The 72,089-nt window shown below is 46.8% G+C and overlaps 1 long non-coding RNA gene across 1 annotated transcript; it reads right to left on the bottom strand.

The window, feature by feature from the left end:
- Positions 1-59,435: 59,435 nt before the first annotated feature.
- Positions 59,436-65,652, bottom strand: LOC128808989 (uncharacterized). Its single transcript, XR_008437590.1, has 3 exons — positions 65,507-65,652; positions 59,818-59,903; positions 59,436-59,714 (listed from the first exon to the last, which is right to left on the bottom strand). It is a non-coding gene; the product is annotated as an uncharacterized LOC128808989 (long non-coding RNA).
- Between the last annotated feature and the right edge of the window lie 6,437 nt (positions 65,653-72,089).

Raw genomic sequence — 72,089 nt, 5'->3', positions numbered from 1 at the left:
AATATTTAAATATTTATAGCATCTTTTCATCATTATAATCACATTTGCATTTATACTTTCTATGGATGGATTATATTTATAAATGTATATCATATATATAATAAGATAACAAGATAGATAAAATATTATATATATTATATTTCATACATACTGCTAATACTTCTATTTACTTACATTTTAATTTTTATATAGATTTTAATGTACGTATGCTATACTTCTATACATAGATTTCTAATTTATTCCTATTTCTAATTTTTACAATAAAAACCCTGCCTACTAACAAATACAACATTTTAAAAATCCTTTTATTTTAAACTATATTTGAATATTTCTATATTCATGCTTTTGATATTTACATCTATATGCTCTTGTATATTATATTACAGTATATTGACGTACTATATTTAGATATATATAATATATTACATGTAATGTGGTATAATAAGACATATACACTAGAATATCTATGAGGTATTGTGTCGATTTCTGTGATTTTGTATTTTTTTTCTATTTTCTGTTTATATTTATATATACACGTATATTAATTATACATTACATCCTCACAGCGCATACCTGGGGCTGTTCTGGCTTTCTTTCCAAATGAATTTAGCAATACTTTCCTATTTTTACCAAGACCTATAAAAACGAAACATTTGCCAGGATTTAGTAGTATTCTACACACCCCCCTCCCTGTGCATTTTGGGGCAGCTTTGGGTCCCTCGGGGGGACGGCACCCGGCAGGAACCCCCCCTCATTCGCCACCCACCTGCTCCTCCGCCGCAGCGTGCGTCCCTCTCCTAGGGACCTTGGGGTGCCCCAAATGACACCAGAGCCCCGAGTCTTCACCCCTTTTTCCTGGCCCCCAAAGAAGGCACAGAAGGAGTCTTAACTGCCCCGGACAGCAGCCCAGCACTTGCTTCCATCCCTTTCCACATGTACATCCCCCCCGAAAGGGACTCTGCCGCAACGAGAAAGGGGGGCAGCCGCCAGAAGGGTCGAAGCTCCTGCCCAGCCTCGCTGTCACGGGCGAGGGGCAGAGAGGGGGAGCGGCAGAGACGGCGGGGACGCGGCACGGACGGCACGGCACCGAGCGGGGGCCGGGCAATGCCGGCGATGCCGGCAAAGCCGCAGGTCCGGCGGGGCCGGGCGGGGTTTGACCGGCACGGGGGGATCCGCCGAGAGCCTCCGGCCCCGTGCGGGGACTCCCGCAAGGGCCCGGGGCCGCCGGGCTCCGGCCCTCTGGGCTTTATGCTCCGGCGCCCCCGGCCCCGCGGCTGCGGGGAAAGAAGGAACGGGGCGACGGCAAGAGAGGAGGGCTAGCAGGGCGTGAGACAGCGTATGGAGGGAGGGAGGTCGGGCTGTGGAGGAAAGCGGGAGGGCAAGGGAAAGGCCGGGAGCGGGGAAGAGGGACGGTGCACAGAGGAGGGAGAGAAGAGGAATAGAACGGAGGAGCGGGATAGGGACAGGGCAGTGGGGGTCGGGTTTGCGAGGGAGAGGAGGGGAGGGTCCGCGGACAAAGAACAGGAATACGGGGAGGAGGAAGGAAGGGTAGAGGGGGGGACGGGAGGGGAGACCGAAAAGGGAGAGAAAGGGGTCGGCTTTGGGGAGAGAGGGAACTAAGGGATAGAGAGAGAAAGAAGGGGAATACGGGAAGGAGGAAGAAAGGAAGAAGGATTGGTAGAGAGAGGGACAAGAGGGGGAGCCTCAGAGAGCGCCGATCCACCCCGAGCCCGCCCCGGCGGCCCGCCCTGCTCGGGATGCTGCGCTCGGCGGAGCTCGGCTCGGTTCGGCCCCACTCGGCTCCTCGCCTACACTAGGGCTGTTCTCCGCTAGACTCGGCTGGATTCGCCTCTTCGGCGCAGCTCGGCTCGCCTCAACTCGGAGCCGCTCGGCTCCGCTCGGCTCCGCTCGGCTCCGCTCGGCTCCCCGCGGCAGCGCGCCTCCCGCGCACGCGCACAGCTCGCCGCTCTCCTGCCGCCGAGCCCCGCGCCCGGCCCGGCCGGCGCACGGAAACCCCCGCGCCACATCAGAGCCAGCAGTTTCTGCGCTAAACCCTTTCTGTCCTAGAAGGAGATCAACTTCTCTACCTCCTTCGTCTCCTCAGTTTTCTTCTTTGATTTCAAAAGCAGAGTTACAAAAACCTACTCAACTACAAGACTCAGTAAGTAGCCGAGAAAGTAGTCCCGTCAATTTCAGAACCTAAAGAACACGTTATACTTATGTTTCCACAATTAAAAAAAAAACAAAAATCACACACGAGTCCTACTCACTGTGTCAAGCCTTATTTAAAACACACAAAAAAAAACCCTAAAAGAAATAGTTCCACAATCAAAACAGAACAAACAAGTAACACTAACTAAAACCACACATCCAAATACACTGTTTATCAGTCACCAACCCGAAAAATCTCTTTTCAACGTGTCTCGTTTGTATACCTCCTCACAACTAACCTTATCCTTTACAAACACTAAATTGCAAATCAAAAAACTTACACGTAACATAAACTCTTCAAATAACATTTATACACTCATACCCCAAATGACAGGTAAACCACCAAAAGTCAAATTACTCAAATCATTACAAACAAATACTTGTACAATATTTAGTTACAAAACAACCCCCAAACCACACAAAACCACAAAGAAGTTACCTCAAAACAGCAAACCTACAATTTAAAACAATTAATCCACTAAGACCAAACTTAACAATAATACATTAAAAAAATCCAAAAAAAAAAAAAAACCCCAAAAAAAAAAAACCCCAAAAAAAAAAAAAAACCCCAAAAAAAAAGAACACCCACCCAAAAATACCCAATCGCTCCAACACAAATTTACTTCTCAGTATCAAAACAGTACGACCTTTTAATAACCTAATTCTATTATTTCTGCATCTCTTTTAACACCTAAAATAACTACAACTCACACTTGAACCACATTAAGTGAACTTACTTATTAACTAGCCAAATGAAACAATAACACATCTATAACATTAAATAAATTACTGCCAAATAGGAACATCTTTAAACATACTACCTTACAAAATAAAACAACTGTTCATTTTTGATTATTCACACACAATCATAAATATAAAACATTTAAAAAATATATAAATTGATGAAATCACAAGAAATCAATTTACAAAAACATTACAAAAATTTTAAATTAATCAATCACACATAAATAAAAAATAACGAAATAATATTTTCAAGAATTAAAACACCACTAAATAACTTAAATCATTATTAAAAACTAAAATACTCATCTTATTAATAATTACCGCTTTTTATCTCCCCTACCGATTTAAATTTTTACATAGAACTCTACAAAAATCCTTAACAAGTAGATTTATAACTTAAATTTAAAACATTTATAGATAAACATACTTCATGAATAATCTACACACCAAACAACTAAACTAACAAGAAAAACCTAATAAAATACTAATATATTCATAACATCAAAACCCCAAATCATTAACATAAAAACCCATATAAACACATGAAAATACCTACAGTTAAAAAGACGTACCTTAATGAACAATATTCACACCTTAATAATTCATTACAAACTCTTACCAATTAATGATTAACATTAATTACTTGATACCAATAAAATACAAGAAAATGTTACTTTAGCCAATAACTATAATAAAATATCATAACTAATAACTTAAAATCACACTTTATTAAAAATATAAAACGGTGAAGCAACGTATCATAAAAAATCCCATTATTATCACTACACAGCTATACGTATATACATCTATCTATATACAGATAGATAGATAGATCATATATCCATCTCAACAGCAGCATCTGGGACCGATTCCTGTCTTCTCTCTTGTCTCCTAAATTTATTAGCCATAGAGGATGGAGTAAGGAAATCATTTTATTTATCACCTTGTTCTCCAGAAACCTGAAAAACAAAAGAAAACAGAACAAAAAGAAAAAAAAGAAAACCACATTTGAAAGGCAGATCCTCACCAGCAGCTGGTCCATCTCCTACGGGGGACCATATTCTAGGGCACTTTTGGTGCACTTGCCTGAACCTGTCAGGGCACTCTGTGCCTGCAGAAGAGATTTTTTTTGTCAGGGAGAGGCAAGGGGAGGAGAAATAACGTTCGAGACAGCTCAAATCCATTACTGTGCCACTTCCTGTGCAGCAGGTCCTGTGACAGGATGGGAACTGAGGCTGCTTGAAATTTAAAAGCTAAAGACACCAGCACAAGGTGTCCTTTTGCTTTGTCAAGGAAGTGATTCCCAAATCACACAGCCCCCCCACCATCGTCCCTCCCACCACCACCTGAAAGCCTCTTGATTCTCTTCTCAAAAACACAAGGGACACCTCAGAGTTCAGCAAGTTCTGCCAGTGCAGCCCTCGGGGTGCCCCCGTCTCCAGGTCTGTCCCCCTTGCTTTCATCCTCAGCCACGTCATTCTTCAGCCGTGGACAGGAAATTGTCCCCATTTCTCCTGTACTTCCCTGGTTACCTTTTCTCTAAGCCGTGCAGGACCCACGAGAGGAGGCTGTGATCCTCTATCAGCTCATGGGCAGCTCTAGAGGTGACACGGGCAGCACTCTGTCGTACCTCCAGAATACGACGCTGAAACAGAGAATGCAACTTGTTCTTTTACAGCCAAGATCTGATTATCTAAAATAAAATGAGCAATTTGGCTGGTACCCCATCAACTTCCAGCTAAAACGAACACCGCCTGTTCTCAGCAACTCCAGAGAAGGAAAGACATTCTCCCTTCAACGCTTCGCACCACAGGTGCTGCTCTTACAAGAAGTATTCAGGTAGCAAGACAGTTTTCTCTTTTTGTCCGAGGTTTTGATACCTGAAATCCTCAGGGTGGATGCTCCCAAACCTGAGAGTTCCCGGCAGGCGAGTTTCCCTCCTGCCGAAGCACTGTGCAGGTGACAAACGTGCTGGCTGGGGGAATAGAGACCCCAAAAAGAAAAGGCCCCGACTGCAGGAGCAAAACCACGGCACCCCCGTGAGGCTCCACGACGGCAGGAACCGGTCCCAGTTTCAGGGGATAAGGATGGGACTGGTTTAGACACAAGCAAAATTATTTCCCCATCCACACATCCACAAAACCAACAAGGAACAGATTTTCAAGAGGACCAAGGCAGAATCAGCTATTCCTTTCTGTTTGGTACTTGAGATCTCGAGGCCAATACAAGCTTTTGTGGTTTTGGGGTATTTGGGAACTGTTCTTTTTCAATTCTTACCTGGGAGCCCTGGTCACACAAAGGACTGCTGAGAAAGGCAAGAATGACCCGGAAAATCCTCTGGTAGACATAGAGCTCACAGCAATGTTTGTCACGCAGCCCTTCCCCAAGAAATCTGAGGATCCACTCGTGCTGTTTTGTACTGGAAGCCACAAAGAAAAATACCACCGTCAGACATTCAGACATTTCCTAAGGATACCTGCTCCTAAGAGCACAAAACCCCGGTTCCCTCCGAGCGCCAGCTCAGGAATTACCACAGCTTGTTCTGGACTTCTCAATTTTCCATTCCTATCAAATTTAATCGCTAACATCCATTGGGAACAGTCAGTCTGCAGCCCAAACATGCAGTGGAAATGGAATTTTAGAGGTTGCTGTTTCTAAAATACTTCAGTTGAACTCAAAGTTACTAACCTAAACTCAAAGAGGAATTGTAGCTAGCCGGGGCAGAACATTCTCTTCTCGTGCTCACAGAGCATACGCAGCACAACTCCTTGTGCGTTTAGTATTAAGAAGACAACAAAAACCTCACAGAAATAACATTTTGAATTCCTACATGAAACATAAGAAAGACGCTTCTAATTAACTACCTGTGGGAGAATGAGGTCTCATTGTATTTTTGCGGCTGTTTCTAATACATTTCTGAAGAATTACTGGGTACCTAAAATGGGACTCTCACCTCAAAATCAAAACTGTAGAAAAGCTGGAGAAAACCCGGTACCTTCCTCAGGTCCAAACACCGGTGCGACAGAAGGAATCTCTTCACCCTTATGTACACGTGCTCCTCTGTAAAGAGAAAAGGCTGGCATGGTGGAGGAGGACAGCGCTCCCAATCCACAAGCCCGTGCTGTCAGCGTACCTGTCAGCTCCCGGCGGTGGGCAACTCCGGCCCTGCGGGCAAGGGGGGGAGACGGCTCGGGCACCTCCAGCGGCTGCTCTGCCCCGATGCTTTCGCGTTCTCCTGCATTTCCCTGCAGCGGAGGGGGTCCGGGACGGGGGCGGATCGTGTCAGAGTGGAGACGGCGGGGAAGCTCGGGGAGGCGGCGGGAACGCGGCGGGACGAGACAGGGACGCGGCGGGACGGCGACGACTCGCTTGACCTTCCAAAGATGGCGGCAGGAGGGGCGGGGAAAGCCGGGGCCCCGCTCCGCCGCCCGCGCGCCGCCCCGGCGGCATTTTCCGGCACGCGGTCGCTTCCAGCGTCTAGAGAGGGACGCGCGCGGGGATCGGGAAAGGGGAGTGCAGCCCTGTTCCGACGCCGCTCGCCCCCCGCCCGCCGCCCCCGGCCCGTGAGCGCTGCGACCGCGCCTCCGCCGCCCGCCGAAAGCGGCCCCGCCGGGCCGCCCTCGCCGCTGCCGTTCTTCTCGGTCATCGGGTCCCTTTGCTCTCCCGAATCTCCTTCACCCCTCCCCTCTATTTACAGACACCGCCCCGCTTGCCGCTCGCTCCCGCGCCTCGCCCTTCCCACGCTCGGCGGCCGTCCTTCCCCCCTCAGCCGGCACCCAGCGGCGAGGGGCAGGGCGCTGGCTGGGGGGGGCTGCAGTACCGCTCTCTGTCCACAAGGCGGCAGCACCGCCGGCGGCGGCCACAGCCGGGGGCTGCCGCTCGCCCGGAGGGAAGGGAGGCAGAAAAGAACAGGGGCGATCCCCTTGGAAAAATCCTGAAAAATAAATGGCCCAAACACAGCCGCACACAAACTAAAACACACTGCCTCTAACCCAATAAAACCCCTCCAAAATCCTTTTCTTTTAAACTCTCTAGAACTATCTTTCATATTTATACTTTTCACATTCCCATTTATCATGTATATTGATGCATGATGTTATTTCGATTCTATATTAAATATCTTCCTATGACTTCTATTTATTTATATTTTATCTTTTTATATATCCAGATATATTAATATACATTTCTATATTTATATTCAAAAAATAGTTCTGTTATTTAAAATAAAAGCCCTTCCTGTAACCAAATTCTAGCTCTAGGATATTAATATTAACGATCTCTTATTTAAAAGAAAAATGCTGCCTGAAACCCGCCCGCCCGCGGCGCAAGTGTGGCAACAGCCCGTGTCCGCAGTACTGGCAAGGCCGCCGGAAATCCCGGCGGGGCGGTGCCTGCGTGGCGCGCGGGCAGTGCAGCACGCGGACCACGATTTTCCCGCGCTTTTTTTTTTTTTTTTTTTTTTTTTTTTTTCCGCCTATCCGCCATATTGAGAAGGTCAAGAATGTCCCGGCCGCCGCGACACTTCCAAGATGGCGGCCGCGTGAGGCCCCTGGGAAGAGAGAGGCGATTATGCCGATGCCTGTCGGCGCCCGCTGAAAACCTGACCGCCTGCGGAGCCGTTGAGCTCACAGCCCGTGGCCACGACACGGGAAAGAGCGTAAAAAATCCCGCGGGGACGGCGCCGGCGTCAGGGTGGCGTGCAGGCAGTGCAGTAAACAGACCGTGGTCCTCCTTTTTCCCGCCCTTTTTGCCGCCATATTGGGAAGGTCAAGCGAGTCCGCGACAACCCACTCCCAAGATGGCGGCCGCGGGAGGACCTCGGGCGAGGGCTGCAGTCCCGCATTCTGGCCACAAGGCGGCGGCACTGCCGCTCGCCTTGGGGCTGCAGGCGGGGAAGGCGCGCAAAGAAGAACAGGCGCGACCCCCTTCAAAACATCCTCTGCAATAAATGCCCCTAAACAGCCCGCACGAAAAAAAACACCAACAAAGAAAACCCTGCCTCTAACCCAATAAGAACCAAAATAAAAAATCTTTTCTTTTAAACTAGTTTTCAATCTATTTTATTCTTATGTTTCATATTTATATTCACAGTTTGATTTAGAATGTATATTCATGTATAACGATAATTTTATCATTTCTTACATTCTTTCCTATTGCTTATAATTTATTTTATTTTATATTTTATACATATCTTAAGATATTGATTACATATTTCTATATTTAGATTAATATTTCTAAAAGGTTTATATTGTTTATAATAAAACCCCTGCCTCTACCCCAGTCAAAACCTAAAAAAAACCCCCTTTCTTCTGAACTGTGTTTAAATTTATCTATGTTTTTCGCATTTATATTGAAATTTGCATTGTAAATGTAGATTGATGTATGGTGTTATTTATATTCTATCTCTTCCTATTACTTATTTTTATTTACACTTTATATTTTTTATCTATCTTTATACATTGATTATCTATTTCTATTTTTAGAATTATATCAAAATAAAATGTATATTCATATTTTTTAAAATAAAAACCCTGCCTCTAACCAAATAAAGACCAAATAAGCCCTTTCTAATTTATTTTATTTATATTTTTAATTTTTATAATAAAAGCCCTGCCTACTACCAAATAGAAAATTTAAAAAACCCCTTTATTTTAAACTATATTTGAATATTTTTCTATTTATGCTTTTGATATTTACATTTATAGTTTCTTACATATTATATTACAGTATATTGATGTACTATATTTAGATATATAAAATATATGACATGTCATGTGGTATAATAAGACATATACAGTATAATATCTATTATGTATTGTATCAATTTCTATGATTTTGTATTTTATATCTATCTACATATATTAATTATACATTTCTATATTGATATTTTCTATGGATTTGATTTATATGTATAATCTATATTCATATGTACTTATATAAACATACTCTAAAATACTCTATAGAGTATAAAATACTCTATATCAAACATTATAACATCTTACGGTGATAGATGATATTATTTATGTTACATGTTCTATTTATATGTATTCTATTTATATTTAAAATGGAAGTTTTATATTCCCATTTTTATATTTCTAGATTTGTTTTCTTACATTATAGTTATAGTTATAATTTTGCATTTAAGATCCAATACCTAAAACTAAAATGCCAATACAAACAGCAACAAATTCCCACCCATACCGTCCAAAAATATTAGAATGGCTCCACCAGCCAACCAACTACCAGCAAAAAAAACCCACACTACACTCTTTTCACTAACAATTCTTATCACATCACAAAAATTAAACAAAAATGAAAAAAACCCCTATAGAATCCCACACAGCAAATCACAAAAACCACTAAAAAGAAAAAAAAAATCCAACTAACTTACTAAACTCCAAACCCTACAACAGACCCTGAACGTTACTAAAAAAAAAAAAAAATCCAAAACTCTACCTCAACACTAACTCATAAAGAGAACCCAATACGCTATAAAATAAACTTTAAAACCCACCAAACCAATTACCGATATAAAAAATTCTAAACCACTAAGAAACAAAAAAATCACCACCCAAATAAAATAACTACCCAAAAAAATCCACCATATAAACAACCATGTTCCCAAAAATAAAACGAATAAAAACCAGCAACCAAATACATCAAACTACAAAAAATTATAAAAACTTAAATTAACAACAACAACAAAATGATTCCTAACTCAATAAACCCATAATGCCTCAAACCATCATCAAAACTAAAATACCACCTGGAAATAAACACCAAGCCAAAAGATAAATGTAACCATAAACAATATCTCCCAGATTCTCTGCAACAACAAAACATACACGACAATCAAACATACCAAATGAATAAAACCTCTATAATACAATAAACAATAATGCAATCATCAATATTACGAAAACCTCACTAATTAACTACAGGACACTGCCTCAAACCCACCAAAACGAACACTACATACTCACGCTAATAAAAGCCACCACAATCCAATTAAAAACCTAACCGCTACTTCATGCCACGACCCATAAAAAACATTGTAAACCTTAAAATATATAATTTTAAATTATCTTTTTATAATATAAAAATATTATTTAAAAATCCAACCAAAAAAATCAAAACAAATCAAAACAAAACAAAAAAAAAAGTCCAACAAATTCCACAAAAATAAAATCCAACAACAAAACTCAATCCAAATAAATCCTTGCCATCAGCACCTGAACCAAGAACCATAACATTCAAGAAGTACACCATGTCCCTTAGCATACGCCAACCACGAACAAAATAAAACGATACAACCAATTCCTAAGAACCACTTCCAAACCGCTACACCAAGGACCTTCGGAAAATGAAAAGCCGCGCTGCCGGCACCGGGCGGAGCGCGGCTCCCGGCAGGAAAGCGGCTCCTGCGGCAGGCAGAGGCGGCGCCGCGCCGGGAGCCCCCCGCCCGCTCCCCCTGCCCGGCGGGGCCGGCACCGGGTCCAGGGGGCCCCGGCGGCGCCCGAGCCCCGCGCCCGGAGCGGACGGAGCGGCCGGCACCGGCCGGCACCGGCGCAGCGCCCGCGCCGCCTCTCCCGCCCGCCGGCCCGGCAAAGCTCCCCGCGGCTCCGCACGCCTCGCTCCGGCGCGGCTCCGGCAGTCCCGCGCCAGCCCGGCCGCGCCCAAGTCCCCTTCCACCTCGGCAGCTCCCCAGGCAACGCCAGCAGCTCCCGCGCCACAGCCTTGGCTGCCGGGCCAGGGGCAGAAGAAGCGCCCTCCAATGCAGCGGCACAGCCCGATTCCAACCCTTCAAACGCTGCGAGAGCTGCAGCCTCCTTCAATTCAACCCCCGGAACTTACGCCACACTCAGGTGCTCGCCTCACTTCAACAAGGGCAAATAAATGTGTTCTCCCCTTCAGTTTCAGCCCCTATAAGAGCAGAAAAGAAGGGCTTGTCCTCAAATGAAATCCCTCAAGTTGTGGGAATCTTTCAAACCAGAGGGTTTTGGGAAAGCTGCAAAAGGCAGGCCTCAGAAACAGCAGAACTGCGATTCGAGCTAAGCATAAGACTTGTCAGCAGAAAAATTATATAAGAAGTAGACGTTAACTACAAATAGAACAATGGGCTGTGTATTATCGCTTGTCTGGAATAACTCCCTAAGCCACAGAAAAGTGTATCTAGCGAGATGTTAGGAAGTTCTAAGCTTAAGAATGGAGCCCTGTGCATTGTGTTTTAAGGCTTACGAGCAGGCATTGCATTGGAAAAAAGCGAGCGTTGTTTTAACCAAAGGTACGTGTGCTTGCAGTGGTGGGATAGAACGGGTGTCAATATGCTTTTGCTTCGTGTGACTGGTCAAAAAACTTTAAAGTAAATTCTAACATTAACTTCTTGGTCTGCTGGCGGGGATGTGAGCTGCTGGCACCTTCCCGTTGTCATAACCATGTCATGAGAGTGATGCAAAAAAATAAAACAGCTCGAGACGCCTTCCTCAGCAGTCCCGTCCCGTTCCTGATTTGTACATAGACCCCCGGCTGGCGACAGAAATGATGGGGAAAGGGGGATTTTTACCTCCATCCAAATCCTTTAAAAGTAGGGACAACAGGGCTGCCCACCCAAATTTAAACCTTAGGGTGATGAAAATGGTGTGTGGGGGGGTTACCCTCAAATCAAACCCATCATACGACAACAATATTTCCCCCCTTCCATTTAAAATAGAACACAGGGATTCCCTGACACCCCTGGGATACCCCTAACATCCTGGAAAAGGCAGGTTTGCCTTCAATCAATACCCTCAAAACCACACGTGAAAGGGGATCCCCCACCAGTTCAGACACGGTCAATAATGGAAGACAAGTCGCTACCCTCAATTTGAATTTCTTTTGTACTCAAAATACTTTTTTTTTTTTTTTTCCTTTTTTTTTTTTTCTGGGAGCACCGGGGAGGGATTGGCAAGATGAAATTTAAAAGGGAAAGGAGAAATGTCCCCGCTACAAATGCACATGGGCTCACCTGTTTGGCTGCCGCTACCCGGCACAAAGGTTTGTCCCTCGGCACCTCCTCTGAGCAATGCTCCAGGTATCCAAGTGCGTATCCAGGTGATCCCGCAGACCCTGTCCGAAGCTGTCACCGTCCCTGCAAGGACAGCCCCAGGAGCCGCCCATAAACTCCTCTTCTCCAGCAGCTCCCTGTAAAATCAGCTGAGGCAAAGCCCCTAAAACAGCCGCCGGCAGGAGCCGGCCCCTCCTTATCCTCACAGTTCACACCTGGGGCTGCTCTGGCTTTCTTTCCAAATGAATTTAGAGACAAATTCCTATTTTTACCAATACCTATAAAAACGAAGCACTTGACAGGATGTAGTATTCTACACACCCCCCTCCCTGTGCATTTTGGGGCAGCTTTGGGTCCCTCGGGGGGACGGCACCCGGCAGGACCCCCCCTCATTCGCCACCCACCTGCTCCTCCGCCGCAGCGTGCGTCCCTCTCCTACGGACCTCGGGGTGCCCCAAATGACACCAGAGCCCCGAGTCTTCACCCCTTTTTCCTGGCCCCCAAAGAAGGCACAGAACGAGTCTTAACTGCCCCGGCCAGCAGCCCAGCACTTGCTTCCATCCCTTTCCACATGTACATCCCCCCCGAAAGGGACTCTGCCGCAACGAGAAAGGGGGGCAGCCCCCAGAAGGGTCGAAGCTCCTGCCCAGCCTCGCTGTCACGGGCGAGGGGCAGAGAGAGGGAGCGGCAGAGACGGCGGGGACGCGGCACGGACGGCACGGCACCGAGCGGGGGCCGCTCTCAGCGCGATGCCGGCAAAGCCGCAGGTCCGGCGGGGCCGGGCGGGGTTTGACCGGCACGGGGGGATCCGCCGAGAGCCTCCGGCCCCGTGCGGGGGGACTCCCGCAAGGGCCCGGGGCCGCCGGGCTCCGGCCCTCTGGGCTTTATGCTCCGGCGCCCCCGGCCCCGCGGCTGCGGGGAAAGAAGGAACGGGGCGACGGGAAGAGAAGAGGGACAGCAGGGCGTGAGACAGCGTATGGAGGGAGGGAGGTCGGGCTGTGGAGGAAAGCGGGAGGGCAAGGGAAAGGCCGGGAGCGGGGAAGAGGGACGGTGCACAGAGGAGGGAGAGAAGAGGAATAGAACGGAGGAGCGGGATAGGGACAGAGCAGGAAGGAGTGGGGGGTGGGGGGGGCGCGGGGTGTCGGGTTTGGGAGGGAGAGGAGAGGAGGGGAGGGTCTGCGGACAAAGAACAGGAATACGGGGAGGAGGAAGGAAGGATGGAGGGGGGGACGAGAGGGGAGGCCGAAAAGGGAGAGAAAGGGGTCGGCTTTGGGGAGAGCGGGAAATGGGGGAAAGAGAGAAAGAAGAGGAATACGGGGAGGAAGAAGGAGGGGTAGAGAGCGGGACAGGACGGGGAGCCTCAGAGAGCGCTGACTCCACCCGAGCCCGCCCCGGCGGCCCGCCCTGCTCGGGATGCTGCGCTCGGCGGAGCTCGGCTCGGTTCGGCCCCACTCGGCTCCTCGCCTACACTCGGGCTGTTCTCCGCTAGACTCGGCTGGATTCGCCTCTTCGGCGCAGCTCGGCTCGCCTCAACTCGGAGCCGCTCGCTCCGTTCGGCTCCGCTCGGCTCCATTCACCTCCGTTCGGCTCCGCTCGGCTCCGCTCGGCTCCATTCACCTCCGCTCGGCTCCGTTCGGCTCCGCTCGGCTCCATTCACCTCCGTTCGGCTCCGCTCGGCTCCATTCACCTCCGCTCGGCTCTGTTCGGCTCCGCTCGGCTCCATTCACCTCCGCTCGGCTCCGCTCGGCTCCGTTCGGCTCCATTCACCTCCGCTCGGCTCCGCTCGGCTCCCCGCGGGAGCGCGCCTCCCGCGCACGCGCACAGCTCGCCGCTCTCCTGCCGCCGAGCCCCGCGCCCGGCCCGGCCGGCGCACGGAAACCCCCGCGCCACATCAGACCCAGCAGTTTCTGCGCTAAACCCTTTCTGTCCTAGAAGGAGATAACTTCTCTACCTCCTTCGTCTCCTCAGTTTTCTTCTTTGATTTCAAAATCAGAGTTACAAAAACCTACTCACAACTACAAGATTTAGTAAGTAGCCAATAATGTAGTCCCGTCAATTTCATAACCTAAAGAACACGTCATACTTATGGTTCCACAATTAAAAAAAAAAAAAAAAATCACACAAGAGTCCTACTCACTGTGTCAAGCCTTATTTAAAACACACCAAAAAAAAAAAAAAAAACAAAACCAAACACCCAACCCCGAAAGAAATAGTTCCACAACCAAAACAGAACAAACAAGTAACACTAACTAAAACCACACGTCCACATACGCTCTGTTTATCAGTCACCAACCCGAAAAATCTCTTTTCTACGTAGCTCGTTTGTATACCTCCTCACAACTAACCTTATCCTTTACAAACACTAAATTGCAAATCAAAAAACTTACACGTAACATAAACTCTTCAAGTAACATTTATACACTCATGCCCCAAATGACAGGTAAACCACCAAAAGTAAAATTACTCAAATCATTACAAACAAATACTTGTACAATATTTAGTTACAAAACAACCCCCAAACCACACAAAACCACAAAGAAGTTACCTCAAAACAGCAAACCTACAATTTAAAACAATTAACCCACTAAGACCAAACATAACAATAAGACACAAAAAAAAAAACAACCAAAAAAAAAAGAACACCCGCCCAAAAATACCCAATCACTCCAACACAAATTTACTTCTCAGGATCAAAATCGTACAACCTTTTAACAACCTAATTCTATTAGTTCTACATCTCTTTTAACACCTAAAATAACTACAACTCACACTTGAACCACATCAAATGAACTTACTTATTACCTAACCAAATGAAACAATAACACATGTATAACGTTAAATAAATTACTGCCAAATATGAACATCTTTAAACATACTACCTTACAAAATAAAACAACTGTTAATTTTTTATTATTCACACACAATCATAAATAGAAAACGTTTTTAAAAATATATAAATTGATGAAATCACAAGAAATCAATTTACAAAAACATTACTAATTCTTTAAAAAAAATTATTCAATCACACATAAAAAATAACTAAATAATATTTTCAAAAATTGAAACATCGCTGAATAACTTAAATCATTATTAAAAACTAAAATACTCATCTTATTAATAATTACTGCTTTTTATCTCCCCTACCGATTTAAATTTTTACATAGAACTCTACAAAAATCCTTAACAAGTAGATTTATAACTTAAATTTTAAAACATATATAGATAAACATACTTAACAGGAGTGATCTACACACCAAACAAGTCAACTAACCAAAAAAACCCTAATAAAATACTAATATATTCATAACACAAAAACCCAAAATCATTAACATAAAAACCCATACGAACACATGAAAATACCGACAGTAAAAAAAAGACGTACCTTAATGAACAATATGCACACCTTAATAATTCATTATAAACTCTTACCAATTAATGATTAACATTACTCGATACCAATAAAATACAAGAAAATGTTACTTTAGCCAATAAGCAGAATAAAATGTTATACCTAATAACTTAAAATCACACTTTATTAAAAATATAAGACAGTAAAGCAACGTATCATAAAAACTCCCATTATTATCACTACACAGATATACATTGATACACATATATCTATATACAGGTAGATCATATACAAAGATGTCATGGTTGGACACTGGCGCAATGCCAGCGTCCCCATGAAAACGCACCTTTTCTAAATAAATGCTGTGAGATGTTATTAGGAACAGAGCAGAGCAGGCCAAGCTTAATAACAAAGGAAAAAAACTTTATTAAACTACTACTAATACAGAAAAACACATGAACTAAATCCAGGATGAAGACCTTTTAAACAAACCTTTCAACAGCAGCATCTGGGATCGATTCCTGTTTTCTCTCTTGTCTCCTAAATTTATTAGCCACAGAGGATGGAGTAAGGAAATCATTTTATTTATCATCTGGTTCTCCAGAAACCCAAAAAACAAAATGAAACAGAACAAAAAGAAAAAAAAGAAAAGAAAACCACATTTGAAAGGCAGATCCTCACCAGCAGCTGGTCCATCTCCTACGGGGGACCATATTCTAGGGCACTTTTGGTGCACTTGCCGGAACCTGTCAGGGCACTCTGTGCTTGCAGAAGAGATTTTTTTTTGCTAGGGAGAGGCAAGGGGAGGAGAAATAACGTTCTAGACAGCTCAAATCCATTACTGTGCCACTTCCTGTGCAGCAGGTCCTGTGACAGGATGGGAACTGAGGCTGCTTGAAATTTAAAAGCTAAGGACACCAGCACAAGGTGTCCTTTTGCTTTGTCAAGGAAGTGATTCCCAAATCACACAGCCCCCCCACCATCGTCCCTCCCACCACCACCTGAAAGCCTCTTGATTCTCTTCTCAAAAACACAAGGGACACCTCAGCGTTCAGCAAGTTCTGCCAGTGCAGCCCTCGGTGCCCCCGTCTCCAGGTCTGTCCCCCTTGCTTTCATCCTCAGCCACGTCATTCTTCAGCCGTGGACAGGAAATTGTCCCCATTTCTCCCGTACTTGGCTGGTTACCTTTTCTCTAAGCCGTGCGGGACCCACGAGAGGAGGCTGTGATCCTCTATCAGCTCATGGGCAGCTCTAGAGGTGACACGGGCAGCGCTCTGTCATATCTCCAGAATACGACTCTGAAACAGAAAATGCAACTTGTTCTTTTACAGCCAAGATCTGATTATCTAACTTAAAATGAGCAATTTGGCTGGTACCCGATCAACTTCCAGCTAAAATGAACACCGCCTGTTCTCAGCAACTCCAGAGAAGGAAAGACATTCTCCCTTCAACGCTTCACACCACAGGTGCTGCTCTTACCAGAAGTATTCAGGTAGCAAGACAGTTTTCTCTTTTTGTCCGAGGTTTTGATACCTGAAATCCTCAGGGTGGATGCTCCCAAACCTGAGAGCTCCCGGCAGGCGAGTTTCCCTCCTGCCGAAGCACTGTGCAGGTGACAAACGTGCTGGCTGGGGAAATAGAGACCCCAAAAAGAAAAGGCCCCGACTGCAGGAGCAAAACCACGGCACCCCCGTGAGGCTCCACGATGGCAGGAACCTGTTCCAATTTCAAGGGATCAGGATGGGACTGGCTTAGACACAATCTAAATTATTTCCCCCTCCACACATACACAAAACCAACAAGGAACAGATTTTCAAGAGGACCAAGGCAGAATCAGCTATTCCTTTCTGGTTTGTACTTGAGATCTTGAGGCCATACAAATATATTGGCCTCAAATATATTGGCCTCAAATATGGCCACAAATATATATTTTGTGGTTTGGGGTATTTGGGAACTGTTCTTTTTAAATTCTTACCTGGGAGCCCTGGTCACACAAAGGACTGCTGAGAAAGGAAAGAATGACCCGGAAAATCCTCTGGTAGACATAAAGCTCACAGCAATGTTTGTCACGCAGCCCTTCCCCAAGAAATCTGAGGATCCACTCGTGCTGTTTTGTACTGGAAGCCATAAAGAAAAATACCACCGTCAGACATTCCGACATTTCCAAAGGATACCTGCTCCAAAGAGCACAAAACCCCGGTTCCCTCTGAGTGCCAGCTCAGGAATTACCACAGCTTGTTCTGGACTTCTCAATTTCCATTCCTATCAAATTTAATCGCTAACATCCACTGGGAACAGTCAGTCTGCAGCCCAAACATGCAGTGGAAATGGAATTTTAGAAGTTGCTGTTTCTAAAATACTTCAGTTGAACTCAAAGTTACTAACCTAAACTCAAAGAGGAATTGTAGCTAGCCGGGGCAGAACATTCTTTTCTTGTGCTCACAGAGCATACACAGCACAACTCATTGTGCCTTAGTATTAAGAAGACAACAAAAACCTCACAGAAATAACATTTTGAATTCCTACATGAAACAAAAGAAAGACGCTTCTAATTAACTACCTGTGGGAGAATGAGGTTTCATTGTATTTTTGCGGCCGTTTCTAATACATTTCTGAAGAATTACTGGGTACCTAAAATGGGACTCTCACCTCAAAATCAAAACTGTAGAAAAGCTGGAGAAAACCCGGTACCTTCCTCAGGTCCAAACACCGGTGCGACAGAAGGAATCTCTTTACCCTTATGTACACGTGCTCCTCTGTAAAGAGAAAAGGCTGGCATGGTGGAGGAGGACAGCGCTCCCAATCCACAAGCACGGATGACAATTTGTGGAAGCTGCAGTCAGTGAGCGTGCAGCGCTCCGAGCTGGGAGAACAGCCCGGCAACTGCAGAAGGCCTTTGCTCTGAGGCGCATTCCCATTGCTGCCCACCCTCCCCTTCTCTTGCCCAGGAGGAAAAGCTCAGGCAAGAGCGCACGAGCACAGAGCAGGTGAGGGGATCGACACTCCCCAGGGCTCTCTTTTTCACCCCAGCAGTGACACACGCAGCACGTTCCAGTACCTGGCTTCAGGATCTGCTGTGCCACACGAGCAGCGCAGAGGGTGAGGGAGAAGGTGAACCTGAGGCTTGGCTGCCTGATTCCGTTCTGCACGGCATCCAAGAGATACAGCAACGGCAAGGGCCCCGGGAGAGAAGCCTGAAGCACAGCCCAAATGAACACAGCGGGAGCACAAAGACATCGATCAGCTTCCGGGACATTTCACAGGTCACACAGGTAAGAGCCCCAGTTCAGCGTCAGGATCAAAACACCCGGAGACCTGTGAGAAAGAAACCGAACTGCAGCCGGCTAAAAGCCGTCCCTGCCTCAAACTCCTTCAAACAACTTGTTCACGAGGAGCCAGGGATTGATTCAATACTCACCAGCCCATCTGGCCAAGGTCAGAGCTCTGTGCCCACCCAGGACACGGCAACCAGCAGGGACCCTTCTCCCACTCTCCAGCACGGACCTGTGAAGCCAGGGAGAAGTTTACGGAGCAGCAACAGCCAGAAGATGCTCTCTACTTCCATATGCTCTCTGATCGATCATTCCCAAGGAAAGTCCCCACGGATCGGAAGCAACCACCTCTCATTTTTCCTCCCCAATCATCACTGCCTTGCCTTTCTGTGCGTTTCCTCCCGTGCCCATCCCCAGAGCACATTAAGTCCATCTTTTGTTCCCAACCGCAGCTCTCCAGCACAAATGCCACTCCTCACACACACAAAGCAAACAGTCATCTGCTTCAGCTTTTGGCTTAGAAAGTAAAAACCTCAGTGCGTCCGGCTATGTGATTAAAACACAGAGACACACGGGTGGACATAGATGGAAAGCTTTTCAGGAGAGAAAAGAGCTGATTCGCTAGCACGCTTCCATACAGCTTCAGAAAAATCAGAATCCACAGCAACTCCTAAGACCCCTGCTGAGGAACCCAGCCCTCCTGGGAACACCCAATGCCGCAGCCACAGGAAAAGGATGGGAGAAGCCAAGCTTGGGGTGAAAAAAAGATGACATCAATACAGGAGCCTGTAAAAAGCCTTCACACAGCAACAGTGGGAACCAGTCCCATTTGCTCCGTCCCTGCTTTTTGGGATGACACAAACAGGAAATGAAAACACGTGAAACACAAGGCACACCTATAGGGTGTGCCAGGTGCTCCTTTTGGCAGCGTGGACGACAAAGGTCTCTCTCTGCGCACTTACAGGCAGCCCGGTTGCAATCCATCCTTAGCCCAAGCCTTCCTCGCCTCCCATTCGCCAGCGCTCTGCTCTGGCCTTTGGAGCGCTGGCCCCGTCCTCCCGCAGCAGCACGGCACCGGAACACAGCGAGGCAAAGCGTGCCGGAGCCGCCCGTGCTGTCAGCGTACCTGTCAGCTCCCGGCGGTGGGCAACTCCGGCCCTGCGGGCAAGGGGGAGACGGCTCGGGCACCTCCAGCGGCTGCTCTGCCCCGATGCTTTCGCGTTCTCCTGCATTTCCCTGCAGCGGAGGGGGTCCGGGACGGGGGCGGATCGTGTCAGAGTGGAGACGGCGGGGAAGCACGGGGAGGCGGCGGGAACGCGGCGGGACGAGACGGGGACGCGGCGGGACGGCGACGACTCGCTTGACCTTCCAAAGATGGCGGCAGGAGGGGCGGGGAAAGCCGGGGCCCCGCTCCGCCGCCTGCGCGCCGCCCCGGCGGCATTTTCCGGCACGCGGTCGCTTCCAGCGTCTAGAGAGGGAGGCGCGCGGGGATCGGGAAAGGGGAGTGCAGCCCTGTTCCGACGCCGCTCGCCCCCCGCCCGCCGCCCCCGGCCCGTGAGCGCTGCGACCGCGCCTCCGCCGCCCGCCGAAAGCGGCCCCGCCGGGCCGCCCTCGCCGCTGCCGTTCTTCTCGGTCATCGGGTCCCTTTGCTCTCCCGAATCTCCTTCACCCCTCCCCTCTATTTACAGACACCGCCCCGCTTGCCGCTCGCTCCCGCGCCTCGCCCTTCCCACGCTCGGCAGCCGTCCTTCCCCCCGTCAGCCGGCACCCAGCGGCGAGGGGCAGGGCGCTGGCTGGGGGGGGCTGCAGTACCGCTCTCTGTCCACAAGGCGGCAGCACCGCCGGCGGCCACAGCCGGGGGCTGCCGCTCGCCCGGAGGGAAGGGAGGCAGAAAAGAACAGGGGCGATCCCCTTGGAAAAATCCTGAAAAATAAATGGCCCAAACACAGCCGCACGCAAACTAAAACACACTGCCTCTAACCCAATAAAACCCCTCCAAAATCCTTTTCTTTTAAACTCTCTAGAACTATCTTTCATATTTATACTTTTCACATTCCCATTTATCATGTATATTGATGCATGATGTTATTTCGATTCTATATTAAATATCTTCCTATGACTTCTATTTATTTATATTTTATCTTTTTATATATCCAGATATATTAATATACATTTCTATATTTCTATTCAAAAAATAGTTCTGTTATTTAAAATAAAAGCCCTGCCTGTAACCAAATTCTAGCTCTATGATATTAATATTAACGATCTCTTATTTAAAAGAAAAATGCTGCCTGAAACCCGCCCGCCCGCGGCGCAAGTGTGGCAACAGCCCGTGTCCGCAGTACTGGCAAGGCCGCGGGAAATCCCGGCGGGGCGGTGCCTGCGTGGCGCGCGGGCAGTGCAGCACGCGGACCACGATTTTCCCGCGCTTTTTTTTTTTTTTTTTTTTTTTTTTTTTCCGCCTATCCGCCATATTGAGAAGGTCAAGAATGTCCCGGCCGCCGCGACACTTCCAAGATGGCGGCCGCGTGAGGCCCCTGGGAAGAGAGAGGCGATTATGCCGATGCCTGTCGGCGCCCGCTGAAAACCTGACCGCCTGCGGAGCCGCTGAGCTCACAGCCCGTGGCCACGACACGGGAAAGAGCGTAAAAAATCCCGCGGGGACGGCGCCGGCGTCAGGGTGGCGTGCAGGCAGTGCAGTAAACAGACCGTGGTCCTCCTTTTTCCCGCCCTTTTTGCCGCCATATTGGGAAGGTCAAGCGAGTCCGCGACAACCCACTCCCAAGATGGCGGCCGCGGGAGGACCTCGGGCGAGGGCTGCAGTCCCGCATTCTGGCCACAAGGCGGCGGCACTGCCGCCCGCCTTGGGGCTGCAGGCGGGGAAGGCGCGCAAAGAAGAACAGGCGCGACCCCCTTCAAAACATCCTCTGCAATAAATGCCCCTAAACAGCCCGCACGAAAAAAAACACCAACAAAGAAAACCCTGCCTCTAACCCAATAAGAACCAAAATAAAAAATCTTTTCTTTTAAACTAGTTTTCAATCTATTTTATTCTTATGTTTCATATTTATATTCACAGTTTGATTTAGAATGTATATTCATGTATAACGATAATTTTATCATTTCTTACATTCTTTCCTATTGCTTATAATTTATTTTATTTTATATTTTATACATATCTTAAGATATTGATTACATATTTCTATATTTAGATTAATATTTCTAAAAGGTTTATATTGTTTATAATATAACCCCTGCCTCTACCCCAGTCAAAACCTAAAAAAAAACCCCTTTCTTCTGAACTGTGTTTAAATTTATCTATGTTTTTCGCACTTATATTGAAATTTGCATTGTAAATGTAGATTGATGTATGGTGTTATTTATATTCTATCTCTTCCTATTACTTATTTTTATTTACACTTTATATTTTTTATCTATCTTTATACATTGATTATCTATTTCTATTTTTAGAATTATATCAAAATAAAATGTATATTCATATTTTTTAAAATAAAAACCCTGCCTCTAACCAAATAAAGACCAAATAAGCCCTTTCTAATTTATTTTATTTATATTTTTAATTTTTATAATAAAAGCCCTGCCTACTACCAAATAGAAAATTTAAAAAAACCCTTTATTTTAAACTATATTTGAATATTTTTCTATTTATGCTTTTGATATTTACATTTATAGTTTCTTACATATTATATTACAGTATATTGATGTACTATATTTAGATATATAAAATATATGACATGTCGTGTGGTATAATAAGACATATACAGTATAATATCCATTATGTATTGTATCAATTTCTATGATTTTGTATTTTATATCTATCTACATATATTAATTATACATTTCTATATTGATATTTTCTATGGATTTGATTTATATGTATAATCTATATTCATATGTACTTATATAAACATACTCTAAAATACTCTATAGAGTATAAAATACTCTATATCAAACATTATAACATCTTACGGTGATAGATGATATTATTTATGTTACATGTTCTATTTATATGTATTCTATTTATATTTAAAATGGAAGTTTTATATTCCCATTTTTATATTTCTAGATTTGTTTTCTTACATTATAGTTATAGTTATAATTTTGCATTTAAGATCCAATACCTAAAACTAAAATGCCAATACAAACAGCAACAAATTCCCACCCATACCGTCCAAAAATATTAGAATGGCTCCACCAGCCAACCAACTACCAGCAAAAAAAACCCCACACTACACTCTTTTCACTAACAATTCTTATCACATCACAAAAATTAAACAAAAATGAAAAAAACCCCTATAGAATCCCACACAGCAAATCACAAAAACCACTAAAAAGAAAAAAAAAATCCAACTAACTTACTAAACTCCAAACCCTACAACAGACCCTGAACGTTACTAAAAAAAAAAATAAAAAAAAAAAATAAATAAAAATCCAAAACTCTACCTCAACACTAACTCATAAAGAGAACCCAATACGCTATAAAATAAACTTTAAAAACCACCAAACCAATTACCGATATAAAAAATTCTAAACCACTAAGAAACAAAAAAATCACCACCCAAATAAAATAACTACCCAAAAAAATCCACCATATAAACAACCATGTTCCCAAAAATAAAACGAATAAAAACCAGCAACCAAATACATCAAACTACAAAAAATTATAAAAACTTAAATTAACAACAACAACAAAATGATTCCTAACTCAATAAACCCATAATGCCTCAAACCATCATCAAAACTAAAATACCACCTGGAAATAAACACCAAGCCAAAAGATAAATGTAACCATAAACAATATCTCCCAGATTCTCTGCAACAACAAAACATACACGACAATCAAACATACCAAATGAATAAAACCTCTATAATACAATAAACAATAATGCAATCATCAATATTACGAAAACCTCACTAATTAACTACAGGACACTGCCTCAAACCCACCAAAACGAACACTACATACTCACGCTAATAAAAGCCACCACAATCCAATTAAAAACCTAACCGCTACTTCATGCCACGACCCATAAAAAACATTGTAAACCTTAAAATATATAATTTTAAATTATCTTTTTATAATATAAAAATATTATTTAAAAATCCAACCAAAAAAATCAAAACAAATCAAAACAAAAAAAAAAAAAATCCAACAAATTCCACAAAAATAAAATCCAACAACAAAACTCAATCCAAATAAATCCTTGCCATCAGCACCTGAACCAAGAACCATAACATTCAAGAAGTACACCATGTCCCTTAGCATACGCCAACCACGAACAAAATAAAACGATACAACCAATTCCTAAGAACCACTTCCAAACCGCTACACCAAGGACCTTCGGAAAATGAAAAGCCGCGCTGCCGGCACCGGGCGGAGCGCGGCTCCCGGCAGGAAAGCGGCTCCTGCGGCAGGCAGAGGCGGCGCCGCGCCGGGAGCCCCCCGCCCGCTCCCCCTGCCCGGCGGGGCCGGCACCGGGTCCAGGGGGCCCCGGCGGCGCCCGAGCCCCGCGCCCGGAGCGGACGGAGCGGCCGGCACCGGCCGGCACCGGCGCAGCGCCCGCGCCGCCTCTCCCGCCCGCCGGCCCGGCAAAGCTCCCCGCGGCTCCGCACGCCTCGCTCCGGCGCGGCTCCGGCAGTCCCGCGCCAGCCCGGCCGCGCCCAAGTCCCCTTCCACCTCGGCAGCTCCCCAGGCAACGCCAGCAGCTCCCGCGCCACAGCCTTGGCTGCCGGGCCAGGGGCAGAAGAAGCGCCCTCCAATGCAGCGGCACAGCCCGATTCCAACCCTTCAAACGCTGCGAGAGCTGCAGCCTCCTTCAATTCAACCCCCGGAACTTACGCCACACTCAGGTGCTCGCCTCACTTCAACAAGGGCAAATAAATGTGTTCTCCCCTTCAGTTTCAGCCCCTATAAGAGCAGAAAAGAAGGGCTTGTCCTCAAATGAAATCCCTCAAGTTGTGGGAATCTTTCAAACCAGAGGGTTTTGGGAAAGCTGCAAAAGGCAGGCCTCAGAAACAGCAGAACTGCGATTCGAGCTAAGCATAAGACTTGTCAGCAGAAAAATTATATAAGAAGTAGACGTTAACTACAAATAGAACAATGGGCTGTGTATTATCGCTTGTCTGGAATAACTCCCTAAGCCACAGAAAAGTGTATCTAGCGAGATGTTAGGAAGTTCTAAGCTTAAGAATGGAGCCCTGTGCATTGTGTTTTAAGGCTTACGAGCAGGCATTGCATTGGAAAAAAGCGAGCGTTGTTTTAACCAAAGGTACGTGTGCTTGCAGTGGTGGGATAGAACGGGTGTCAATATGCTTTTGCTTCGTGTGACTGGTCAAAAAACTTTAAAGTAAATTCTAACATTAACTTCTTGGTCTGCTGGCGGGGATGTGAGCTGCTGGCACCTTCCCGTTGTCATAACCATGTCATGAGAGTGATGCAAAAAAATAAAACAGCTCGAGACGCCTTCCTCAGCAGTCCCGTCCCGTTCCTGATTTGTACATAGACCCCCGGCTGGCGACAGAAATGATGGGGAAAGGGGGATTTTTACCTCCATCCAAATCCTTTAAAAGTAGGGACAACAGGGCTGCCCACCCAAATTTAAACCTTAGGGTGATGAAAATGGTGTGTGGGGGGGGTTACCCTCAAATCAAACCCATCATACGACAACAATATTTCCCCCCTTCCATTTAAAATAGAACACAGGGATTCCCTGACACCCCTGGGATACCCCTAACATCTTGGAAAAGGCAGGTTTGCCTTCAATCAATACCCTCAAAACCACACGTGAAAAGGGATCCCCCACCAGTTCAGACACGGTCAATAATGGAAGACAAGTCGCTACCCTCAATTTGAATTTCTTTTGTACTCAAAATACTTTTTTTTTTTTTTTTTCTGGGAGCACCGGGGAGGGATTGGCAAGATGAAATTTAAAAGGGAAAGGAGAAATGTCCCCGCTACAAATGCACATGGGCTCACCTGTTTGGCTGCCGCTACCCGGCACAAAGGTTTGTCCCTCGGCACCTCCTCTGAGCAATGCTCCAGGTATCCAAGTGCGTATCCAGGTGATCCCGCAGACCCTGTCCGAAGTTGTCACCGTCCCTGCAAGGACAGCCCCAGGAGCCGCCCATAAACTCCTCTTCTCCAGCAGCTCCCTGTAAAATCAGCTGAGGCAAAGCCCCTAAAACAGCCGCCGGCAGGAGCCGGCCCCTCCTTATCCTCACAGTTCACACCTGGGGCTGCTCTGGCTTTCTTTCCAAATGAATTTAGAGACAAATTCCTATTTTTACCAATACCTATAAAAACGAAGCACTTGACAGGATGTAGTATTCTACACACCCCCCTCCCTGTGCATTTTGGGGCAGCTTTGGGTCCCTCGGGGGGACGGCACCCGGCATGACCCCCCCTCATTCGCCACCCACCTGCTCCTCCGCCGCAGCGTGCGTCCCTCTCCTACGGACCTCGGGGTGCCCCAAATGACACCAGAGCCCCGAGTCTTCACCCCTTTTTCCTGGCCCCCAAAGAAGGCACAGAACGAGTCTTAACTGCCCCGGCCAGCAGCCCAGCACTTGCTTCCATCCCTTTCCACATGTACATCCCCCCCGAAAGGGACTCTGCCGCAACGAGAAAGGGGGGCAGCCCCCAGAAGGGTCGAAGCTCCTGCCCAGCCTCGCTGTCACGGGCGAGGGGCAGAGAGAGGGAGCGGCAGAGACGGCGGGGACGCGGCACGGACGGCACGGCACCGAGCGGGGGCCGCTCTCAGCGCGATGCCGGCAAAGCCGCAGGTCCGGCGGGGCCGGGCGGGGTTTGACCGGCACGGGGGGATCCGCCGAGAGCCTCCGGCCCCGTGCGGGGGGACTCCCGCAAGGGCCCGGGGGCGCCGGGCTCCGGCCCTCTGGGCTTTATGCTCCGGCGCCCCCGGCCCCGCGGCTGCGGGGAAAGAAGGAACGGGGCGACGGGAAGAGAAGAGGGACAGCAGGGCGTGAGAAAGGGTAGGGAGGGAGGGAGGTCGGGCTGTGGAGGAAAGCGGGAGGGCAAGGGAAAGGCCGGGAGCGGGGAAGAGGGACGGTGCACAGAGGAGGGAGAGAAGAGGAATAGAACGGAGGAGCGGGATAGGGACAGAGCAGGAAGGAGTGGGGGGGGGGGGGGGGCGCGGGGTGTCGGGTTTGGGAGGGAGAGGAGAGGAGGGGAGGGTCTGCGGACAAAGAACAGGAATACGGGGAGGAGGAAGGAAGGATGGAGGGGGGGACGAGAGGGGAGGCCGAAAAGGGAGAGAAAGGGGTCGGCTTTGGGGAGAGCGGGAAATGGGGGAAAGAGAGAAAGAAGAGGAATACGGGGAGGAAGAAGGAGGGGTAGAGAGCGGGACAGGACGGGGAGCCTCAGAGAGCGCCGACTCCACCCGAGCCCGCCCCGGCGGCCCGCCCTGCTCGGGATGCTGCGCTCGGCGGAGCTCGGCTCGGTTCGGCCCCACTCGGCTCCTCGCCTACACTCGGGCTGTTCTCCGCTAGACTCGGCTGGATTCGCCTCTTCGGCGCAGCTCGGCTCGCCTCAACTCGGAGCCGCTCGCTCCGTTCGGCTCCGCTCGGCTCCGCTCGGCTCCATTCACCTCCGTTCGGCTCCGCTCGGCTCCGCTCGGCTCCATTCACCTCCGCTCGGCTCCGCTCGGCTCCGTTCGGCTCCGCTCGGCTCCATTCACCTCCGCTCGGCTCCGCTCGGCTCCATTCACCTCCGTTCGGCTCCGCTCGGCTCCATTCACCTCCGCTCGGCTCCGTTCGGCTCCGCTCGGCTCCATTCACCTCCGCTCGGCTCCGCTCGGCTCCGTTCGGCTCCGTTCACCTCCGCTCGGCTCCGCTCGGCTCCCCGCGGGAGCGCGCCTCCCGCGCACGCGCACAGCTCGCCGCTCTCCTGCCGCCGAGCCCCGCGCCCGGCCCGGCCGGCGCACGGAAACCCCCGCGCCACATCAGACCCAGCAGTTTCTGCGCTAAACCCTTTCTGTCCTAGAAGGAGATAACTTCTCTACCTCCTTCGTCTCCTCAGTTTTCTTCTTTGATTTCAAAATCAGAGTTACAAAAACCTACTCACAACTACAAGATTTAGTAAGCAGCCAATAATGTAGTCCCGTCAATTTCATAACCTAAAGAACACGTCATACTTATGGTTCCACAATTAAAAAAAAAAAAAAAAATCACACAAGAGTCCTACTCACTGTGTCAAGCCTTATTTAAAACACACCAAAAAAAAAAAAAAAAACAAAACCAAACACCCAACCCCGAAAGAAATAGTTCCACAACCAAAACAGAACAAACAAGTAACACTAACTAAAACCACACGTCCACATACGCTCTGTTTATCAGTCACCAACCCGAAAAATCTCTTTTCTACGTAGCTCGTTTGTATACCTCCTCACAACTAACCTTATCCTTTACAAACACTAAATTGCAAATCAAAAAACTTACACGTAACATAAACTCTTCAAGTAACATTTATACACTCATGCCCCAAATGACAGGTAAACCACCAAAAGTAAAATTACTCAAATCATTACAAACAAATACTTGTACAATATTTAGTTACAAAACAACCCCCAAACCACACAAAACCACAAAGAAGTTACCTCAAAACAGCAAACCTACAATTTAAAACAATTAACCCACTAAGACCAAACATAACAATAAGACATAAAAAAAAACAACCAAAAAAAATGAACACCCACCCACAAATACCCAATCACTCCAACACAAATTTACTTCTCAGGATCAAAATCGTACAACCTTTTAACAACCTAATTCTATTAGTTCTACATCTCTTTTAACACCTAAAATAACTACAACTCACACTTGAACCACATCAAATGAACTTACTTATTACCTAACCAAATGAAACAATAACACATGTATAACGTTAAATAAATTACTGCCAAATATGAACATCTTTAAACATACTACCTTACAAAATAAAACAACTGTTAATTTTTTATTATTCACACACAATCATAAATAGAAAACATTTTTAAAAATATATAAATTGATGAAATCACAAGAAATCAATTTACAAAAACATTACTAATTCTTTAAAAAAAATTATTCAATCACACATAAAAAATAACTAAATAATATTTTCAAAAATTGAAACATCGCTGAATAACTTAAATCATTATTAAAAACTAAAATACTCATCTTATTAATAATTACTGCTTTTTATCTCCCCTACCGATTTAAATTTTTACATAGAACTCTACAAAAATCCTTAACAAGTAGATTTATAACTTAAATTTTAAAACATATATAGATAAACATACTTAACAGGAGTGATCTACACACCAAACAAGTCAACTAACCAAAAAAACCCTAATAAAATACTAATATATTCATAACACAAAAACCCAAAATCATTAACATAAAAACCCATACGAACACATGAAAATACCGACAGTAAAAAAAAGACGTACCTTAATGAACAATATGCACACCTTAATAATTCATTATAAACTCTTACCAATTAATGATTAACATTACTCGATACCAATAAAATACAAGAAAATGTTACTTTAGCCAATAAGCAGAATAAAATGTTATACCTAATAACTTAAAATCACACTTTATTAAAAATATAAGACAGTAAAGCAACGTATCATAAAAACTCCCATTATTATCACTACACAGATATACATTGATACACATATATCTATATACAGGTAGATCATATACAAAGATGTCATGGTTGGACACTGGCGCAATGCCAGCGTCCCCATGAAAACGCACCTTTTCTAAATAAATGCTGTGAGATGTTATTAGGAACAGAGCAGAGCAGGCCAAGCTTAATAACAAAGGAAAAAAACTTTATTAAACTACTACTAATACAGAAAAACACATGAACTAAATCCAGGATGAAGACCTTTTAAACAAACCTTTCAACAGCAGCATCTGGGATCGATTCCTGTTTTCTCTCTTGTCTCCTAAATTTATTAGCCACAGAGGATGGAGTAAGGAAATCATTTTATTTATCATCTGGTTCTCCAGAAACCCAAAAAACAAAATGAAACAGAACAAAAAGAAAAAAAAGAAAAGAAAACCACATTTGAAAGGCAGATCCTCACCAGCAGCTGGTCCATCTCCTACGGGGGACCATATTCTAGGGCACTTTTGGTGCACTTGCCGGAACCTGTCAGGGCACTCTGTGCTTGCAGAAGAGATTTTTTTTTGCTAGGGAGAGGCAAGGGGAGGAGAAATAACGTTCTAGACAGCTCAAATCCATTACTGTGCCACTTCCTGTGCAGCAGGTCCTGTGACAGGATGGGAACTGAGGCTGCTTGAAATTTAAAAGCTAAGGACACCAGCACAAGGTGTCCTTTTGCTTTGTCAAGGAAGTGATTCCCAAATCACACAGCCCCCCCACCATCGTCCCTCCCACCACCACCTGAAAGCCTCTTGATTCTCTTCTCAAAAACACAAGGGACACCTCAGCGTTCAGCAAGTTCTGCCAGTGCAGCCCTCGGTGCCCCCGTCTCCAGGTCTGTCCCCCTTGCTTTCATCCTCAGCCACGTCATTCTTCAGCCGTGGACAGGAAATTGTCCCCATTTCTCCCGTACTTGGCTGGTTACCTTTTCTCTAAGCCGTGCGGGACCCACGAGAGGAGGCTGTGATCCTCTATCAGCTCATGGGCAGCTCTAGAGGTGACACGGGCAGCACTCTGTCATATCTCCAGAATACGACTCTGAAACAGAAAATGCAACTTGTTCTTTTACAGCCAAGATCTGATTATCTAACTTAAAATGAGCAATTTGGCTGGTACCCGATCAACTTCCAGCTAAAATGAACACCGCCTGTTCTCAGCAACTCCAGAGAAGGAAAGACATTCTCCCTTCAACGCTTCACACCACAGGTGCTGCTCTTACCAGAAGTATTCAGGTAGCAAGACAGTTTTCTCTTTTTGTCCGAGGTTTTGATACCTGAAATCCTCAGGGTGGATGCTCCCAAACCTGAGAGCTCCCGGCAGGCGAGTTTCCCTCCTGCCGAAGCACTGTGCAGGTGACAAACGTGCTGGCTGGGGAAATAGAGACCCCAAAAAGAAAAGGCCCCGACTGCAGGAGCAAAACCACGGCACCCCCGTGAGGCTCCACGATGGCAGGAACCTGTTCCAATTTCAAGGGATCAGGATGGGACTGGCTTAGACACAATCTAAATTATTTCCCCCTCCACACATACACAAAACCAACAAGGAACAGATTTTCAAGAGGACCAAGGCAGAATCAGCTATTCCTTTCTGGTTTGTACTTGAGATCTTGAGGCCATACAAATATATTGGCCTCAAATATATTGGCCTCAAATATGGCCACAAATATATATTTTGTGGTTTGGGGTATTTGGGAACTGTTCTTTTTAAATTCTTACCTGGGAGCCCTGGTCACACAAAGGACTGCTGAGAAAGGAAAGAATGACCCGGAAAATCCTCTGGTAGACATAAAGCTCACAGCAATGTTTGTCACGCAGCCCTTCCCCAAGAAATCTGAGGATCCACTCGTGCTGTTTTGTACTGGAAGCCATAAAGAAAAATACCACCGTCAGACATTCCGACATTTCCAAAGGATACCTGCTCCAAAGAGCACAAAACCCCGGTTCCCTCTGAGTGCCAGCTCAGGAATTACCACAGCTTGTTCTGGACTTCTCAATTTCCATTCCTATCAAATTTAATCGCTAACATCCACTGGGAACAGTCAGTCTGCAGCCCAAACATGCAGTGGAAATGGAATTTTAGAAGTTGCTGTTTCTAAAATACTTCAGTTGAACTCAAAGTTACTAACCTAAACTCAAAGAGGAATTGTAGCTAGCCGGGGCAGAACATTCTTTTCTTGTGCTCACAGAGCATACACAGCACAACTCATTGTGCCTTAGTATTAAGAAGACAACAAAAACCTCACAGAAATAACATTTTGAATTCCTACATGAAACAAAAGAAAGACGCTTCTAATTAACTACCTGTGGGAGAATGAGGTTTCATTGTATTTTTGCGGCCGTTTCTAATACATTTCTGAAGAATTACTGGGTACCTAAAATGGGACTCTCACCTCAAAATCAAAACTGTAGAAAAGCTGGAGAAAACCCGGTACCTTCCTCAGGTCCAAACACCGGTGCGACAGAAGGAATCTCTTTACCCTTATGTACACGTGCTCCTCTGTAAAGAGAAAAGGCTGGCATGGTGGAGGAGGACAGCGCTCCCAATCCACAAGCACGGATGACAATTTGTGGAAGCTGCAGTCAGTGAGCGTGCAGCGCTCCGAGCTGGGAGAACAGCCCGGCAACTGCAGAAGGCCTTTGCTCTGAGGCGCATTCCCATTGCTGCCCACCCTCCCCTTCTCTTGCCCAGGAGGAAAAGCTCAGGCAAGAGCGCACGAGCACAGAGCAGGTGAGGGGATCGACACTCCCCAGGGCTCTCTTTTTCACCCCAGCAGTGACACACGCAGCACGTTCCAGTACCTGGCTTCAGGATCTGCTGTGCCACACGAGCAGCGCAGAGGGTGAGGGAGAAGGTGAACCTGAGGCTTGGCTGCCTGATTCCGTTCTGCACGGCATCCAAGAGATACAGCAACGGCAAGGGCCCCGGGAGAGAAGCCTGAAGCACAGCCCAAATGAACACAGCGGGAGCACAAAGACATCGATCAGCTTCCGGGACATTTCACAGGTCACACAGGTAAGAGCCCCAGTTCAGCGTCAGGATCAAAACACCCGGAGACCTGTGAGAAAGAAACCGAACTGCAGCCGGCTAAAAGCCGTCCCTGCCTCAAACTCCTTCAAACAACTTGTTCACGAGGAGCCAGGGATTGATTCAATACTCACCAGCCCATCTGGCCAAGGTCAGAGCTCTGTGCCCACCCAGGACACGGCAACCAGCAGGGACCCTTCTCCCACTCTCCAGCACGGACCTGTGAAGCCAGGGAGAAGTTTACGGAGCAGCAACAGCCAGAAGATGCTCTCTACTTCCATATGCTCTCTGATCGATCATTCCCAAGGAAAGTCCCCACGGATCGGAAGCAACCACCTCTCATTTTTCCTCCCCAATCATCACTGCCTTGCCTTTCTGTGCGTTTCCTCCCGTGCCCATCCCCAGAGCACATTAAGTCCATCTTTTGTTCCCAACCGCAGCTCTCCAGCACAAATGCCACTCCTCACACACACAAAGCAAACAGTCATCTGCTTCAGCTTTTGGCTTAGAAAGTAAAAACCTCAGTGCGTCCGGCTATGTGATTAAAACACAGAGACACACGGGTGGACATAGATGGAAAGCTTTTCAGGAGAGAAAAGAGCTGATTCGCTAGCACGCTTCCATACAGCTTCAGAAAAATCAGAATCCACAGCAACTCCTAAGACCCCTGCTGAGGAACCCAGCCCTCCTGGGAACACCCAATGCCGCAGCCACAGGAAAAGGATGGGAGAAGCCAAGCTTGGGGTGAAAAAAAGATGACATCAATACAGGAGCCTGTAAAAAGCCTTCACACAGCAACAGTGGGAACCAGTCCCATTTGCTCCGTCCCTGCTTTTTGGGATGACACAAACAGGAAATGAAAACACGTGAAACACAAGGCACACCTATAGGGTGTGCCAGGTGCTCCTTTTGGCAGCGTGGACGACAAAGGTCTCTCTCTGCGCACTTACAGGCAGCCCGGTTGCAATCCATCCTTAGCCCAAGCCTTCCTCGCCTCCCATTCGCCAGCGCTCTGCTCTGGCCTTTGGAGCGCTGGCCCCGTCCTCCCGCAGCAGCACGGCACCGGAACACAGCGAGGCAAAGCGTGCCGGAGCCGCCCGTGCTGTCAGCGTACCTGTCAGCTCCCGGCGGTGGGCAACTCCGGCCCTGCGGGCAAGGGGGAGACGGCTCGGGCACCTCCAGCGGCTGCTCTGCCCCGATGCTTTCGCGTTCTCCTGCATTTCCCTGCAGCGGAGGGGGTCCGGGACGGGGGCGGATCGTGTCAGAGTGGAGACGGCGGGGAAGCACGGGGAGGCGGCGGGAACGCGGCGGGACGAGACGGGGACGCGGCGGGACGGCGACGACTCGCTTGACCTTCCAAAGATGGCGGCAGGAGGGGCGGGGAAAGCCGGGGCCCCGCTCCGCCGCCTGCGCGCCGCCCCGGCGGCATTTTCCGGCACGCGGTCGCTTCCAGCGTCTAGAGAGGGAGGCGCGCGGGGATCGGGAAAGGGGAGTGCAGCCCTGTTCCGACGCCGCTCGCCCCCCGCCCGCCGCCCCCGGCCCGTGAGCGCTGCGACCGCGCCTCCGCCGCCCGCCGAAAGCGGCCCCGCCGGGCCGCCCTCGCCGCTGCCGTTCTTCTCGGTCATCGGGTCCCTTTGCTCTCCCGAATCTCCTTCACCCCTCCCCTCTATTTACAGACACCGCCCCGCTTGCCGCTCGCTCCCGCGCCTCGCCCTTCCCACGCTCGGCAGCCGTCCTTCCCCCCGTCAGCCGGCACCCAGCGGCGAGGGGCAGGGCGCTGGCTGGGGGGGGCTGCAGTACCGCTCTCTGTCCACAAGGCGGCAGCACCGCCGGCGGCCACAGCCGGGGGCTGCCGCTCGCCCGGAGGGAAGGGAGGCAGAAAAGAACAGGGGCGATCCCCTTGGAAAAATCCTGAAAAATAAATGGCCCAAACACAGCCGCACGCAAACTAAAACACACTGCCTCTAACCCAATAAAACCCCTCCAAAATCCTTTTCTTTTAAACTCTCTAGAACTATCTTTCATATTTATACTTTTCACATTCCCATTTATCATGTATATTGATGCATGATGTTATTTCGATTCTATATTAAATATCTTCCTATGACTTCTATTTATTTATATTTTATCTTTTTATATATCCAGATATATTAATATACATTTCTATATTTCTATTCAAAAAATAGTTCTGTTATTTAAAATAAAAGCCCTGCCTGTAACCAAATTCTAGCTCTATGATATTAATATTAACGATCTCTTATTTAAAAGAAAAATGCTGCCTGAAACCCGCCCGCCCGCGGCGCAAGTGTGGCAACAGCCCGTGTCCGCAGTACTGGCAAGGCCGCGGGAAATCCCGGCGGGGCGGTGCCTGCGTGGCGCGCGGGCAGTGCAGCACGCGGACCACGATTTTCCCGCGCTTTTTTTTTTTTTTTTTTTTTTTTTTTTCCGCCTATCCGCCATATTGAGAAGGTCAAGAATGTCCCGGCCGCCGCGACACTTCCAAGATGGCGGCCGCGTGAGGCCCCTGGGAAGAGAGAGGCGATTATGCCGATGCCTGTCGGCGCCCGCTGAAAACCTGACCGCCTGCGGAGCCGCTGAGCTCACAGCCCGTGGCCACGACACGGGAAAGAGCGTAAAAAATCCCGCGGGGACGGCGCCGGCGTCAGGGTGGCGTGCAGGCAGTGCAGTAAACAGACCGTGGTCCTCCTTTTTCCCGCCCTTTTTGCCGCCATATTGGGAAGGTCAAGCGAGTCCGCGACAACCCACTCCCAAGATGGCGGCCGCGGGAGGACCTCGGGCGAGGGCTGCAGTCCCGCATTCTGGCCACAAGGCGGCGGCACTGCCGCCCGCCTTGGGGCTGCAGGCGGGGAAGGCGCGCAAAGAAGAACAGGCGCGACCCCCTTCAAAACATCCTCTGCAATAAATGCCCCTAAACAGCCCGCACGAAAAAAAACACCAACAAAGAAAACCCTGCCTCTAACCCAATAAGAACCAAAATAAAAAATCTTTTCTTTTAAACTAGTTTTCAATCTATTTTATTCTTATGTTTCATATTTATATTCACAGTTTGATTTAGAATGTATATTCATGTATAACGATAATTTTATCATTTCTTACATTCTTTCCTATTGCTTATAATTTATTTTATTTTATATTTTATACATATCTTAAGATATTGATTACATATTTCTATATTTAGATTAATATTTCTAAAAGGTTTATATTGTTTATAATATAACCCCTGCCTCTACCCCAGTCAAAACCTAAAAAAAAACCCCTTTCTTCTGAACTGTGTTTAAATTTATCTATGTTTTTCGCACTTATATTGAAATTTGCATTGTAAATGTAGATTGATGTATGGTGTTATTTATATTCTATCTCTTCCTATTACTTATTTTTATTTACACTTTATATTTTTTATCTATCTTTATACATTGATTATCTATTTCTATTTTTAGAATTATATCAAAATAAAATGTATATTCATATTTTTTAAAATAAAAACCCTGCCTCTAACCAAATAAAGACCAAATAAGCCCTTTCTAATTTATTTTATTTATATTTTTAATTTTTATAATAAAAGCCCTGCCTACTACCAAATAGAAAATTTAAAAAAACCCTTTATTTTAAACTATATTTGAATATTTTTCTATTTATGCTTTTGATATTTACATTTATAGTTTCTTACATATTATATTACAGTATATTGATGTACTATATTTAGATATATAAAATATATGACATGTCGTGTGGTATAATAAGACATATACAGTATAATATCCATTATGTATTGTATCAATTTCTATGATTTTGTATTTTATATCTATCTACATATATTAATTATACATTTCTATATTGATATTTTCTATGGATTTGATTTATATGTATAATCTATATTCATATGTACTTATATAAACATACTCTAAAATACTCTATAGAGTATAAAATACTCTATATCAAACATTATAACATCTTACGGTGATAGATGATATTATTTATGTTACATGTTCTATTTATATGTATTCTATTTATATTTAAAATGGAAGTTTTATATTCCCATTTTTATATTTCTAGATTTGTTTTCTTACATTATAGTTATAGTTATAATTTTGCATTTAAGATCCAATACCTAAAACTAAAATGCCAATACAAACAGCAACAAATTCCCACCCATACCGTCCAAAAATATTAGAATGGCTCCACCAGCCAACCAACTACCAGCAAAAAAAACCCCACACTACACTCTTTTCACTAACAATTCTTATCACATCACAAAAATTAAACAAAAATGAAAAAAACCCCTATAGAATCCCACACAGCAAATCACAAAAACCACTAAAAAGAAAAAAAAAATCCAACTAACTTACTAAACTCCAAACCCTACAACAGACCCTGAACGTTACTAAAAAAAAAAATAAAAAAAAAAAATAAATAAAAATCCAAAACTCTACCTCAACACTAACTCATAAAGAGAACCCAATACGCTATAAAATAAACTTTAAAAACCACCAAACCAATTACCGATATAAAAAATTCTAAACCACTAAGAAACAAAAAAATCACCACCCAAATAAAATAACTACCCAAAAAAATCCACCATATAAACAACCATGTTCCCAAAAATAAAACGAATAAAAACCAGCAACCAAATACATCAAACTACAAAAAATTATAAAAACTTAAATTAACAACAACAACAAAATGATTCCTAACTCAATAAACCCATAATGCCTCAAACCATCATCAAAACTAAAATACCACCTGGAAATAAACACCAAGCCAAAAGATAAATGTAACCATAAACAATATCTCCCAGATTCTCTGCAACAACAAAACATACACGACAATCAAACATACCAAATGAATAAAACCTCTATAATACAATAAACAATAATGCAATCATCAATATTACGAAAACCTCACTAATTAACTACAGGACACTGCCTCAAACCCACCAAAACGAACACTACATACTCACGCTAATAAAAGCCACCACAATCCAATTAAAAACCTAACCGCTACTTCATGCCACGACCCATAAAAAACATTGTAAACCTTAAAATATATAATTTTAAATTATCTTTTTATAATATAAAAATATTATTTAAAAATCCAACCAAAAAAATCAAAACAAATCAAAACAAAACAAAAAAGTCCAACAAATTCCACAAAAATAAAATCCAACAACAAAACTCAATCCAAATAAATCCTTGCCATCAGCACCTGAACCAAGAACCATAACATTCAAGAAGTACACCATGTCCCTTAGCATACGCCAACCACGAACAAAATAAAACGATACAACCAATTCCTAAGAACCACTTCCAAACCGCTACACCAAGGACCTTCGGAAAATGAAAAGCCGCGCTGCCGGCACCGGGCGGAGCGCGGCTCCCGGCAGGAAAGCGGCTCCTGCGGCAGGCAGAGGCGGCGCCGCGCCGGGAGCCCCCCGCCCGCTCCCCCTGCCCGGCGGGGCCGGCACCGGGTCCAGGGGGCCCCGGCGGCGCCCGAGCCCCGCGCCCGGAGCGGACGGAGCGGCCGGCACCGGCCGGCACCGGCGCAGCGCCCGCGCCGCCTCTCCCGCCCGCCGGCCCGGCAAAGCTCCCCGCGGCTCCGCACGCCTCGCTCCGGCGCGGCTCCGGCAGTCCCGCGCCAGCCCGGCCGCGCCCAAGTCCCCTTCCACCTCGGCAGCTCCCCAGGCAACGCCAGCAGCTCCCGCGCCACAGCCTTGGCTGCCGGGCCAGGGGCAGAAGAAGCGCCCTCCAATGCAGCGGCACAGCCCGATTCCAACCCTTCAAACGCTGCGAGAGCTGCAGCCTCCTTCAATTCAACCCCCGGAACTTACGCCACACTCAGGTGCTCGCCTCACTTCAACAAGGGCAAATAAATGTGTTCTCCCCTTCAGTTTCAGCCCCTATAAGAGCAGAAAAGAAGGGCTTGTCCTCAAATGAAATCCCTCAAGTTGTGGGAATCTTTCAAACCAGAGGGTTTTGGGAAAGCTGCAAAAGGCAGGCCTCAGAAACAGCAGAACTGCGATTCGAGCTAAGCATAAGACTTGTCAGCAGAAAAATTATATAAGAAGTAGACGTTAACTACAAATAGAACAATGGGCTGTGTATTATCGCTTGTCTGGAATAACTCCCTAAGCCACAGAAAAGTGTATCTAGCGAGATGTTAGGAAGTTCTAAGCTTAAGAATGGAGCCCTGTGCATTGTGTTTTAAGGCTTACGAGCAGGCATTGCATTGGAAAAAAGCGAGCGTTGTTTTAACCAAAGGTACGTGTGCTTGCAGTGGTGGGATAGAACGGGTGTCAATATGCTTTTGCTTCGTGTGACTGGTCAAAAAACTTTAAAGTAAATTCTAACATTAACTTCTTGGTCTGCTGGCGGGGATGTGAGCTGCTGGCACCTTCCCGTTGTCATAACCATGTCATGAGAGTGATGCAAAAAAATAAAACAGCTCGAGACGCCTTCCTCAGCAGTCCCGTCCCGTTCCTGATTTGTACATAGACCCCCGGCTGGCGACAGAAATGATGGGGAAAGGGGGATTTTTACCTCCATCCAAATCCTTTAAAAGTAGGGACAACAGGGCTGCCCACCCAAATTTAAACCTTAGGGTGATGAAAATGGTGTGTGGGGGGGTTACCCTCAAATCAAACCCATCATACGACAACAATATTTCCCCCCTTCCATTTAAAATAGAACACAGGGATTCCCTGACACCCCTGGGATACCCCTAACATCCTGGAAAAGGCAGGTTTGCCTTCAATCAATACCCTCAAAACCACACGTGAAAGGGGATCCCCCACCAGTTCAGACACGGTCAATAATGGAAGACAAGTCGCTACCCTCAATTTGAATTTCTTTTGTACTCAAAATACTTTTTTTTTTTTTTTTCCTTTTTTTTTTTTTCTGGGAGCACCGGGGAGGGATTGGCAAGATGAAATTTAAAAGGGAAAGGAGAAATGTCCCCGCTACAAATGCACATGGGCTCACCTGTTTGGCTGCCGCTACCCGGCACAAAGGTTTGTCCCTCGGCACCTCCTCTGAGCAATGCTCCAGGTATCCAAGTGCGTATCCAGGTGATCCCGCAGACCCTGTCCGAAGCTGTCACCGTCCCTGCAAGGACAGCCCCAGGAGCCGCCCATAAACTCCTCTTCTCCAGCAGCTCCCTGTAAAATCAGCTGAGGCAAAGCCCCTAAAACAGCCGCCGGCAGGAGCCGGCCCCTCCTTATCCTCACAGTTCACACCTGGGGCTGCTCTGGCTTTCTTTCCAAATGAATTTAGAGACAAATTCCTATTTTTACCAATACCTATAAAAACGAAGCACTTGACAGGATGTAGTATTCTACACACCCCCCTCCCTGTGCATTTTGGGGCAGCTTTGGGTCCCTCGGGGGGACGGCACCCGGCAGGACCCCCCCTCATTCGCCACCCACCTGCTCCTCCGCCGCAGCGTGCGTCCCTCTCCTACGGACCTCGGGGTGCCCCAAATGACACCAGAGCCCCGAGTCTTCACCCCTTTTTCCTGGCCCCCAAAGAAGGCACAGAACGAGTCTTAACTGCCCCGGCCAGCAGCCCAGCACTTGCTTCCATCCCTTTCCACATGTACATCCCCCCCGAAAGGGACTCTGCCGCAACGAGAAAGGGGGGCAGCCCCCAGAAGGGTCGAAGCTCCTGCCCAGCCTCGCTGTCACGGGCGAGGGGCAGAGAGAGGGAGCGGCAGAGACGGCGGGGACGCGGCACGGACGGCACGGCACCGAGCGGGGGCCGCTCTCAGCGCGATGCCGGCAAAGCCGCAGGTCCGGCGGGGCCGGGCGGGGTTTGACCGGCACGGGGGGATCCGCCGAGAGCCTCCGGCCCCGTGCGGGGGGACTCCCGCAAGGGCCCGGGGCCGCCGGGCTCCGGCCCTCTGGGCTTTATGCTCCGGCGCCCCCGGCCCCGCGGCTGCGGGGAAAGAAGGAACGGGGCGACGGGAAGAGAAGAGGGACAGCAGGGCGTGAGACAGCGTATGGAGGGAGGGAGGTCGGGCTGTGGAGGAAAGCGGGAGGGCAAGGGAAAGGCCGGGAGCGGGGAAGAGGGACGGTGCACAGAGGAGGGAGAGAAGAGGAATAGAACGGAGGAGCGGGATAGGGACAGAGCAGGAAGGAGTGGGGGGTGGGGGGGGCGCGGGGTGTCGGGTTTGGGAGGGAGAGGAGAGGAGGGGAGGGTCTGCGGACAAAGAACAGGAATACGGGGAGGAGGAAGGAAGGATGGAGGGGGGGACGAGAGGGGAGGCCGAAAAGGGAGAGAAAGGGGTCGGCTTTGGGGAGAGCGGGAAATGGGGGAAAGAGAGAAAGAAGAGGAATACGGGGAGGAAGAAGGAGGGGTAGAGAGCGGGACAGGACGGGGAGCCTCAGAGAGCGCTGACTCCACCCGAGCCCGCCCCGGCGGCCCGCCCTGCTCGGGATGCTGCGCTCGGCGGAGCTCGGCTCGGTTCGGCCCCACTCGGCTCCTCGCCTACACTCGGGCTGTTCTCCGCTAGACTCGGCTGGATTCGCCTCTTCGGCGCAGCTCGGCTCGCCTCAACTCGGAGCCGCTCGCTCCGTTCGGCTCCGCTCGGCTCCATTCACCTCCGTTCGGCTCCGCTCGGCTCCGCTCGGCTCCATTCACCTCCGCTCGGCTCCGTTCGGCTCCGCTCGGCTCCATTCACCTCCGTTCGGCTCCGCTCGGCTCCATTCACCTCCGCTCGGCTCTGTTCGGCTCCGCTCGGCTCCGTTCACCTCCGCTCGGCTCCGCTCGGCTCCGTTCGGCTCCATTCACCTCCGCTCGGCTCCGCTCGGCTCCCCGCGGGAGCGCGCCTCCCGCGCACGCGCACAGCTCGCCGCTCTCCTGCCGCCGAGCCCCGCGCCCGGCCCGGCCGGCGCACGGAAACCCCCGCGCCACATCAGAGCCAGCAGTTTCTGCGCTAAACCCTTTCTGTCCTAGAAGGAGATAACTTCTCTACCTCCTTCGTCTCCTCAGTTTTCTTCTTTGATTTCAAAATCAGAGTTACAAAAACCTACTCACAACTACAAGATTTAGTAAGTAGCCAATAATGTAGTCCCGTCAATTTCATAACCTAAAGAACACGTCATACTTATGGTTCCACAATTAAAAAAAAAAAAAAAAATCACACAAGAGTCCTACTCACTGTGTCAAGCCTTATTTAAAACACACCAAAAAAAAAAAAAAACCAAACACCCAACCCCGAAAGAAATAGTTCCACAACCAAAACAGAACAAACAAGTAACACTAACTAAAACCACACGTCCACATACGCTCTGTTTATCAGTCACCAACCCGAAAAATCTCTTTTCTACGTAGCTCGTTTGTATACCTCCTCACAACTAACCTTATCCTTTACAAACACTAAATTGCAAATCAAAAAACTTACACGTAACATAAACTCTTCAAGTAACATTTATACACTCATGCCCCAAATGACAGGTAAACCACCAAAAGTAAAATTACTCAAATCATTACAAACAAATACTTGTACAATATTTAGTTACAAAACAACCCCCAAACCACACAAAACCACAAAGAAGTTACCTCAAAACAGCAAACCTACAATTTAAAACAATTAACCCACTAAGACCAAACATAACAATAAGACACAAAAAAAAAAACAACCAAAAAAAAAAGAACACCCGCCCAAAAATACCCAATCACTCCAACACAAATTTACTTCTCAGGATCAAAATCGTACAACCTTTTAACAACCTAATTCTATTAGTTCTACATCTCTTTTAACACCTAAAATAACTACAACTCACACTTGAACCACATCAAATGAACTTACTTATTACCTAACCAAATGAAACAATAACACATGTATAACGTTAAATAAATTACTGCCAAATATGAACATCTTTAAACATACTACCTTACAAAATAAAACAACTGTTAATTTTTTATTATTCACACACAATCATAAATAGAAAACGTTTTTAAAAATATATAAATTGATGAAATCACAAGAAATCAATTTACAAAAACATTACTAATTCTTTAAAAAAAATTAATCAATCACACATAAAAAATAACTAAATAATATTTTCAAAAATTGAAACATCGCTGAATAACTTAAATCATTATTAAAAACTAAAATACTCATCTTATTAATAATTACTGCTTTTTATCTCCCCTACCGATTTAAATTTTTACATAGAACTCTACAAAAATCCTTAACAAGTAGATTTATAACTTAAATTTTAAAACATATATAGATAAACATACTTAACAGGAGTGATCTACACACCAAACAAGTCAACTAACCAAAAAAACCCTAATAAAATACTAATATATTCATAACACAAAAACCCAAAATCATTAACATAAAAACCCATACGAACACATGAAAATACCGACAGTAAAAAAAAGACGTACCTTAATGAACAATATGCACACCTTAATAATTCATTATAAACTCTTACCAATTAATGATTAACATTACTCGATACCAATAAAATACAAGAAAATGTTACTTTAGCCAATAAGCAGAATAAAATGTTATACCTAATAACTTAAAATCACACTTTATTAAAAATATAAGACAGTAAAGCAACGTATCATAAAAACTCCCATTATTATCACTACACAGATATACATTGATACACATATATCTATATACAGGTAGATCATATACAAAGATGTCATGGTTGGACACTGGCGCAATGCCAGCGTCCCCATGAAAATGCACCTTTTCTAAATAAATGCTGTGAGATGTTATTAGGAACAGAGCAGAGCAGGCCAAGCTTAATAACAAAGGAAAAAAACTTTATTAAACTACTACTAATACAGAAAAACACATAAACTAAATCCAGGATGAAGACCTTTTAAACAAACCTTTCAACAGCAGCATCTGGGATCGATTCCTGTTTTCTCTCTTGTCTCCTAAATTTATTAGCCACAGAGGATGGAGTAAGGAAATCATTTTATTTATTATCTGGTTCTCCAGAAACCCGAAAAACAAAATGAAACAGAACAAAAAGAAAAAAAAGAAAAGAAAACCACATTTGAAAGGCAGATCCTCACCAGCAGCTGGTCCATCTCCTACGGGGGACCATATTCTAGGGCACTTTTGGTGCACTTGCCGGAACCTGTCAGGGCACTCTGTGCTTGCAGAAGAGATTTTTTTTTGCTAGGGAGAGGCAAGGGGAGGAGAAATAACGTTCTAGACAGCTCAAATCCATTACTGTGCCACTTCCTGTGCAGCAGGTCCTGTGACAGGATGGGAACTGAGGCTGCTTGAAATTTAAAAGCTAAGGACACCAGCACAAGGTGTCCTTTTGCTTTGTCAAGGAAGTGATTCCCAAATCACACAGCCCCCCCACCATCGTCCCTCCCACCACCACCTGAAAGCCTCTTGATTCTCTTCTCAAAAACACAAGGGACACCTCAGAGTTCAGCAAGTTCTGCCAGTGCAGCCCTCGGGGTGCCCCCGTCTCCAGGTCTGTCCCCCTTGCTTTCATCCTCAGCCACGTCATTCTTCAGCCGTGGACAGGAAATTGTCCCCATTTCTCCCGTACTTGGCTGGTTACCTTTTCTCTAAGCCGTGCGGGACCCACGAGAGGAGGCTGTGATCCTCTATCAGCTCATGGGCAGCTCTAGAGGTGACACGGGCAGCACTCTGTCATATCTCCAGAATACGACTCAGAAACAGAAAATGCAACTTGTTCTTTTACAGCCAAGATCTGATTATCTAACTTAAAATGAGCAATTTGGCTGGTACCCGATCAACTTCCAGCTAAAATGAACACCGCCTGTTCTCAGCAACTCCAGAGAAGGAAAGACATTCTCCCTTCAACGCTTCACACCACAGGTGCTGCTCTTACCAGAAGTATTCAGGTAGCAAGACAGTTTTCTCTTTTTGTCCGAGGTTTTGATACCTGAAATCCTCAGGGTGGATGCTCCCAAACCTGAGAGCTCCCGGCAGGCGAGTTTCCCTCCTGCCGAAGCACTGTGCAGGTGACAAACGTGCTGGCTGGGGAAATAGAGACCCCAAAAAGAAAAGGCCCCGACTGCAGGAGCAAAACCACGGCACCCCCGTGAGGCTCCACGATGGCAGGAACCTGTTCCAATTTCAAGGGATCAGGATGGGACTGGCTTAGACACAATCTAAATTATTTCCCCCTCCACACATACACAAAACCAACAAGGAACAGATTTTCAAGAGGACCAAGGCAGAATCAGCTATTCCTTTCTGGTTTGTACTTGAGATCTTGAGGCCATACAAATATATTGGCCTCAAATATATTGGCCTCAAATATGGCCACAAATATATATTTTGTGGTTTGGGGTATTTGGGAACTGTTCTTTTTCAATTCTTACCTGGGAGCCCTGGTCACACAAAGGACTGCTGAGAAAGGAAAGAATGACCCGGAAAATCCTCTGGTAGACATAAAGCTCACAGCAATGTTTGTCACGCAGCCCTTCCCCAAGAAATCTGAGGATCCACTCGTGCTGTTTTGTACTGGAAGCCATAAAGAAAAATACCACCGTCAGACATTCCGACATTTCCAAAGGATACCTGCTCCAAAGAGCACAAAACCCCGGTTCCCTCTGAGTGCCAGCTCAGGAATTACCACAGCTTGTTCTGGACTTCTCAATTTCCATTCCTATCAAATTTAATCGCTAACATCCACTGGGAACAGTCAGTCTGCAGCCCAAACATGCAGTGGAAATGGAATTTTAGAAGTTGCTGTTTCTAAAATACTTCAGTTGAACTCAAAGTTACTAACCTAAACTCAAAGAGGAATTGTAGCTAGCCGGGGCAGAACATTCTTTTCTTGTGCTCACAGAGCATACACAGCACAACTCATTGTGCCTTAGTATTAAGAAGACAACAAAAACCTCACAGAAATAACATTTTGAATTCCTACATGAAACATAAGAAAGACGCTTCTAATTAACTACCTGTGGGAGAATGAGGTTTCATTGTATTTTTGCGGCCGTTTCTAATACATTTCTGAAGAATTACTGGGTACCTAAAATGGGACTCTCACCTCAAAATCAAAACTGTAGAAAAGCTGGAGAAAACCCGGTACCTTCCTCAGGTCCAAACACCGGTGCGACAGAAGGAATCTCTTTACCCTTATGTACACGTGCTCCTCTGTAAAGAGAAAAGGCTGGCATGGTGGAGGAGGACAGCGCTCCCAATCCACAAGCACGGATGACAATTTGTGGAAGCTGCAGTCAGTGAGCGTGCAGCGCTCCGAGCTGGGAGAACAGCCCGGCAACTGCAGAAGGCCTTTGCTCTGAGGCGCATTCCCATTGCTGCCCACCCTCCCCTTCTCTTGCCCAGGAGGAAAAGCTCAGGCAAGAGCGCACGAGCACAGAGCAGGTGAGGGGATCGACACTCCCCAGGGCTCTCTTTTTCACCCCAGCAGTGACACACGCAGCACGTTCCAGTACCTGGCTTCAGGATCTGCTGTGCCACACGAGCAGCGCAGAGGGTGAGGGAGAAGGTGAACCTGAGGCTTGGCTGCCTGATTCCGTTCTGCACGGCATCCAAGAGATACAGCAACGGCAAGGGCCCCGGGAGAGAAGCCTGAAGCACAGCCCAAATGAACACAGCGGGAGCACAAAGACATCGATCAGCTTCCGGGACATTTCACAGGTCACACAGGTAAGAGCCCCAGTTCAGCGTCAGGATCAAAACACCCGGAGACCTGTGAGAAAGAAACCGAACTGCAGCCGGCTAAAAGCCGTCCCTGCCTCAAACTCCTTCAAACAACTTGTTCACGAGGAGCCAGGGATTGATTCAATACTCACCAGCCCATCTGGCCAAGGTCAGAGCTCTGTGCCCACCCAGGACACGGCAACCAGCAGGGACCCTTCTCCCACTCTCCAGCACGGACCTGTGAAGCCAGGGAGAAGTTTACGGAGCAGCAACAGCCAGAAGATGCTCTCTACTTCCATATGCTCTCTGATCGATCATTCCCAAGGAAAGTCCCCACGGATCGGAAGCAACCACCTCTCATTTTTCCTCCCCAATCATCACTGCCTTGCCTTTCTGTGCGTTTCCTCCCGTGCCCATCCCCAGAGCACATTAAGTCCATCTTTTGTTCCCAACCGCAGCTCTCCAGCACAAATGCCACTCCTCACACACACAAAGCAAACAGTCATCTGCTTCAGCTTTTGGCTTAGAAAGTAAAAACCTCAGTGCGTCCGGCTATGTGATTAAAACACAGAGACACACGGGTGGACATAGATGGAAAGCTTTTCAGGAGAGAAAAGAGCTGATTCGCTAGCACGCTTCCATACAGCTTCAGAAAAATCAGAATCCACAGCAACTCCTAAGACCCCTGCTGAGGAACCCAGCCCTCCTGGGAACACCCAATGCCGCAGCCACGGGAAAAGGATGGGAGAAGCCAAGCTTGGGGTGAAAAAAAGATGACATCAATACAGGAGCCTGTAAAAAGCCTTCACACAGCAACAGTGGGAACCAGTCCCATTTGCTCCGTCCCTGCTTTTTGGGATGACACAAACAGGAAATGAAAACACGTGAAACACAAGGCACACCTATAGGGTGTGCCAGGTGCTCCTTTTGGCAGCGTGGACGACAAAGGTCTCTCTCTGCGCACTTACAGGCAGCCCGGTTGCAATCCATCCTTAGCCCAAGCCTTCCTCGCCTCCCATTCGCCAGCGCTCTGCTCTGGCCTTTGGAGCGCTGGCCCCGTCCTCCCGCAGCAGCACGGCACCGGAACACAGCGAGGCAAAGCGTGCCGGAGCCGCCCGTGCTGTCAGCGTACCTGTCAGCTCCCGGCGGTGGGCAACTCCGGCCCTGCGGGCAAGGGGGAGACGGCTCGGGCACCTCCAGCGGCTGCTCTGCCCCGATGCTTTCGCGTTCTCCTGCATTTCCCTGCAGCGGAGGGGGTCCGGGACGGGGGCGGATCGTGTCAGAGTGGAGACGGCGGGGAAGCACGGGGAGGCGGCGGGAACGCGGCGGGACGAGACGGGGACGCGGCGGGACGGCGACGACTCGCTTGACCTTCCAAAGATGGCGGCAGGAGGGGCGGGGAAAGCCGGGGCCCCGCTCCGCCGCCTGCGCGCCGCCCCGGCGGCATTTTCCGGCACGCGGTCGCTTCCAGCGTCTAGAGAGGGAGGCGCGCGGGGATCGGGAAAGGGGAGTGCAGCCCTGTTCCGACGCCGCTCGCCCCCCGCCCGCCGCCCCCGGCCCGTGAGCGCTGCGACCGCGCCTCCGCCGCCCGCCGAAAGCGGCCCCGCCGGGCCGCCCTCGCCGCTGCCGTTCTTCTCGGTCATCGGGTCCCTTTGCTCTCCCGAATCTCCTTCACCCCTCCCCTCTATTTACAGACACCGCCCCGCTTGCCGCTCGCTCCCGCGCCTCGCCCTTCCCACGCTCGGCAGCCGTCCTTCCCCCCGTCAGCCGGCACCCAGCGGCGAGGGGCAGGGCGCTGGCTGGGGGGGGCTGCAGTACCGCTCTCTGTCCACAAGGCGGCAGCACCGCCGGCGGCCACAGCCGGGGGCTGCCGCTCGCCCGGAGGGAAGGGAGGCAGAAAAGAACAGGGGCGATCCCCTTGGAAAAATCCTGAAAAATAAATGGCCCAAACACAGCCGCACGCAAACTAAAACACACTGCCTCTAACCCAATAAAACCCCTCCAAAATCCTTTTCTTTTAAACTCTCTAGAACTATCTTTCATATTTATACTTTTCACATTCCCATTTATCATGTATATTGATGCATGATGTTATTTCGATTCTATATTAAATATCTTCCTATGACTTCTATTTATTTATATTTTATCTTTTTATATATCCAGATATATTAATATACATTTCTATATTTCTATTCAAAAAATAGTTCTGTTATTTAAAATAAAAGCCCTGCCTGTAACCAAATTCTAGCTCTATGATATTAATATTAACGATCTCTTATTTAAAAGAAAAATGCTGCCTGAAACCCGCCCGCCCGCGGCGCAAGTGTGGCAACAGCCCGTGTCCGCAGTACTGGCAAGGCCGCGGGAAATCCCGGCGGGGCGGTGCCTGCGTGGCGCGCGGGCAGTGCAGCACGCGGACCACGATTTTCCCGCGCTTTTTTTTTTTTTTTTTTTTTTTTTTCCGCCTATCCGCCATATTGAGAAGGTCAAGAATGTCCCGGCCGCCGCGACACTTCCAAGATGGCGGCCGCGTGAGGCCCCTGGGAAGAGAGAGGCGATTATGCCGATGCCTGTCGGCGCCCGCTGAAAACCTGACCGCCTGCGGAGCCGCTGAGCTCACAGCCCGTGGCCACGACACGGGAAAGAGCGTAAAAAATCCCGCGGGGACGGCGCCGGCGTCAGGGTGGCGTGCAGGCAGTGCAGTAAACAGACCGTGGTCCTCCTTTTTCCCGCCCTTTTTGCCGCCATATTGGGAAGGTCAAGCGAGTCCGCGACAACCCACTCCCAAGATGGCGGCCGCGGGAGGACCTCGGGCGAGGGCTGCAGTCCCGCATTCTGGCCACAAGGCGGCGGCACTGCCGCCCGCCTTGGGGCTGCAGGCGGGGAAGGCGCGCAAAGAAGAACAGGCGCGACCCCCTTCCAAACATCCTCTGCAATAAATGCCCCTAAACAGCCCGCACGAAAAAAAACACCAACAAAGAAAACCCTGCCTCTAACCCAATAAGAACCAAAATAAAAAATCTTTTCTTTTAAACTAGTTTTCAATCTATTTTATTCTTATGTTTCATATTTATATTCACAGTTTGATTTAGAATGTATATTCATGTATAACGATAATTTTATCATTTCTTACATTCTTTCCTATTGCTTATAATTTATTTTATTTTATATTTTATACATATCTTAAGATATTGATTACATATTTCTATATTTAGATTAATATTTCTAAAAGGTTTATATTGTTTATAATATAACCCCTGCCTCTACCCCAGTCAAAACCTAAAAAAAAACCCCTTTCTTCTGAACTGTGTTTAAATTTATCTATGTTTTTCGCACTTATATTGAAATTTGCATTGTAAATGTAGATTGATGTATGGTGTTATTTATATTCTATCTCTTCCTATTACTTATTTTTATTTACACTTTATATTTTTTATCTATCTTTATACATTGATTATCTATTTCTATTTTTAGAATTATATCAAAATAAAATGTATATTCATATTTTTTAAAATAAAAACCCTGCCTCTAACCAAATAAAGACCAAATAAGCCCTTTCTAATTTATTTTATTTATATTTTTAATTTTTATAATAAAAGCCCTGCCTACTACCAAAGAGAAAATTTAAAAAACCCCTTTATTTTAAACTATATTTGAATATTTTTCTATTCATGCTTTTGATATTTACATTTATAGTTTCTTACATATTATATTACAGTATATTGATGTACTATATTTAGATATATAAAATATATGACATGTCGTGTGGTATAATAAGACATATACAGTATAATATCCATTATGTATTGTATCAATTTCTATGATTTTGTATTTTATATCTATCTACATATATTAATTATACATTTCTATATTGATATTTTCTATGGATTTGATTTATATGTATAATCTATATTCATATGTACTTATATAAACATACTCTAAAATACTCTATAGAGTATAAAATACTCTATATCAAACATTATAACATCTTACGGTGATAGATGATATTATTTATGTTACATGTTCTATTTATATGTATTCTATTTATATTTAAAATGGAAGTTTTATATTCCCATTTTTATATTTCTAGATTTGTTTTCTTACATTATAGTTATAGTTATAATTTTGCATTTAAGATCCAATACCTAAAACTAAAATGTCAATACAAACAGCAACAAATTCCCACCCATACCGTCCAAAAATATTAGAATGGCTCCACCAGCCAACCAACTACCAGCAAAAAAAAACCCACACTACACTCTTTTCACTAACAATTCTTATCACATCACAAAAATTAAACAAAAATGAAAAAAACCCCTATAGAATCCCACACAGCAAATCACAAAAACCACTAAAAAGAAAAAAAAAATCCAACTAACTTACTAAACTCCAAACCCTACAACAGACCCTGAACGTTACTAAAAGAAAAAAAAAAAAAAAAAAAAAAAAAAAAAAAAAAAAAAAAAAAATCCAAAACTCTACCTCAACACTAACTCATAAAGAGAACCCAATACGCTATAAAATAAACTTTAAAAACCACCAAACCAATTACCGATATAAAAAAATCTAAACCACTAAGAAACAAAAAAATCACCACCCAAATAAAATAACTACCCAAAAAAATCCACCATATAAACAACCATGTTCCCAAAAATAAAACGAATAAAAACCAGCAACCAAATACATCAAACTACAAAAAATTATAAAAACTTAAATTAACAACAACAACAAAATGATTCCTAACTCAATAAACCCATAATGCCTCAAACCATCATCAAAACTAAAATACCACCTGGAAATAAACACCAAGCCAAAAGATAAATGTAACCATAAACAATATCTCCCAGATTCTCTGCAACAACAAAACATACACGACAATCAAACATACCAAATGAATAAAACCTCTATAATACAATAAACAATAATGCAATCATCAATATTACGAAAACCTCACTAATTAACTACAGGACACTGCCTCAAACCCACCAAAACGAACACTACATACTCACGCTAATAAAAGCCACCACAATCCAATTAAAAACCTAACCGCTACTTCATGCCACGACCCATAAAAAACATTGTAAACCTTAAAATATATAATTTTAAATTATCTTTTTATAATATAAAAATGTTATTTAAAAATCCAACCAAAAAAATCAAAACAAATCAAAACAAAAAAAAAAAAAAATCCAACAAATTCCACAAAAATAAAATCCAACAACAAAACTCAATCCAAATAAATCCTTGCCATCAGCACCTGAACCAAGAACCATAACATTCAAGAAGTACACCATGTCCCTTAGCATACGCCAACCACGAACAAAATAAAACGATACAACCAATTCCTAAGAACCACTTCCAAACCGCTACACCAAGGACCTTCGGAAAATGAAAAGCCGCGCTGCCGGCACCGGGCGGAGCGCGGCTCCCGGCAGGAAAGCGGCTCCTGCGGCAGGCAGAGGCGGCGCCGCGCCGGGAGCCCCCCGCCCGCTCCCCCTGCCCGGCGGGGCCGGCACCGGGTCCAGGGGGCCCCGGCGGCGCCCGAGCCCCGCGCCCGGAGCGGACGGAGCGGCCGGCACCGGCCGGCACCGGCGCAGCGCCCGCGCCGCCTCTCCCGCCCGCCGGCCCGGCAAAGCTCCCCGCGGCTCCGCACGCCTCGCTCCGGCGCGGCTCCGGCAGTCCCGCGCCAGCCCGGCCGCGCCCAAGTCCCCTTCCACCTCGGCAGCTCCCCAGGCAACGCCAGCAGCTCCCGCGCCACAGCCTTGGCTGCCGGGCCAGGGGCAGAAGAAGCGCCCTCCAATGCAGCGGCACAGCCCGATTCCAACCCTTCAAACGCTGCGAGAGCTGCAGCCTCCTTCAATTCAACCCCCGGAACTTACGCCACACTCAGGTGCTCGCCTCACTTCAACAAGGGCAAATAAATGTGTTCTCCCCTTCAGTTTCAGCCCCTATAAGAGCAGAAAAGAAGGGCTTGTCCTCAAATGAAATCCCTCAAGTTGTGGGAATCTTTCAAACCAGAGGGTTTTGGGAAAGCTGCAAAAGGCAGGCCTCAGAAACAGCAGAACTGCGATTCGAGCTAAGCATAAGACTTGTCAGCAGAAAAATTATATAAGAAGTAGACGTTAACTACAAATAGAACAATGGGCTGTGTATTATCGCTTGTCTGGAATAACTCCCTAAGCCACAGAAAAGTGTATCTAGCGAGATGTTAGGAAGTTCTAAGCTTAAGAATGGAGCCCTGTGCATTGTGTTTTAAGGCTTACGAGCAGGCATTGCATTGGAAAAAAGCGAGCGTTGTTTTAACCAAAGGTACGTGTGCTTGCAGTGGTGGGATAGAACGGGTGTCAATATGCTTTTGCTTCGTGTGACTGGTCAAAAAACTTTAAAGTAAATTCTAACATTAACTTCTTGGTCTGCTGGCGGGGATGTGAGCTGCTGGCACCTTCCCGTTGTCATAACCATGTCATGAGAGTGATGCAAAAAAATAAAACAGCTCGAGACGCCTTCCTCAGCAGTCCCGTCCCGTTCCTGATTTGTACATAGACCCCCGGCTGGCGACAGAAATGATGGGGAAAGGGGGATTTTTACCTCCATCCAAATCCTTTAAAAGTAGGGACAACAGGGCTGCCCACCCAAATTTAAACCTTAGGGTGATGAAAATGGTGTGTGGGGGGGGTTACCCTCAAATCAAACCCATCATACGACAACAATATTTCCCCCCTTCCATTTAAAATAGAACACAGGGATTCCCTGACACCCCTGGGATACCCCTAACATCTTGGAAAAGGCAGGTTTGCCTTCAATCAATACCCTCAAAACCACACGTGAAAAGGGATCCCCCACCAGTTCAGACACGGTCAATAATGGAAGACAAGTCGCTACCCTCAATTTGAATTTCTTTTGTACTCAAAATACTTTTTTTTTTTTTTTTTCTGGGAGCACCGGGGAGGGATTGGCAAGATGAAATTTAAAAGGGAAAGGAGAAATGTCCCCGCTACAAATGCACATGGGCTCACCTGTTTGGCTGCCGCTACCCGGCACAAAGGTTTGTCCCTCGGCACCTCCTCTGAGCAATGCTCCAGGTATCCAAGTGCGTATCCAGGTGATCCCGCAGACCCTGTCCGAAGTTGTCACCGTCCCTGCAAGGACAGCCCCAGGAGCCGCCCATAAACTCCTCTTCTCCAGCAGCTCCCTGTAAAATCAGCTGAGGCAAAGCCCCTAAAACAGCCGCCGGCAGGAGCCGGCCCCTCCTTATCCTCACAGTTCACACCTGGGGCTGCTCTGGCTTTCTTTCCAAATGAATTTAGAGACAAATTCCTATTTTTACCAATACCTATAAAAACGAAGCACTTGACAGGATGTAGTATTCTACACACCCCCCTCCCTGTGCATTTTGGGGCAGCTTTGGGTCCCTCGGGGGGACGGCACCCGGCAGGACCCCCCCTCATTCGCCACCCACCTGCTCCTCCGCCGCAGCGTGCGTCCCTCTCCTACGGACCTCGGGGTGCCCCAAATGACACCAGAGCCCCGAGTCTTCACCCCTTTTTCCTGGCCCCCAAAGAAGGCACAGAACGAGTCTTAACTGCCCCGGCCAGCAGCCCAGCACTTGCTTCCATCCCTTTCCACATGTACATCCCCCCCGAAAGGGACTCTGCCGCAACGAGAAAGGGGGGCAGCCCCCAGAAGGGTCGAAGCTCCTGCCCAGCCTCGCTGTCACGGGCGAGGGGCAGAGAGAGGGAGCGGCAGAGACGGCGGGGACGCGGCACGGACGGCACGGCACCGAGCGGGGGCCGCTCTCAGCGCGATGCCGGCAAAGCCGCAGGTCCGGCGGGGCCGGGCGGGGTTTGACCGGCACGGGGGGATCCGCCGAGAGCCTCCGGCCCCGTGCGGGGGGACTCCCGCAAGGGCCCGGGGGCGCCGGGCTCCGGCCCTCTGGGCTTTATGCTCCGGCGCCCCCGGCCCCGCGGCTGCGGGGAAAGAAGGAACGGGGCGACGGGAAGAGAAGAGGGACAGCAGGGCGTGAGAAAGGGTAGGGAGGGAGGGAGGTCGGGCTGTGGAGGAAAGCGGGAGGGCAAGGGAAAGGCCGGGAGCGGGGAAGAGGGACGGTGCACAGAGGAGGGAGAGAAGAGGAATAGAACGGAGGAGCGGGATAGGGACAGAGCAGGAAGGAGTGGGGGGGGGGGGGGGGCGCGGGGTGTCGGGTTTGGGAGGGAGAGGAGAGGAGGGGAGGGTCTGCGGACAAAGAACAGGAATACGGGGAGGAGGAAGGAAGGATGGAGGGGGGGACGAGAGGGGAGGCCGAAAAGGGAGAGAAAGGGGTCGGCTTTGGGGAGAGCGGGAAATGGGGGAAAGAGAGAAAGAAGAGGAATACGGGGAGGAAGAAGGAGGGGTAGAGAGCGGGACAGGACGGGGAGCCTCAGAGAGCGCCGACTCCACCCGAGCCCGCCCCGGCGGCCCGCCCTGCTCGGGATGCTGCGCTCGGCGGAGCTCGGCTCGGTTCGGCCCCACTCGGCTCCTCGCCTACACTCGGGCTGTTCTCCGCTAGACTCGGCTGGATTCGCCTCTTCGGCGCAGCTCGGCTCGCCTCAACTCGGAGCCGCTCGCTCCGTTCGGCTCCGCTCGGCTCCGCTCGGCTCCATTCACCTCCGTTCGGCTCCGCTCGGCTCCGCTCGGCTCCATTCACCTCCGCTCGGCTCCGCTCGGCTCCGTTCGGCTCCGCTCGGCTCCATTCACCTCCGCTCGGCTCTGTTCGGCTCCGCTCGGCTCCATTCACCTCCGTTCGGCTCCGCTCGGCTCCATTCACCTCCGCTCGGCTCCGTTCGGCTCCGCTCGGCTCCATTCACCTCCGCTCGGCTCCGCTCGGCTCCGTTCGGCTCCGTTCACCTCCGCTCGGCTCCGCTCGGCTCCCCGCGGCAGCGCGCCTCCCGCGCACGCGCACAGCTCGCCGCTCTCCTGCCGCCGAGCCCCGCGCCCGGCCCGGCCGGCGCACGGAAACCCCCGCGCCACATCAGACCCAGCAGTTTCTGCGCTAAACCCTTTCTGTCCTAGAAGGAGATAACTTCTCTACCTCCTTCGTCTCCTCAGTTTTCTTCTTTGATTTCAAAATCAGAGTTACAAAAACCTACTCACAACTACAAGATTTAGTAAGCAGCCAATAATGTAGTCCCGTCAATTTCATAACCTAAAGAACACGTCATACTTATGGTTCCACAATTAAAAAAAAAAAAAAAAATCACACAAGAGTCCTACTCACTGTGTCAAGCCTTATTTAAAACACACCAAAAAAAAAAAAAAAAACAAAACCAAACACCCAACCCCGAAAGAAATAGTTCCACAACCAAAACAGAACAAACAAGTAACACTAACTAAAACCACACGTCCACATACGCTCTGTTTATCAGTCACCAACCCGAAAAATCTCTTTTCTACGTAGCTCGTTTGTATACCTCCTCACAACTAACCTTATCCTTTACAAACACTAAATTGCAAATCAAAAAACTTACACGTAACATAAACTCTTCAAGTAACATTTATACACTCATGCCCCAAATGACAGGTAAACCACCAAAAGTAAAATTACTCAAATCATTACAAACAAATACTTGTACAATATTTAGTTACAAAACAACCCCCAAACCACACAAAACCACAAAGAAGTTACCTCAAAACAGCAAACCTACAATTTAAAACAATTAACCCACTAAGACCAAACATAACAATAAGACATAAAAAAAAACAACCAAAAAAAATGAACACCCACCCACAAATACCCAATCACTCCAACACAAATTTACTTCTCAGGATCAAAATCGTACAACCTTTTAACAACCTAATTCTATTAGTTCTACATCTCTTTTAACACCTAAAATAACTACAACTCACACTTGAACCACATCAAATGAACTTACTTATTACCTAACCAAATGAAACAATAACACATGTATAACGTTAAATAAATTACTGCCAAATATGAACATCTTTAAACATACTACCTTACAAAATAAAACAACTGTTAATTTTTTATTATTCACACACAATCATAAATAGAAAACATTTTTAAAAATATATAAATTGATGAAATCACAAGAAATCAATTTACAAAAACATTACTAATTCTTTAAAAAAAATTATTCAATCACACATAAAAAATAACTAAATAATATTTTCAAAAATTGAAACATCGCTGAATAACTTAAATCATTATTAAAAACTAAAATACTCATCTTATTAATAATTACTGCTTTTTATCTCCCCTACCGATTTAAATTTTTACATAGAACTCTACAAAAATCCTTAACAAGTAGATTTATAACTTAAATTTTAAAACATATATAGATAAACATACTTAACAGGAGTGATCTACACACCAAACAAGTCAACTAACCAAAAAAACCCTAATAAAATACTAATATATTCATAACACAAAAACCCAAAATCATTAACATAAAAACCCATACGAACACATGAAAATACCGACAGTAAAAAAAAGACGTACCTTAATGAACAATATGCACACCTTAATAATTCATTATAAACTCTTACCAATTAATGATTAACATTACTCGATACCAATAAAATACAAGAAAATGTTACTTTAGCCAATAAGCAGAATCAAATGTTATACCTAATAACTTAAAATCACACTTTATTAAAAATATAAGACAGTAAAGCAACGTATCATAAAAACTCCCATTATTATCACTACACAGATATACATTGATACACATATATCTATATACAGGTAGATCATATACAAAGATGTCATGGTTGGACACTGGCGCAATGCCAGCGTCCCCATGAAAACGCACCTTTTCTAAATAAATGCTGTGAGATGTTATTAGGAACAGAGCAGAGCAGGCCAAGCTTAATAACAAAGGAAAAAAACTTTATTAAACTACTACTAATACAGAAAAACACATGAACTAAATCCAGGATGAAGACCTTTTAAACAAACCTTTCAACAGCAGCATCTGGGATCGATTCCTGTTTTCTCTCTTGTCTCCTAAATTTATTAGCCACAGAGGATGGAGTAAGGAAATCATTTTATTTATCATCTGGTTCTCCAGAAACCCAAAAAACAAAATGAAACAGAACAAAAAGAAAAAAAAGAAAAGAAAACCACATTTGAAAGGCAGATCCTCACCAGCAGCTGGTCCATCTCCTACGGGGGACCATATTCTAGGGCACTTTTGGTGCACTTGCCGGAACCTGTCAGGGCACTCTGTGCTTGCAGAAGAGATTTTTTTTTGCTAGGGAGAGGCAAGGGGAGGAGAAATAACGTTCTAGACAGCTCAAATCCATTACTGTGCCACTTCCTGTGCAGCAGGTCCTGTGACAGGATGGGAACTGAGGCTGCTTGAAATTTAAAAGCTAAGGACACCAGCACAAGGTGTCCTTTTGCTTTGTCAAGGAAGTGATTCCCAAATCACACAGCCCCCCCACCATCGTCCCTCCCACCACCACCTGAAAGCCTCTTGATTCTCTTCTCAAAAACACAAGGGACACCTCAGCGTTCAGCAAGTTCTGCCAGTGCAGCCCTCGGGGTGCCCCCGTCTCCAGGTCTGTCCCCCTTGCTTTCATCCTCAGCCACGTCATTCTTCAGCCGTGGACAGGAAATTGTCCCCATTTCTCCCGTACTTGGCTGGTTACCTTTTCTCTAAGCCGTGCAGGACCCACGAGAGGAGGCTGTGATCCTCTATCAGCTCATGGGCAGCTCTAGAGGTGACACGGGCAGCACTCTGTCATATCTCCAGAATACGACTCTGAAACAGAAAATGCAACTTGTTCTTTTACAGCCAAGATCTGATTATCTAACTTAAAATGAGCAATTTGGCTGGTACCCGATCAACTTCCAGCTAAAATGAACACCGCCTGTTCTCAGCAACTCCAGAGAAGGAAAGACATTCTCCCTTCAACGCTTCACACCACAGGTGCTGCTCTTACCAGAAGTATTCAGGTAGCAAGACAGTTTTCTCTTTTTGTCCGAGGTTTTGATACCTGAAATCCTCAGGGTGGATGCTCCCAAACCTGAGAGCTCCCGGCAGGCGAGTTTCCCTCCTGCCGAAGCACTGTGCAGGTGACAAACGTGCTGGCTGGGGAAATAGAGACCCCAAAAAGAAAAGGCCCCGACTGCAGGAGCAAAACCACGGCACCCCCGTGAGGCTCCACGACGGCAGGAACCGGTCCCAGTTTCAGGGGATAAGGATGGGACCGGTTTAGACACAAGCAAAATTATTTCTCCCTCCACACATCCACAAAACCAACAAGGAACAGATTTTCAAGAGGACCAAGGCAGAATCAGCTATTCCTTTCTGTTTGGTACTTGAGATCTCGAGGCCAATACAAGCTTTTGTGGTTTTGGGGTATTTGGGAACTGTTCTTTTTCAATTCTTACCTGGGAGCCCTGGTCACACAAAGGACTGCTGAGAAAGGCAAGAATGACCTGGAAAATCCTCTGGTAGACATAGAGCTCACAGCAATGTTTGTCACGCAGCCCTTCCCCAAGAAATCTGAGGATCCACTCGTGCTGTTTTGTACTGGAAGCCATAAAGAAAAATACCACCGTCAGACATTCCGACATTTCCAAAGGATACCTGCTCCAAAGAGCACAAAACCCCGGTTCCCTCTGAGTGCCAGCTCAGGAATTACCACAGCTTGTTCTGGACTTCTCAATTTCCATTCCTATCAAATTTAATCGCTAACATCCACTGGGAACAGTCAGTCTGCAGCCCAAACATGCAGTGGAAATGGAATTTTAGAAGTTGCTGTTTCTAAAATACTTCAGTTGAACTCAAAGTTACTAACCTAAACTCAAAGAGGAATTGTAGCTAGCCGGGGCAGAACATTCTTTTCTTGTGCTCACAGAGCATACACAGCACAACTCATTGTGCCTTAGTATTAAGAAGACAACAAAAACCTCACAGAAATAACATTTTGAATTCCTACATGAAACAAAAGAAAGACGCTTCTAATTAACTACCTGTGGGAGAATGAGGTTTCATTGTATTTTTGCGGCTGTTTCTAATACATTTCTGAAGAATTACTGGGTACCTAAAATGGGACTCTCACCTCAAAATCAAAACTGTAGAAAAGCTGGAGAAAACCCGGTACCTTCCTCAGGTCCAAACACCGGTGCGACAGAAGGAATCTCTTTACCCTTATGTACACGTGCTCCTCTGTAAAGAGAAAAGGCTGGCATGGTGGAGGAGGACAGCGCTCCCAATCCACAAGCACGGATGACAATTTGTGGAAGCTGCAGTCAGTGAGCGTGCAGCGCTCCGAGCTGGGAGAACAGCCCGGCAACTGCAGAAGGCCTTTGCTCTGAGGCGCGTTCCCATTGCTGCCCACCCTCCCCTTCTCTTGCCCAGGAGGAAAAGCTCAGGCAAGAGCGCACGAGCACAGAGCAGGTGAGGGGATCGACACTCCCCAGGCCTCTGTTTTTCACCCCAGCAGTGACACACGCAGCACGTTCCAGTACCTGGCTTCAGGATCTGCTGTGCCACACGAGCAGCGCAGAGGGTGAGGGAGAAGGTGAACCTGAGGCTTGGCTGCCTGATTCCGTTCTGCACGGCATCCAAGAGATACAGCAACGGCAAGGGCCCCGGGAGAGAAGCCTGAAGCACAGCCCAAATGAACACAGCGGGAGCACAAAGACATCGATCAGCTTCCGGGACATTTCACAGGTCACACAGGTAAGAGCCCCAGTTCAGCGTCAGGATCAAAACACCCGGAGACCTGTGAGAAAGAAACCGAACTGCAGCCGGCTAAAAGCCGTCCCTGCCTCAAACTCCTTCAAACAACTTGTTCACGAGGAGCCAGGGATTGATTCAATACTCACCAGCCCATCTGGCCAAGGTCAGAGCTCTGTGCCCACCCAGGACACGGCAGCCAGCAGGGACCCTTCTCCCACTCTCCAGCACGGACCTGTGAAGCCAGGGAGAAGTTTACGGAGCAGCAACAGCCAGAAGATGCTCTCTACTTCCATATGCTCTCTGATCGATCATTCCCAAGGAAAGTCCCCACGGATCGGAAGCAACCACCTCTCATTTTTCCTCCCCAATCATCACTGCCTTGCCTTTCTGTGCGTTTCCTCCCGTGCCCATCCCCAGAGCACATTAAGTCCATCTTTTGTTCCCAACCGCAGCTCTCCAGCACAAATGCCACTCCTCACACACACAAAGCAAACAGTCATCTGCTTCAGCTTTTGGCTTAGAAAGTAAAAACCTCAGTGCGTCCGGCTATGTGATTAAAACACGGAGACACACGGGTGGACATAGATGGAAAGCTTTTCAGGAGAGAAAAGAGCTGATTCGCTAGCACGCTTCCATACAGCTTCAGAAAAATCAGAATCCACAGCAACTCCTAAAACCCCTGCTGAGGAACCCAGCCCTCCTGGGAACACCCAATGCCGCAGCCACGGGAAAAGGATGGGAGAAGCCAAGCTTGGGGTGAAAAAAAGATGACATCAATACAGGAGCCTGTAAAAAGCCTTCACACAGCAACAGTGGGAACCAGTCCCATTTGCTCCGTCCCTGCTTTTTGGGATGACACAAACAGGAAATGAAAACACGTGAAACACAAGGCACACCTATAGGGTGTGCCAGGTGCTCCTTTTGGCAGCGTGGACGACAAAGGTCTCTCTCTGCGCACTTACAGGCAGCCCGGTTGCAATCCATCCTTAGCCCAAGCCTTCCTCGCCTCCCATTCGCCAGCGCTCTGCTCTGGCCTTTGGAGCGCTGGCCCCGTCCTCCCGCAGCAGCACGGCACCGGAACACAGCGAGGCAAAGCGTGCCGGAGCCGCCCGTGCTGTCAGCGTACCTGTCAGCTCCCGGCGGTGGGCAACTCCGGCCCTGCGGGCAAGGGGGAGACGGCTCGGGCACCTCCAGCGGCTGCTCTGCCCCGATGCTTTCGCGTTCTCCTGCATTTCCCTGCAGCGGAGGGGGTCCGGGACGGGGGCGGATCGTGTCAGAGTGGAGACGGCGGGGAAGCACGGGGAGGCGGCGGGAACGCGGCGGGACGAGACGGGGACGCGGCGGGACGGCGACGACTCGCTTGACCTTCCAAAGATGGCGGCAGGAGGGGCGGGGAAAGCCGGGGCCCCGCTCCGCCGCCCGCGCGCCGCCCCGGCGGCATTTTCCGGCACGCGGTCGCTTCCAGCGTCTAGAGAGGGAGGCGCGCGGGGATCGGGAAAGGGGAGTGCAGCCCTGTTCCGACGCCGCTCGCCCCCCGCCCGCCGCCCCCGGCCCGTGAGCGCTGCGACCGCGCCTCCGCCGCCCGCCGGAACCGGCCCCGCCGGGCCGCCCTCGCCGCTGCCGTTCTTCTCGGTCATCGGGTCCCTTTGCTCTCCCGAATCTCCTTCACCCCTCCCCTCTATTTACAGACACCGCCCCGCTTGCCGCTCGCTCCCGCGCCTCGCCCTTCCCACGCTCGGCAGCCGTCCTTCCCCCCTCAGCCGGCACCCAGCGGCGAGGGGCAGGGCGCTGGCTGGGGGGGGCTGCAGTACCGCTCTCTGTCCACAAGGCGGCAGCACCGCCGGCGGCCACAGCCGGGGGCTGCCGCTCGCCCGGAGGGAAGGGAGGCAGAAAAGAACAGGGGCGATCCCCTTGGAAAAATCCTGAAAAATAAATGGCCCAAACACAGCCGCACGCAAACTAAAACACACTGCCTCTAACCCAATAAAACCCCTCCAAAATCCTTTTCTTTTAAACTCTCTAGAACTATCTTTCATATTTATACTTTTCACATTCCCATTTATCATGTATATTGATGCATGATGTTATTTCGATTCTATATTAAATATCTTCCTATGACTTCTATTTATTTATATTTTATCTTTTTATATATCCAGATATATTAATATACATTTCTATATTTCTATTCAAAAAATAGTTCTGTTATTTAAAATAAAAGCCCTGCCTGTAACCAAATTCTAGCTCTAGGATATTAATATTAACGATCTCTTATTTAAAAGAAAAATGCTGCCTGAAACCCGCCCGCCCGCGGCGCAAGTGTGGCAACAGCCCGTGTCCGCAGTACTGGCAAGGCCGCGGGAAATCCCGGCGGGGCGGTGCCTGCGTGGCGCGCGGGCAGTGCAGCACGCGGACCACGATTTTCCCGCGCTTTTTTTTTTTTTTTTTTTTTTTTTCCGCCTATCCGCCATATTGAGAAGGTCAAGAATGTCGCGGCCGCGTGAGGCCCCTGGGAAGAGAGAGGCGATTATGCCGATGCCTGTCGGCGCCCGCTGAAAACCTGACCGCCTGCGGAGCCGCTGAGCTCACAGCCCGTGGCCACGACACGGGAAAGAGCGTAAAAAATCCCGCGGGGACGGCGCCGGCGTCAGGGTGGCGTGCAGGCAGTGCAGTAAACAGACCGTGGTCCTCCTTTTTCCCGCCCTTTTTGCCGCCATATTGGGAAGGTCAAGCGAGTCCGCGACAACCCACTCCCAAGATGGCGGCCGCGGGAGGACCTCGGGCGAGGGCTGCAGTCCCGCATTCTGGCCACAAGGCGGCGGCACTGCCGCCCGCCTTGGGGCTGCAGGCGGGGAAGGCGCGCAAAGAAGGACAGGCGCGACCCCCTTCAAAACATCCTCTGCAATAAATGCCCCTAAACAGCCCGCACGAAAAAAAACACCAACAAAGAAAACCCTGCCTCTAACCCAATAAGAACCAAAATAAAAAATCTTTTCTTTTAAACTAGTTTTCAATCTATTTTATTCTTATGTTTCATATTTATATTCACAGTTTGATTTAGAATGTATATTCATGTATAACGATAATTTTATCATTTCTTACATTCTTTCCTATTGCTTATAATTTATTTTATTTTATATTTTATACATATCTTAAGATATTGATTACATATTTCTATATTTAGATTAATATTTCTAAAAGGTTTATATTGTTTATAATAAAACCCCTGCCTCTACCCCAGTCAAAACCTAAAAAAAAACCCCTTTCTTCTGAACTGTGTTTAAATTTATCTATGTTTTTCGCACTTATATTGAAATTTGCATTGTAAATGTAGATTGATGTATGGTGTTATTTATATTCTATCTCTTCCTATTACTTATTTTTATTTACACTTTATATTTTTTATCTATCTTTATACATTGATTATCTATTTCTATTTTTAGAATTATATCAAAATAAAATGTATATTCATATTTTTTAAAATAAAAACCCTGCCTCTAACCAAATAAAAACCAAATAAGCCCTTTCTAATTTATTTTATTTATATTTTTAATTTTTATAATAAAAGCCCTGCCTACTACCAAATAGAAAATTTAAAAAACCCCTTTATTTTAAACTATATTTGAATATTTTTCTATTTATGCTTTTGATATTTACATTTATAGTTTCTTACATATTATATTACAGTATATTGATGTACTATATTTAGATATATAAAATATATGACATGTCATGTGGTATAATAAGACATATACAGTATAATATCCATTATGTATTGTATCAATTTCTATGATTTTGTATTTTATATCTATCTACATATATTAATTATACATTTCTATATTGATATTTTCTATGGATTTGATTTATATGTATAATCTATATTCATATGTACTTATATAAACATACTCTAAAATACTCTATAGAGTATAAAATACTCTATATCAAACATTATAACATCTTACGGTGATAGATGATATTATTTATGTTACATGTTCTATTTATATGTATTCTATTTATATTTAAAATGGAAGTTTTATATTCCCATTTTTATATTTCTAGATTTGTTTTCTTACATTATAGTTATAGTTATAATTTTGCATTTAAGATCCAATACCTAAAACTAAAATGCCAATACAAACAGCAACAAATTCCCACCCATACCGTCCAAAAATATTAGAATGGCTCCACCAGCCAACCAACTACCAGCAAAAAAAACCCACACTACACTCTTTTCACTAACAATTCTTATCACATCACAAAAATTAAACAAAAATGAAAAAAAACCCCTATAGAATCCCACACAGCAAATCACAAAAACCACTAAAAAGAAAAAAAAAAATCCAACTAACTTACTAAACTCCAAACCCTACAACAGACCCTGAACGTTACTAAAAAAAAATTAAAAAAATAAAAAAAAAAAAAAAAAATCCAAAACTCAACCTCAACACTAACTCATAAAGAGAACCCAATACGCTATAAAATAAACTTTAAAACCCACCAAACCAATTACCGATATAAAAAAATCTAAACCACTAAGAAACAAAAAAATCACCACCCAAATAAAATAACTACCCAAAAAAACCCACCATATAAACAACCATGTTCCCAAAAATAAAACGAATAAAAACCAGCAACCAAATACATCAAACTACAAAAAATTGTAAAAACTTAAATTAACAACAACAACAAAATGATTCCTAACTCAATAAACCCATAATGCCTCAAACCATCATCAAAACTAAAATACCACCTGGAAATAAACACCAAGCCAAAAGATAAATGTAACCATAAACAATATCTCCCAGATTCTCTGCAACAACAAAACATACACGACAATCAAACATACCAAATGAATAAAACCTCTATAATACAATAAACAATAATACAATCATCAATATTACGAAAACCTCACTAATTAACTACAGGACACTGCCTCAAACCCACCAAAACGAACACTACATACTCACGCTAATAAAAGCCACCACAATCCAATTAAAAACCTAACCGCTACTTCATGCCACGACCCATAAAAAACATTGTAAACCTTAAAATATATAATTTTAAATTATCTTTTTATAATATAAAAATATTATTTAAAAATCCAACCAAAAAAATCAAAACAAATCAAAACAAAACAAAAAAAAAAATCCAACAAATTCCACAAAAATAAAATCCAACAACAAAACTCAATCCAAATAAATCCTTGCCATCAGCACCTGAACCAAGAACCATAACATTCAAGAAGTACACCATGTCCCTTAGCATACGCCAACCACGAACAAAATAAAACGATACAACCAATTCCTAAGAACCACTTCCAAACCGCTACACCAAGGACCTTCGGAAAATGAAAAGCCGCGCTGCCGGCACCGGGCGGAGCGCGGCTCCCGGCAGGAAAGCGGCTCCTGCGGCAGGCAGAGGCGGCGCCGCGCCGGGAGCCCCCCGCCCGCTCCCCCTGCCCGGCGGGGCCGGCACCGGGTCCAGGGGGCCCCGGCGGCGCCCGAGCCCCGCGCCCGGAGCGGACGGAGCGGCCGGCACCGGCCGGCACCGGCGCAGCGCCCGCGCCGCCTCTCCCGCCCGCCGGCCCGGCAAAGCTCCCCGCGGCTCCGCACGCCTCGCTCCGGCGCGGCTCCGGCAGTCCCGCGCCAGCCCGGCCGCGCCCAAGTCCCCTTCCACCTCGGCAGCTCCCCAGGCAACGCCAGCAGCTCCCGCGCCACAGCCTTGGCTGCCGGGCCAGGGGCAGAAGAAGCGCCCTCCAATGCAGCGGCACAGCCCGATTCCAACCCTTCAAACGCTGCGAGAGCTGCAGCCTCCTTCAATTCAACCCCCGGAACTTACGCCACACTCAGGTGCTCGCCTCACTTCAACAAGGGCAAATAAATGTGTTCTCCCCTTCAGTTTCAGCCCCTGTAAGAGCAGAAAAGAAGGTACTTTCCTCAAATGATGGTAAAAGGGGGATTTTTACCGCAATCCAAACCCTTTACAAGGACGGACAACACGTTCCCTATCAACTACCCCCTCCATTTAAACCTCAGGATGATGAAAATGGGGGGGGGGGGCTACCCTCAAGTCAAAACCCAGCATACAACAACAATATTTTTCCCCTTCTATTTGAAATAGAACACAGGGATTCGCTGCCACCCCGGGAGGATACCCCTAACACCCTGGAAAAGGCATGTTTTCCTTCAATCAAGACCCTCAAAACCACGAGTGCACGGGAATCCCACCCAGTTCAAACACAGGCAATAAGGGAAGAGAAGTTGCTTCCCTCATTTTGAATTTCTTTTGTCTTAATAAACCCTAGTTTGTTTGGATTTTTTTTTTTTTTTTTTTTTTGGGTTTTTTTTTTTTCGGGGAGCAATGGGGAGGGATTGGCAAGATGAAATTTAAAAGGGAAAGGAGAAAAGTCCCCGCTACAAAGGCACACCGTCTCACCTGTTTGGCTGCTGTTTCCCGGCACAAAGGTTTGTCCCTCGGCACCTCCTTTGAGCAATGCTCCAGGTATCCAAGCGATCCCCCAGACCCTGTCTGAAGCTCTCACCGTCCTTCCATGAGACAACCCCGGGAGCCCCCCCCGCAAACTCCTCTTCTCCAACAGCTCCATGCAAGAGTGAGCTGAGGCAAACGCCCTAAAACAGCCGCCGGCAGGAGCCGCCCCCTCATCATCCTCACAGCTCACACCTGGGGCTGCTCTGAGCCCTCATCATCCTCACAGCTCACACCTGGGGCTGCTCTGAGCCCTCATCATCCTCACAGCTCACACCTGGGGCTGCTCTGAGCCCTCATCATCCTCACAGCTCACACCTGGGGCTGCTCTGAGCCCTCATCATCCTCACAGCTCACACCTGGGGCTGCTCTGAGCCCTCATCATCCTCACAGCTCACACCTGGCGCTGTTGCCACTCTCCAACAGCGCCTCTCCCTGTCCAGCACACAGCCCACAGACACACACCAAGCAGAAATCCACTAGGGGTGTTGGCTTTTCTTAGTCCGTCTGGTTAGACGATTAAAACACGCACATGCATTGATGGTCATTGAGGGAAAGCTTTCCACTGGAGAAAATAGTCATTTTGGAAGCACACTTTGATACACTTCAGAAAAAGCAGAATCAGCACCAGCTCCTAAGACCCCTGCTGAGGAACCCAGCCCTCCTTGGGACACCCAAAGCAGCAGACCTCGAAAAAGGAGGGGAAAAGTCAAGCTTGGAGTGGAAAAAGAGAACAGAAGTACACCAGCCTTTCAAAATGCCTGCACACAGCAATAGTGGGAACCAGTCACATTTCTCCTTTCCTTGCTTTCTGTAATGACATAAATATGAAGTAAAAACACGTTAAACAAAAGGCAGAGCTAGGATTTTACAGGTCTTCATTTTGGCAGTCTGGATGACAAACGCCTCTTACGAGACTGTGACACGTTTTGGGGACTGGCAGAGAATGGAGGCAAAAGGTGCCAGAGCGCCTTTTCTATTCCCTTCAGCCCCTGCAGCTGTTCTGATGGTTTCAGGACACTTGCTTGGTTCATTCCTAGATGAAAACGTTATGGCATTATTTTCAAAACTACTACCCATGCCCAGTCAGAGTTTCCTACATTCCTGGATACAAATGAGTGGATAGAGAGAGGGTTTCTTTCCAAATGAATTTAGCAATACTTTCCTATTTTTACCAATACCTATAAAAACGAAGCACTTGACAGGATGTAGTATTCTACACACCCCCCTCCCTGTGCATTTTGGGGCAGCTTTGGGTCCCTCGGGGGGACGGCACCCGGCAGGACCCCCCCTCATTCGCCACCCACCTGCTCCTCCGCCGCAGCGTGCGTCCCTCTCCTAGGGACCTCGGGGTGCCCCAAATGACACCAGAGCCCCGAGTCTTCACCCCTTTTTCCTGGCCCCCAAAGAAGGCACAGAATGAGTCTTAACTGCCCTGGCTGGCCACTTTTCTTTCCCAGGGAAAAGGACCGGTCGTTGTCTACAGGGGCCTGTGGCCCTGAAGTGGCCGGACACCTCCAAAAATCCAAACGATCGAAGATGTGTCGCAGACCCAAGCTGCCCCCACCTCAAACCTGTGCTGCCCTGACAGTCCCAAGGGAACCCTACAAACTGACCCTGACCCTAACCCCAACCCTAACCGCAACCCTAACCCCTGCCCCCTAACCCTGAACGCAGCTCCTTAGCTCTACAAAATGGCAGCACCTGTGTGGTCATGTGACAGGGAGCAAGATGGTGGCGCCCATCGGGTCAGGTGATGGGGAGCAAGGTGGCGGTGTCTACATGGTGGGGGTGATGTGGGTAGTGGGTATTGTAATGTGCCAGGTGGAGCACTTATTAGGGGTTGTATAGGTATATATAAAAAAGAAGAAAAACTATATGTCCTGTGCAGCAGTAGAAAGTTTCAGGCTCCCGGGGAATAATTTCTTTTTTTTTTTAATAATTATTTAAAGTTTGTTTTTTATTTTACACCCAGGGAGCCTGAAAGTTTCTACTGCTGCATTTTGAAACCTAGAAAGGGAAACAAAGTTAGAAATGAAAAGATGGAAAGAAAGAAAAAGACAGACTTAAGAGAGGACTTAAGAGAGGACTGAGGACTTAAGAGAGGACTTAAGAGGGGACTGAGGACTTAAGAGAGGACTTAAGAGGGGACTTAAGAGAGGACTTAGGACTTAAGAGGGGACTTAAGAGGGGACTTAAGAGAGGACTGAGGACTTAAGAGAGGACTTAAGAGAGGACTTAAGAGAGGACTTAGGACTTAAGAGAGGACTTAAGACGGGACTTAAGAGAGGACTGAGGACTTAAGAGAGGACTTAAGAGGGGACTTAGGACTTAAGAGAGGACTTAAGAGAGGACTTAAGAGGGGACTTAAGAGAGGACTTAGGACTTAAGAGAGGACTTAAGAGGGGACTTAAGAGAGGACTTAGGACTTAAGAGAGGACTTAAGAGGGGACTTAAGAGAGGACTGAGGACTTAAGAGAGGACTTAAGAGGGGACTTAGGACTTAAGAGAGGACTTAAGAGAGGACTTAAGAGGGGACTTAGGACTTAAGAGAGGACTTAAGAGGGGACTTAAGAGAGGACTTAGGACTTAAGAGGGGACTTAAGAGGGGACTTAAGAGAGGACTGAGGACTTAAGAGAGGACTTAAGAGAGGACTTAGGACTTAAGAGAGGACTTAAGAGGGGACTTAAGAGAGGACTGAGGACTTAAGAGAGGACTTAAGAGGGGACTTAGGACTTAAGAGAGGACTTAAGAGAGGACTTAAGAGGGGACTTAAGAGAGGACTTAGGACTTAAGAGAGGACTTAAGAGGGGACTTAAGAGAGGACTTAGGACTTAAGAGAGGACTTAAGAGGGGACTTAAGAGAGGACTGAGGACTTAAGAGAGGACTTAAGAGGGGACTTAAGAGGGGACTTAGGACTTAAGAGAGGACTTAAGAGGGGACTTAAGAGAGGACTGAGGACTTAAGAGAGGACTTAAGAGGGGACTTAAGAGAGGACTTAGGACTTAAGAGAGGACTTAAGAGAGGACTTAAGAGGGGACTTAGCACTTAAGAGAGGACTTAAGAGAGGACTTAAGAGAGGACTGAGGACTTAAGAGAGGACTTAAGAGAGGACTTAAGAGGGGACTTAGCACTTAAGAGAGGACTTAAGAGAGGACTTAAGAGGGGACTTAGCACTTAAGAGAGGACTTAAGAGGGGACTTAGGACTTAAGAGAGGACTTAAGAGAGGACTTAGGACTTAAGAGGGGACTTAAGAGGGGACTTAAGAGAGGACTGAGGACTTAAGAGAGGACTTAAGAGAGGACTTAGCACTTAAGAGAGGACTTAAGAGAGGACTTAAGAGGGGACTTAGGACTTAAGAGGGGACTTAAGAGGGGACTTAAGAGGGGACTTAGGACTTAAGAGAGGACTTAAGAGAGGACTTAAGAGAGGACTGAGGACTTAAGAGAGGACTTAAGAGAGGACTTAGCACTTAAGAGAGGACTTAAGAGAGGACTTAAGAGGGGACTTAGGACTTAAGAGAGGACTTAAGAGGGGACTTAAGAGAGGACTTAAGAGGGGACTTAGGACTTAAGAGAGGACTTAAGAGAGGACTTAAGAGAGGACTTAAGAGAGGACTGAGGACTTAAGAGAGGACTTAAGAGAGGACTTAAGAGGGGACTTAGCACTTAAGAGAGGACTTAAGAGAGGACTTAAGAGGGGACTTAGGACTTAAGAGAGGACTTAAGAGGGGACTTAAGAGAGGACTTAGGACTTAAGAGGGGACTTAAGAGGGGACTTAAGAGAGGACTGAGGACTTAAGAGAGGACTTAAGAGGGGACTTAGCACTTAAGAGAGGACTTAAGAGAGGACTTAAGAGGGGACTTAGGACTTAAGAGAGGACTTAAGAGAGGACTTAAGAGGGGACTTAAGAGAGGACTGAGGACTTAAGAGGGGACTTAAGAGAGGACTGAGGACTTAAGAGGGGACTTAAGAGAGGACTTAGGACTTAAGAGAGGACTGAGGACTTAAGAGAGGACTTAAGAGAGGACTTAAGAGAGGAAAAGAAATAGGAAAAGAATGGCAAAGAGTAAAAAATGAGAAGGGTTACAGTGAAAAAGACAGAGGGTGGGAGTGAAAAAGAGGACAAAAGAAGAGAGAAAAAAAAGAAGAGAAGCTGGAGAGAAAAAGAAATAAAGAGTAAAAGCATCAACTAGAGAGAAAAATAAATAGTTAGAAATAGTGAAATAGAGAAACAGAAGAAAAGACATACAGGGAAATAGAGAAGCAGAGAGAGACAGTTAGAAACAGTGAGAAACAGAAACAAAGTTAGGGACGGACAGAAATGACGAGACAGAAAGAAAACTAAGAGAAGAAGCAAAGGAAGAAATACAGTGGGGAAAAAAAAATTACTAAACCACACCAAAAAAACAGAGAAGCCAAAGGGGGAGGGGGAGGGAGCGGGGGGCATCATTATTAGGGTTGATTCAACTTTATTGAATGATTTTTTTTACTTACACTCCAGCAAAACACATGGAAACGATGTATACGAATGGGAGCGTAGATACAATCCGTACGCTGACCGGTAGAAATCCCACTTGCGTACGGAGCCGTATGTGGAAATGCGGCGGCAAATGCAAACACTGAACAATACGGGGCAATAGAAACCGACCGCATATTAACACAATATAACTTTTTTCTATTTACATTACATTTTGTTTGATTGTTAGAGGAAAGACCAAAACAAAAATGGCACACAGAAACCAACAGTCATCCACCGTGACCGCCTCCTTCACATTGCACGCAAACTCACCGTCGCTCTCGTTTCAACCGCTCCGTTACGCCCCGGCAAGCGTTGTTCCTCGGGAACGTGGTTCCCGGGAGCCTCCTAAAAAATCCTCCTGCCTGACGAAAACCCCGGTCCCGGGACGGTCCGCCTCCGAACTTTGGCGATGAACTTCACCTCGCGGACCGGCCGGGACAGAGGAAAAAAAAAACCCAGCCGGGTGGAAAAAAAAAAAACAACCCCGGCTGGGGATTTTTTATTCTAAATTTAAAAAAGAGCTGAAAAACCTGAAAGGCAAAGGCCATATGCACAAGGTTAGAACCGGTCAACACACACTCACACCTGCAGACACAAGCTCTCACAGACAGACACGGACAATCGCGCTCTCTCACGCGCTCTTCCGCTTACACACTGACCGCGACCCTTACTTGAAACGCTACGTTGACGCTTCGACGCGTCTTCTGACCGCGGCTCTTCCATGTCCGGCGCTAGATTCCGGGATAACGTGTAGGGACCCGGGGACCTGCGAGACGACAGAGACGACGGGAGGCGGTCGACGAGTGACTATCTGACGGCTAGGAGCTATTCCCGCTCCGGGTCCATAAATTTTGTACCCAAAACCCCCACAGAAGACAGATGAACTGTAAAGTTTTATAACTGCTCTACCTAACCGTGACTACGTGCCTGGGCAGGGCAGCTCCGATCGTAAGTGGCACGACAGAGGCATGTACAACATAAGCCAAGGTAGGTACATACAATATATGCACAATATAAGCCAACGTAGGTACATACAGTATAAGTACATACAATATAAACCGACATAGGTACATACGACATAAGTACATACAACATAAGCACATACAGTATAAGCCGACATAGGTAGGTACAACCTAAGCACGTACAATATAAGCCGACGTAGATACAATATAAGTGAGGACTTGACGTAACTCTCCGGAAGATTAATTGTCGAGCCCTATAGCCTTTGAGAAGGCGCAAGCTACGGAACTACTGCGGTCAGGCGATGAGGGTCTAATACGCTCCCTCTAGAAGTCCGAGAGAATGGCACGGGAAGAGAAGGCGCTACCAAAGGTGAGAAAGAAGATGGATGAGAACGTCTCCTGTACTTCTTCCCGTCTCAAAAAGTAAAAATGTAACGATGCCGGAATA

The sequence above is a fragment of the Vidua macroura genome, chromosome 6 (genome assembly GCF_024509145.1).
Source record: "Vidua macroura isolate BioBank_ID:100142 chromosome 6, ASM2450914v1, whole genome shotgun sequence".
NCBI lineage: Eukaryota > Metazoa > Chordata > Aves > Passeriformes > Viduidae > Vidua > Vidua macroura.
This window is presented reverse-complemented; position numbering and strand designations above follow the sequence as displayed.